Raw genomic sequence first — 72,089 nt, 5'->3', positions numbered from 1 at the left:
ATCAAAAGTATTCATACATCTATCGCTGGATGTTAATACGTGGACTGTCAGCCATGTGCTATTATGATGGCTCGAACTCTGCCGGACACACCTTCAATGACCTGTCTGAATTACAGAGCGGCCGAGCAGAGACACCTCTGCGTGAAGCCAGGATAGCAGCTGGCTACCTGTGAAGCGTCTCTGACGCTACTAAAACGCTATAGAGTTCAGGTCTTATAGTAACCATGTTTACAGCCGTCTTGCTTCACACACCATTGTAGCCAATGCCTGTTTCCGCTGACGGCTGCCGAGTCAGCTCCTCGTCTGCATGACCAGGCAGAGAGTGACTGGACCTAGCGTCAGGGTGTGCCGCCGGCGCAGGTAAGGTCCAGCACGAATGGTCTCGTACTAGCTGCTGGAGGGTGCTCGAGCCCACTCCGGAAACTACACTCCTGGAAATTGAAATAAGAACACCGTGAATTCATTGTCCCAGGAAGGGGAAACTTTATTGACACATTCCTGGGGTCAGATACATCACATGATCACACTGACAGAACCACAGGCACATAGACACAGGCAACAGAGCATGCACAATGTCGGCACTAGTACAGTGTATATTCACCTTTCGCAGCAATGCAGGCTGCTATTCTTCCATGGAGACGATCGTAGAGATGCTGGATGTAGTCCTGTGGAACGGCTTGCCATGCCATTTCCACCTGGCGCCTCAGTTGGACCAGCGTTCGTGCTGGACGTGCAGACCGCGTGAGACGACGCTTCATCCAGTCCCAAACATGCTCAATGGGGGACAGATCCGGAGATCTTGCTGGCCAGGGTAGTTGACTTACACCTTCTAGAGCAAGTTGGGTGGCACGGGATACATGCGGACGTGCATTGTCCTGTTGGAACAGCAAGTTCCCTTGCCGGTCTAGGAATGGTAGAACGATGGGTTAGATGACGGTTTGGATGTACCGTGCACTATTCAGTGTCCCCTCGACGATCACCAGTGGTGTACGGCCAGTGTAGGAGATCGCTCCCCACACCATGATGCCGGGTGTTGGCCCTGTGTGCCTCGGTCGTATGCAGTCCTGATTGTGGCGCTCACCTGCACGGCGCCAAACACGCATACGACCATCATTGGCACCAAGGCAGAAGCGACTCTCATCGCTGAAGACGACACGTCTCCATTCGTCCCTCCATTCACGCCTGTCGCGACACCACTGGAGGCGGGCTGCACGATGTTGGGGCGTGAGCGGAAGACGGCCTAACGGTGTGCGGGACCGTAGCCCAGCTTCATGGAGACGGTTGCGAATGGTCCTCGCCGATACCCCAGGAGCAACAGTGTCCCTAATTTGCTGGGAAGTGGCGGTGCGGTCCCCTACGGCACTGCGTAGGATCCTACGGTCTTGGCGTGCATCCGTGCGTCGCTGCGGTCCGGTCCCAGGTCGACGGGCACGTGCACCTTCCGCCGACCACTGGCGACAACATCGATGTACTGTGGAGACCTCACGCCCCACGTGTTGAGCAATTCGGCGGTACGTCCACCCGGCCTCCCGCACGCCCACTATACGCCCTCGCTCAAAGTCCGTAAACTGCACATACGGTTCACGTCCACGCTGTCGCGGCATGCTACCAGTGTTAAAGACTGCGATGGAGCTCCGTATGCCACGGCAAACTGGCTGACACTGACGGCGTCGGTGCACAAATGCTGCGCAGCTAGCGCCATTCGACGGCCAACACCGCGGTTCCTGGTGTGTCCGCTGTGCCGTGCGTGTGATCATTGCTTGTACAGCCCTCTCGCAGTGTCCGGAGCAAGTATGGTGGGTCTGACACACCGGTGTCAATGTGTTCTTTTTTCCATTTCCAGGAGTGTATGTTGGTCCTTTATGACCCATCCGCTATGAAGTGTTATCGGAAGTCGTATGGTTTGTCATTTTCTTTCCTACCGGCCAGGTAGGTTTCTGAACGCGGAGGCGCCCAAGTGGTGAACAGGAATGTGGACCCCACGAGGCGTGGTGCCAGTTACCACACTGAAGCTCGGTGCTGTCGGCACTCTGTAGTGTGGTGTCGTCAGAAGACAGCCAGCTTGTCCATCAGAGCGCTCTGTGGTCTGGTGTTGTCGGAAGACAGCCAGCTTCTCCGTCAGCAATGGTAGGTGGCGAACAGTATGGAGTTCATCAGGCGAAGACCGGCACCTCAGGTACACATTCGGCTGATTTGTAGTCTGTTCTGGAGTGTCTAGGACAAAGATTTGCTATACTATCGTAATAATGGAATCGAGTGCTGTTAATGCGAACGCCAGTGATGCTAGTGGTCAATTCTTTGAGAGTTGGAGAGTTCAGCTATTTGAAGGGAGCTAACATGAGGCTATGACGCGATGTTCGGTTCGTAACGACGGCATGTGTCCTTCTTGTTCTGCTATATTCGCTTAACAGGCTCTTAATTGCTGTGTAGGGTCTGTGATAGACATCTCTTACGAACTAACGAATATGCGTGTTACGTTTCCATTCATTTTCTGTTACATGCTATTTGCAGCTAAGCTCGTACTCACTTTTGGTGCGGTGTTGTAACTTGCTGAAGCCTAATCCACTTCCGACATGCTACTTATTTCCTGGTTCTGTCTCTGCCTCTGAGATGAGTAAATGTGTTCCACATTCACCCAACCTGTCTTTGCGTTTTCGTTGGTATCACAAATTGTTTGTACACCAAGTCTTTGTCTTATCGTGCCATAGTTCACACGTTTCTCTTGTAACGTTAAATATAGTGTTTGATGTAAATTAACTTGTCTTTTGGGTTTAATAATTATCAGGTGACAAAAAATTTCTTGGATTTATTCACACACTGCCTGGAACAAAACTCCACACGGAGTCAACATATATTTTCAATTTAATGACGAGACAGTGTGTGAATAAATCCAAGAAATTTTTTGTCACCTGATAATTATTAAACCCAAAAGACAAATTAATTTACATCAAACACTATATTTAACGTTACAAGAGAAACGTGTGAACTATGGCACGATAAGACAAAGACTTGGTATACAAACAATTTGTGATACCAACGAAAACGCAAAGGCAGGTTGGGTGAATGTGGAACACATTTACTCATCTCAGTTAGGAATCAAAGAAACCGTATGGAGAATAGGAGAACTGCCCCACACTAATCGAAACTGCATGTCTTACTTCGTGGTTCATAACGGCTCAATACAGACAAGAAGCACCAGCCTCAATATCGTCTCGTTAATCACGTATTTGCAGAACATATTCTGTTTTCCCGTGCTAGTCCAGAGACTTGTTCTTTGCAATTCCCATGTTAGTCTGCAGGCTTTCAAATAATACAGTGAATGAGTGAGGTGGCCCTCAACTACGTATCCTCCAACTCAGAGTTGAAATACTAAAAGTTTTGGCTGGTTTCTTTGTCTAGGGGCTAGGGATACGTACACTACTGGCCATTAAAATTGCTACACCACGAGGATGACGTGCTACAGACGCGAAATTTAACCGACAGGAAGAAGATGCTGTGATATGCAAATGATTAGCTTTTCAGAGCATTCAGACAAGGCTGGCCCGGGGGGGGGGGGGGGGGGGGCGACACCTACAACGTACTGACATGAGGAAAGTTTCCAACCGATTTCTCATACACAAACAGCAGTTGACCGGCGTTGCCTGGTGAAACGTTGTTGTGATGCCTCGGGTAACGAGGAAAAATACGTACCATCACGTTTCCGACTTTGATAAAGGTCGGATCGTAGCCTATCACGATTGCGGTTTATCGTATCGCGACGTTGCTGCTCGCCTTGGTCGAGATCCAATGACTGTTAGCAGAATATGGAATCGGTGGGTTCAGGAGAGTAATACGGAATGCCATGCTAATCCCAACGGCCTCGTATCACTTGCAGTCGAGATGGCAGGCATCTTATCCGCATGGCTGTAATGGATCGTGCAGCCACGTTTCGATCTGTGAGTCCACAGATGGGGACGTTTGCAAGACAACCACCATCTGCACGAACAGTTCGACCACGTTTGCAGCAGCATGGACTATCAGCTCGGAGACCGTGGCTGCGGTTACCCTTGACTCTGAATCACAGACAGAGCGCCTGCGATGGAGTACTCAACGACGAAACTCGGTGCACGAATGGCAAAACGTCATTTTTTCGGATGAATCCAGGTTCTGTTTACAGCATCATGATGGTCGCATCCGTGTTTGGCGACATCGCGGTGAACGCACATTGGAAGCTTGTATTCGTCTTCGCCATACTGGCGTATCACCCGGCGTGATGGACGGGGTGCCAATGATTACACGTCTCGGTCACCTCTTGTTCGCATTGACGGCATTATGAACAGTGGACGTTACATTTCAGATGTGTTACGACCCGTGGCTCTACCCTTCATTCGATCCCAGCGAAACCCTACATGTCAGCAGGATAATGGACGACCGCATGTTGCATGTCCTGTACGGGCCTTCCTGGATACAGAAAATGTTCGACTGCTGCCCTGGCCAGCATATTCGCCAGATCTCTCACCAATTGAAAATGTCTGGTCAATGGTGGCCGAGAAACTGCCTCGCCACAATGCGCGAGTCACTACTTTTGATGAACTGTGGTATCGTGTTGAAGCTGCATGTGCAGCTGTACCTGTACACGCCATCCAAGCTCTGACTCAATGCCCAGGCGTATCAAGACCGTTATTACGGCCAGAGGTGGTTGTTCTGGGTACTGGTTTCTCAGGATCTATACACCCAAACTGCGTGAAAATGTAATCACATGTCATTTCTAGTATATTATATTTGTCCAATGGATACCCGTTTATCATCTGCATTTCTTCTTGATGTAGGAATTTTAAAGGCCAGTAGTGTAGTTGTTGTGAATTGGCAGGAGCCAATTCACGGTGTTTGGATGAAGCCGAAAGGCACGCGTTCAAGCTCACGCAGGCTGGCGTGAGGTCTGGAAAATGACAAGGAATTATAGTAGCCAAAAATAGTACATAGCTTCTGGAATACTTAACTTTAATCCATAATTGGAGAACATCGCTCTTGATGATACATTAATAACAATCTCAATACAAACTGGTAATGGCACCTTGCTAGGTCGTAGCAAATGACGTAGCTGAAGGCTATGCTAACTATCGTCTCGGCAAATGAGAGCGTATTTCTCAGTGTAGCATCGCTAGCAAAGTCGGCTGTACAACTGGGGCGAGTGCTAGGACGTCTCTCTAGACCTGCCGTGTGGCGGCGCTCGGTCTGCAATCACTGACAGTGGCGACACGCGGGTCCGACGTATACTACCGGACCGCGGCCGATTCAAAGGCTACCACCTAGCAAGTGTGGTGTCTGGCGGTGACACCACAGTAGTTGCCGCATTACAGGCCAAATACTGGTGAATATACAGCATACGATAAGAATACACACATGAATCGAATGGTCGAAGGTTTCTATCACTCAGCAATAGCGAATTATGAAAGTAACGTATAAATTTATTAATGAAACATTGCAATTAAACAAAATTTGCAGGTACTATCATAATGACTTTAAATGATGAGTACGATAGTTCAAAATGGTTCAAATGGCTCTGAGCACTATGGGGCTTAACATCTTAGATCATCAGTCCCCTAGAACCTAGAACTACTTAAACCTAACTAACCTAAGGACATCCTGCCCGAGGCAGGATTCGAACCTGCGACCGTAGCAGCAGCGTTGTTCCGGACTGAAGCGCCTAGAACCGCTCAGCCACGCTCTCAGAATAACTGAGAGTAGTCGTCATAGCGGAAGCCAGAACCGAACAGGAATCCTTGATCGTGTTAAATAGCACAGACCGTACTGCCTACTTGGCAACCTCCACTTCTCATTAGCTGGGCCACCGCTCTCCTTGAAGATCGTAGTTAAGAGAAGCCAGCGTAGCCGGGTCAGAAGTGACTACAGAAATAGCGACTAGCGGGCGCAGACATCACAGAAAAGAATGTTCTTGAGTTGGGAAGCGAGAAACGTGGTGCAGGGATTGCACAGAAACATGAAACCACTGAAAATACAAGATGTTACCATGACTGATTCGGTGGAGCAAAACCGTTGGCATCCAAAACAGCTTCGAGTCGTCTCGGAATGTATAAATACAGGTTCTATGCGGTTGTTCAGGCAATCTTACACAATTCTTCCTACAAAATAGTAGGAACTTAAGGTGATGATGAAGTAAGTAGATAGCGGTCAAACACACTGCTCTCCAAAATGGGCCACAAATGCTAAATACACTACTGGCCATTGAAATTGCTACACCGAGAAGAAATGCAGATGATAAACGGGTGTTCATTGGACAAATATATTATACTAGAACTGGCATGTGATTACATTTTCACGCATTTTGGGCGCTTAGATCCTGAGAAATCTGTACCCAGAACAACCACCTCTGGCCGTAATAACGGTCTTGATACGGCTGGGCATGAGTCAGACAGAGCTTGGATGCCGTGTACAGGTACAGCTGCCCATGCAGCTTCAACACGATACCACAATTCATCAAGTGTAGTGACTGGCGTATTGTGACGAGCCAGTTGCTCGGCCACCATTGACCAGATGTTTTCAGTTGGTGAGAGATCTGGAGAATGTGCTGGCCAGGGCAGCAGTCGAACATTTTCTGTATCCAGAAAGGCCCGTACAGGACCTGCAACATGCGGTCGTCCATTATGCTGCTGAAATGTAGGGTTTCGCAGGGATCGTATGAAGGGTAGAACCACGGGTCGTAACACCTCTTAAATGTAACGTCCACTGTTCAAAGTGCCGCCAATGCGAACAACAGGTGACCGAGACGTGTAACCAATGGTACCCCATACCATCACGCCGGGTGATACGCCAGAATGGCGCTGACGAAGACACTCTTCCAATGTGCGTTCACCGCGATGTCGTCAAACACTGATGCGACCATCATGATTCTGTAAACAGAACCTGGTTTCATCCGAATAAGTGACGTTTTGCCATTCGTGCACCCAGGTTCGTCGTCGAGTACACTATCACCGGCGCTACTGTCTGTGACGCAGCGTCAACGGTAACCGCAACCATGGTCTTCGAGCTGATAGTCCATGCTGCTGCAAACATCGTCGAACTGTTCGTGCGGATGGTTGTTGTCTTGCAAACGTCCCCATCTGTTGACTCAGGGATCGAGACGTGCCTGCACGATCCGTTACAGCCATGCGGATAAGATGCCTGTCATCTCTACTGCTACTGATACGAGGCCGTTGGAATCCAGCACGGCGTTCCGTATTACCCTTCTGAACCCACCGATTCCATATTCTGCTAACAGTCATTGGATCTCGACCAACGCGAGCAGTAGTGTCGCGATGCGATAAACCGCAATCGCCATAGGCAACAATTAGACTTTCATCAAAGTCGGAAACGTGATGGTACGCATTTCTCCTCCTTACACGAGGCATCAAAACAACGTTTCACCAGGCTACGCCAGCCAACTGCTGTTTGTGTATGAGGAATCGGTTTGAAACGTTCCTCAAGTCATCACGTTGTAGGTGTCGCCACCGGCGCCAACCTTGTGTGAATGCTCTGGAAAGCTAATCATCTGCATATTCTGTCGGTTAAATTTCGCGTCTGTAGCACGTCATCTTCGTGGTGTAGCAATTTTAATGGCTAGTAGTGTAGTATTGAGATCTGGTGACTGTGATGGCCACGGAAGATTGTTACCTCATCCTCATGTTCACTAAACCCGTCCTGGAGTATGCGAGCTGTGTGAAGAGGGACAATGTCGTCTTCGAGCACAGCATCACTAGTGGGGAACAAACATTCTGCGACGGGATGGACCTCATCAGCCACAGCGGTCACACAAACATTGACAGTAATGCGACTTGCAGGGTAACTATAGGCCCCATAGAAACAACGACAATGAGTGCTCAAATCACCATCTCACCATATTTCACTCTTGAGGCATAAGCTCGGCCAGAAGCTGGAATGAAACAAGAGTCGTTCGACAAAATGAGATTGTTTCATTGTTCCTTAGGCCAGAGTACGTGGCTTCGGCATCATGTTTTCCTGTTACGTGCATTTGCATATCTGCTGAGTGCTCTTGTAATTCAATCTCGCCCTGCAGTTCCCTGCTTGTGGAACTGCTTTCGTGTTGTTGTGTTGCTCACTGTCTTCGCGAGTGCGTTATTCAGTTGTGCAGTGACATAGGCAGCTGTCGACTTGTTATTTTTTGTCGCGGTTCTCTTGAATGATCATGTGTCACAATCACTCAGCACACTCTTTCGTCCGCGTCGTGTCTCAGCTGATGATATTTTTTCACTTTCTATGTAACGGCATAAATCTTCGATACGGTACCTCTTGAAACCAAACACTTCGTCTTCCTTGGTTACGGAAGTACGCAGCATATTAGGACGAACAGTTTCTCCACGTTCGAAATTACGAGGGCTATCCACAAAGTACATTACGTTTTGGAAATTGAAAATAAATAAAGTATTGGAAAATTATTTTATTATATACAGATGAAAGCCACACTTCAATAATACTTTTCTACATAGTTGCCATTTAAATTAAGGCACTTATCGTAGCGATGGACGAGCTTGGAAATTCCTTCGTCGTAAAATTCGGCCGCCTGCGCCTTCAACCACGTGGTTACCTCTTCTTGAAGCTGTGCGTCGTCATCAAAACGCTGCACAGCCAACCACGTCTTCATCGCTGGGAATATGTGGAAGTCGCTCGGTGCCAGGTCGGGACTGTACGGCGGATGAGGAAACAACCCCCACTTAAAAGATTCGAGAACTTCACGAGTGGCATTTGCCGTGTTGGCCCGGGCGTTGTCGTGAATCAACAAGATCTTTGGGCCCAACTTTCCCCTGCGCTTGTTTTGTATTGCTCTTCTGAGGTTGTGCAGAGTTTGGCAATACCTTTGAGAGTTTATTGTAGTGCCTCTTTCCAGGAAATCCACAAAAATCATATTTCTACCGGGTTACTGATTAACCACGTGGTTGAAGGCGCAGGCGGCCGAATTTTACGACGAAGGAATTTCCAAGCTCGTCCATCGCTACGATAAGTGCCTTAATTTAAATGGCAACTATGTAGAAAAGTAGTATTTAAGTGTGGCTTTCATCTGTATATAATAAAATAATTTTCCAATACTTTATTTATTTTTAATTCCAAAACGTAATGTACTTTGTGGATAGCCCTCGTACTTACCTCCGAAATAATGTGCTCACAAAACAAACACTTATTGACACTGGAAAGGTGTTGAGAACATTGCACAGGCGCCTTTAGTGGGCACAAACAACAGCGCAAGGTGCAGTGTTGGTCAGCACCTGCATTTACATTTATTTTTTCGATATTTTTGTCCACCCTTGTAACTTAGAAGGTGACAGTTTCAACAGACAACGTTCAGACATGAATTGTACATACATATAGCAGTGTTGAAGATCAACGACCTCTATTGGAGGCAGAATAGAGACGTAACCGTATTTTAAAATTGTACTTCCAGTGTTCTATATCTGCGCCTGCTAAACATTGCACTTGTCAGTTATAATTACTTCAAGTTATATTGGCTATACTGCTACAGTGACGTTGCAACAGCAGCCTCTATACACAAAGCAGACGACATGGTTTTCTGTTACGTCTCGTAAATGTAAGCAATTGAGCAGTAACACTATATACACTGAAGAGACGAAGAAATAGGTACACCTGCCTAATATCATGTAGGGCCCTCGAGAGCACGCAGAAGTGCCGCAACACGACGTGGCATGGACTCGACTAATGTCTCAATTAGTGTTGAAGGGAATTGACACCATGAATCCTGCAGGGCTGTCGATAAATCCGTAAGAGTACGAGGGGGTGGAATCTCTTCTGAACAGCACGCTGCAAGGCATCCCAGATATGCCTAATAATTTTCATGTCTGGGGAGTTTGGTGACCAGAGGAAGTGTTTAAACTCAGAAGACTGCTCCTGGAGTCACTCTGTAGCAATTCTGGACGTGTGGGGTCTCGCATTGTGCTGCTGGAATTGCGCAAGTCCGTCGGAATGCACAATGGACACGAATGGATGCAGGTGATCAGACAGGATGCTTACGTATGTGTCACCTACCAGAGTCGTACCTAGACGTATCAAGGATGCCATATCACTCCACCTGCACACGCTCCACACCATTAAAGAGTCTCCACTAGCTTCAACAGTCCTGTACTGACATGCAAGGTCCATGGATTCACGAGGTTGTCTCCATATCCGTACACGTCCATCCGCTCGATACAATTTGAAACGAGACTGGTCCGACCAGACAATATGTTTCCAGTCATCAATGTCGGTATTGACGGCTGCAGGCGAGGCGTAGAGCTTTGTGCCGTGCGGTCATCAAGGGTACACAAGTGGGCCTTCGGCTGCGAACACACATATCGATGATGTTTCGTTGAATGATTCCTGCGCTGACATTTGCTGATAGCCCGGAATTGAAATCTGCAGCAGTTTGTCGAAAGGTTGCACTTCTGTCACGTTGAACTATTCTCTTGAGTCGTTGTTGGTCCCGTTCTTGTACAATCTCTTTCCGATGGCAGCAATGTCAGAAATGTGATGTTTTATCGGATTCCTGATATTCACAGCACACTCGTTAAAGGGTCGTACGGGAAAATTCCCATGTCACCGCTACCTTGGAGATGCTGTGTTCCATCGCTCGTGCTCCGACTACGCCACCACTTCAAACCACTTAAATCTCGATAACTTGCCACTGTAGAAGGAGTAAACGATCTAACAACTGCGCCAGACAGTTGTTGTCCCCGGCCGCTGTGGTCGAGCGGTTCTAGGCGCTTAAATCCGGCATCACGTGGCTGCTCCGGTCACAGGTTCGAATCTGGCTTCGGGCATGGATGTGTGTGATGTCCTTAGGTTAGTTAGGTTTACGTAGTTCTAAGTGAAGTGTAGGGGAGTGATGACCTCGGATGTTAAGTTCCATAGTGCTTTGAGCTTTTTTTTTTTTAACTTGTCTTATATATGCGTAGCCGATCCAAGTGCCGCATTCTGCCTGTTTACTTATCTCTGTACTTGAATACGCATGCCTATACCAGTTCCTTCGGTTCTTCAGTGTATAAGAATTCGTACTTGACTTGCTATTACAATGACAGCAAATAAACAACCGCCTAATAATTAGATGTAATCATAACTATCCACAAATTTTCGATAACGGAGCAAAGGAATACAGAAAATAAACATATGATGATGACCGATACCTTGAAACAATATGGTACACAGTTTACTTAATACATAATAATTGAGGTTATAATTTATCACTCTACGTTTTATAAAGACAATGATGCAATAAATAACCGGTATTCGCAGCTTTTCACTCACCATTTTACGACGAGAAAATATGGCGCAATTCCATCCAGCTCCCCATTGTCACTGTAGTTGGAATCAGCGCCAAAACCATCTTCATCACAAAGATAAATCGATTGACTGTCTTTCCCCACAATTTTATGCAGGAATTTCCATCGAGTCTTAACACTATGCTCCATCTCTAAAAGAACTTTGCGTTCGTCTAGCGTTTTGCAACGGAAATTTGTACTCTTCAGCACAATTGTTGGTGGCGATTCCCCACTCCTGAAAAATTCACTTTCTTTTAACGACAGCGGTATAATTGCTATCGTAGGATACTCTTTCCTGCCTGTGAATTGCACCAGTCTTGAAAGAACCTAAGTCGGTGACAGGGTGAGGTTGCTTTTCCTTCTTTCCGGGAGTCACTAAAATTATATTATCTGATCCAGTGGGCTCGGAATCGTTTTGGCTCACGTCTACACCTTTCAGCTTTCGCAACTCCCGTACTTACTACTGTTCTTGCATTAATTCTAAGAGCTTTTGATGTTTGTTCCACAACTTTATCGGCAGAAACTGTTGGCTGTCCATGAATATCTACATCTACATACACTCCTGGAAATTGAAATAAGAACACCGTGAATTCATTGTCCCAGGAAGGGGAAACTTTATTGACACATTCCTGGGGTCAGATACATCCCATGATCACACTGACAGAACCACAGGCACATAGGCAACAGAGCATGCACAATGTCGGCACTAGTACAGTGTATATCCACCTTTCGCAGCAATGCAGGCTGCTATTCTTCCATGGAGACGATCGTAGAGATGCTGGATGTAGTCCTGTGGAACAGCTTGCCATGCCATTTCCACCTGGCGCCTCAGTTGGACCAGCGTTCGTGCTGGACGTGCAGACCGCGTGAGACGACGCTTCATCCAGTCCCAAACATGCTCAATGGGGGACAGATCCGGAGATCTTGCTGGCCAGGGTAGTTGACTTACACCTTCTAGAGCACGTTGGGTGGCACGGGATACATGCGGACGTACATTGTCCTGTTGGAACAGCAAGTTCCCTTGCCGGTCTAGGAATGGTAGAACGATGGGTTCGATGACGGTTTGGATGTACCGTGCACTAGTGTCCCCTCGACGATCACCAGTGGTGTACGGCCAGTGTAGGAGATCGCTCCCCACACCATGATGCCGGGTGTTGGCCCTGTGTGCCTCGGTCGTATGCAGTCCTGATTGTGGCGCTCACCTGCACGGCGCCAAACACGCATACGACCATCATTGGCACCAAGGCAGAAGCGACTCTCATCGCTGAAGACGACAAGTCTCCATTCGTCCCTCCATTCACGCCTGTCGCGACACCACTGGAGGCGGGCTGCACGATGTTGGGGTGTGAGCGGAAGACGGCCTAACGGTGTGTGGGACCGTAGCCCAGCTTCATGGAGACGGTTGCGAATGGTCCTCGCCGATACCCCAGGAGCAACAGTGTCCCTAATTTGCTGGGAAGTGGCGGTCCAGTCCCCTACGGCACTGCGTAGGATCCTACGGTCTTGGCGTGCATCCGTGCGTCGCTGCGGTCCGGTCCCAGGTCGACGGGCACGTGCACCTTCCGCCGACCACTGGCGACAACATCGATGTACTGTGGAGCCCTCACGCCCCACGTGTTGAGCAATTCGGCGGTACGTCCACCCGGCCTCCCGCATGCCCACTATACGCCCTCGCTCAAAGTCCGTCAACTGCACATACGGTTCACGTCCACGCTGTCGCGGCATGCTACCAGTGTTAAAGACTGCGATGGAGCTCCGTATGCCACGGCAAACTGGCTGACACTGACGGCGGCGGTGCACAAATGCTGCGCAGCTAGCGCCATTCGACGGCCAACACCGCGGTTCCTGGTGTGTCCGCTGTGCCGTGCGTGTGATCATTGCTTGTACAGCCCTCTCGCAGTGTCCGGAGCAAGTATGGTGTGTCAATGTGTTCTTTTTTCCATTTCCAGGAGTGTATATACTCATCTAGCCACCAAGGGAAAATCGACTGTCTAAACGCCTCAGTACGAGCTCTAATTTCCCTTATCTTTGAATGATGATCATTGCGCGATTTGAAAGTTGGTGGTAATAATATATGCTCTACATCCTTGTCGAAGATGGGATTTCGGGATTTAGTAAGCAGCCCCTACCGTTTAGCGCGCCGTCTATCTGTAAGTGTGTTCCACTTCGAACTTTCTATGAGATTTGTAACGCTCTCGCTATGGCTAAATGTACCAGTCATGAATCTTGCCGCTCTTTTTTGGACCTTCTCGATCTCTTGAATCAGATCCAACTGGTAACGGTCCCATACAGACGAACAATACTCTAAGAATGGACGAACTAACGTATTGTAATCCATTTCCTTTGTTGAAGGACTGCATCGCTTCAGGATTCTACCAATAAACCGCAATCTAGAGTTCTCCTTGCCGTTACTTGTGTAATCTGATCGTTCCATTTGAGATCATTTCGAATAGTCACACCCATATACTTGACGGATGTTACCGCTTCCAAACACTGGGCATTTATTTTGTACTCGTACATTAATGGGGATTTTTGCCTTGTTATACGCAGCAGGTTACACTTACTGATATTAGATAACTCCCAGTGATTACACCACGCATTTATTTTCTGCAAATCCTCATTCATTTGTTCACAACTTTCGTGTGATACTACTTTCCTGTAGACTACAGCATCATCGGCAAACAGTCTAATGCCGTTGTCAGTACCATCAACCAGATTGTTTATGTATATCGTAAAAAGCAGTTGACCTATTACACTGCCTTGGGGCACACCTGAAGTTACGCTTGTTTCTGTTGAAGTCACCCCGTTCAGGACAACACACTGCTCCCTGTCTGTTAGAAAACTTTCTCTCCAACCGCATATGTCATCGGACAGACCCTAAGAGAGCACTTTTTGGAGCAAGTGACAGTGCGGAATTGAGTCGAACGCCTTTCGAAAATCGAGAAATATGTCATCAAACCGGGAGCCGTATCTAGAGCCTGTTGTATATCATGCACAAAGAGGGCCAGCTGTGTCTCGCGTGACCGATGTTTCCTAAAGACGTGCTGGTTACTTGCGTATTCTTTCCCCTGACCGTAAAACTCACAGGTTTTCTGTAGTAACTTCAGTGCCTCGCTGTCTAGCGGCACACTTTGACTCAAAAGGATCGTCACGAGGCGAACGAAGTTTTTTCGAATATCAGAAATTTCTAAACCACAGCCAAACAAAGCACAGTACAGAGCAAGCACAGAGTAGAAGTCATACACAACGCCTGTTGTTTATGTTATCACCAAACACGACAACGCGGGGCCTTTGACGTCACGACCGGTAGCGATTACCAAGCTGGGATTGGTCCACGCCCCACCCCTAGCGCCTCGCACTCCTAGTTCTTCACTTGTTGACCTGTTACGCTGCCAGCTTGAAATGCATATGTCAAGCACAAAGTTTCATCGGCCAGTGTAGTGGCGGCTCGTAGGTATACATTCTGGGTCTTCACAAATTTTTAAATTCAGATAAATATGAGAGTGCGAAATTAGCAGCATCTGTGGTATAACAGTTATGTTTATCAGCATTCTTACACAACTTCAGCCGCTATCAATAATAATAATAATAATAATAATAACAATAATAATATGCATAGCTTGCCTGAAAAAAGGAAGAATTGCTTTTGTGGGATTTTGTTACATTGTACATGAGGATGTACAGTTTATGCAAGTATTGTATAAGTTTTCACTAGTCTCCTTTTCGCATTTTTGTGTAAATGGAAGTTTTCGTGTTTTTTAAAATATTTTTGGACAAATGTACAGTATCCCTACTATACGTGTTAGTCAGCGAATTAACTTCTAGTCTCAAAATCAGGCAATTTTACGTTGCACCCGAAAAACAACTAACTCTTATTATACATTTCTTTGTCAAATGCTCGCTGCTAGCCACGCTTATTTCCTTTCGTCACTTTCTCAGACAACGAATCTGGTCTGGGAGACCCTACTTCCTTTGCGGCTAATTTTTCCTAGTAATTTCCTTTTCTGATAGCGCTTAATACAAGTTCAACAGAGTTCATGCTGTAACTGCACAGGAAAGCCGATTCCTGCACAGTAGCTGGCCGTGGTGACCGAGCGCGTTCTAGGCGCTTCAGTCCGGAACCACGCGGCTGCTACGGTCACAGGTTCGAATCCTGCCTCGGGTATGTATGTTTGTGATTCCCTTAGGTTAGTTAGGTTTAAATAGTTCTAAGTCTAGGAGACTGATGATCTCAGATGTTAAGTCCCATAGTCCTTAGAGCCATTTAATTTCCTGCACAGTAAACAACAACACTACTGGCCATTAAAATTGCTACACCACGAAGATGGCGTGCTACAAACGCGAAATTAGCCGACAGGAAGAAGATGCTGCGATATGCAAATGATTAGCTTTTCAGAGCATTCACACAAGGTTGGCGCCGGCGGCGACACTTTCAACGTGCTGACATGAGGAAAGTTTCCAACCGATTTCTCATACACAAACAGTAGTTGACCGGCGTTGCCTGGTGAAACTTTGTTGTGATGCCTCGTGTAAGGAGGAGAAATGCGTACCATCACGTTTCCGACTTTGATGAAGGTCTGATTGTAGCCGATGGCGATTGCGGTTTATTGCATTGCGACACTACTACTCGCGATGGTCGAGATCCAATGACTGTTAGCAGAATATGGAATCGGTGGGATCAGAAGGGTAATACGGAACGCCGTGCTGGATCCCAACGGCCTCGTATCACTAGCAGTCGAGATGACAGGCATCTTATCCGCATGGCTGTAACGGATCGTGCAGCCACGTCTCGATCCTTGAGTCACCAGATGGAGACGTTTTCAAGACAACAACCATTTGCACGAACAGTTCGACGACGTTTGCAGCAGCATGGACTATCAGCTTGGAGACAATGGTTGCGGTTACCCTTGACGCTGCATTACAGACAGGAACGCCTGCGATGATGTACTCAACGACGAACCTGGGTGCTCGAATGGCAAAACGTCATTTTTTCGGATGAATTCAGGTTCTGTTTACAGCATCATGATGGTCGTATCCGTGTTTGGCGACATCGCGGTGAACGCACATTGGAAGCGTGTATTCGTCATCGCCGTACTGGCGTATCACCCGGCGTGATGGTATGGGGTGCCATTGGTTACAGGTCTCGGTCACCTCTTGTTCGCATTGACGGCACTTTGAACAGTGGACGCTATATTTCAGATGTGTTACGACCCGTGGCTCTACCCTTCATTCGATCCCTGCGAAACCCTACATTTCAGCAGGGTAATGGATGACCGCATGTTGCAGGTCCTGTACGGGTCTTTCTGGATACAGAAAATGTTCGACTGCTGCCCTGGTCAACACATTCTCCAGATCTCTCACCAACTGAAAACGCCTGGTCAATGGTGGCCGAGCAACTGACTCGTCACAATACGCCAGTCACTACTCTTGATGAACTGTGGTATCGTGTTGAAGCTGCATGGGTAGCTGTACCTGTACACGCCATCCAAGCTCTGCTTGACTCAATGCCCAGGCGTATCAAGGACGTTATTACGGCCAGAAGTGGTTGTTCTGGGTACTGATTTCTCAGGATCTATGCACGCAAAATGCGTGAAAATGTAATCACATGTCAGTTCTAGTATAATATATTTATTTAATGAATACCCGTTTATCATCTGCATTTCTTCTTGGTGTAGCAATTTTAATGGCCAGTAGTGTAACTCCAAACACAAACTGCGATTTGCGGAAACAGGTTAACTTGACTAGAATACGAATGAGGCGTTGAGAGCCACAAGGGCCAAAAGCATACCCTTTTCGACCTCTTATATTTAAGTGAATATGAGAGAAATCAGTGAGACAGCTTTTCGTGAATGTTCTGATATATGTACAATGTTGGCTTAGAGTACAATGAACCTGACGCTCCATAATATCAGCTGAGGCCCGAAGCACGAATAAATGCTACAGGTTCACAATCGACGCTGATGTGGTTTATGCTTCTCAGCTCCTCAAACGGATCATTGTATAGTAAAATCCAAAAGTTAATGTACCGTATCTGGCTCACAATCCCACAAAACAGGTTTTTCTATCAGTATAACTACAAAATATGCTGATTTCCGATCTAATTTTATAACGTAGTGAGTGAACTGGCATATCTGTGGAGTGTGCTAGCGCATAGCGGGAATTATGCCAAGCGAACGTGTATGCGTCTGCTGCAGTGTGCACCCACCTGATGGCGTTGACGTAAACTTGTAGTTGAATGGTGCACATTTGTTTATGAAACCAGTAGGTATTTGGCCGCTAAGGCAATTACGCAGTTGCTTATGCGAAGAAGCTCCTTAAGGTGAGTTAGCGACCCCGATGCCAAGTTTCACCAAGTCTAGAGGAGTAATTTAGCACAGCGCGGTAGATTTAGTGCCACGTATTTCAGATTGCCGCATCTACTCTCATGCTCATAAGATAATTGCAGAATGTGGTGCCACACAACGTGGCATTAAACAAAACTGGCCCTAGGCACATAGGGAACACACACGACACAGATCTGTAAGTACACGGTATTCGTGATAAGTTGAGAAAACCGTCCCGAAACACAAGTGCTACAAAACGCTACTGTTTCCTGCCCACGTACAGTGGCATGAACACGAGATATGATCACCATGCACCCGTCCACAGGTCGCAAAACGGGTTGGCATGGTCTGGACCAGGTGGTTGAGCAGCTGCCTCCCATTCTTGCACCAATGCCTGTCGGAGCTCCTGAAGTGTCGTAGACGTTGGAAGACGTGCAGTGATACGTCGTCCGAGAGCATCCCAGACGTGCTCGATGGGGTTTAGGTCTGGAGAATAGGCAGGCCACTCCATTCGCCTGATATCTTCGGTTTCAATGTACCCCTCCACAATGGCAGCTCGGTGGTGCCGTGAGTTATCATCCATCAGGAGGAAGGTGGGACCCACTGCACCCCTGGAAAGGCGGACATACTGGTGCGAAATGACGTCCCGATACACGTGACCTGTTGCAGTTCCTCTGTCAATGACTTGCAGGGCTGTACGTGCACCAATCTTAATCCCACCCCACACCATCAAACCACGACCTCCATACAGGTCTCTTTCAAGGACATTATTGGGTTGGTATCTGGTTCGTGGTTCACGCCAGATGAAAACCCGGTGAGAATCACTGTTCAGACTATACCTGGACTCGTCCGTGAACATAAGCTGGGACCACTGTTCCAATGGCCATGTACTGTGTTCTTGACACCAGGCTTTACGGGCTCTCCTGTGAGCAGGGGCCAGTGGAATGCACTTTCCAGGTCTCCAGGCGAATAAACCATGTCTGTTCAGTCGTCTGCAGACTGTGGGTCTGCAGACAACTGTTCCAGTGGCTGCGGTGATGTCCCGTGCAAGGCTACTCCGTGGCCGTCTGCGGACACTGACGGTGAGATATCGGTCTTCGAGTTGTGTTGTACACTGTGGACATCCCGTAGTGTAGCACCTGGACACGTTTCCTGTCTGCTGGAATCGTTGCCATAATCTTGAGATCACACTCTGTGGCACACGGAGGGCCCGTGCTACGACCTGCGTTGTTTGACCAGTCTCCCGTCGCCCTAGTATTCTACCCCTCATAACGTCATCAATATGTGTTCCTTGCGCCATTTTCAACACACAGTGACCATTAACACGTCTGAAAACGTCTGCACACTTACTCGCTGCACCATACTCTGACACGCACCAACACACCCCTGCGTATGTGGACTGGTGCCAGCGCCACCGCGCGACGACCGCAGGTCAGATGCACCGCATGGTCATACCCCGACGTGATTTAAACCCACGAAACACCAACCAGAGCGTTGTTTCACCATGTATCAGCATTATCATTAATTTATGAGCATGAGTGTAGATTGCGTTTGAGACCATTCAAAGAAAAATAACCAATAAATCCGCAAGGAGTCAAAACTTTTGTGTTCACGATGTCTTGTGCTCTTACAGGGTGTTTCAAAAATGACCGGTATATTTGAAACGGCAATAAAAACTAAACGAGCAGCGATAGAAATACGCCGTTTGTTGCAATATGCTTGGGACAACAGTACATTTTCAGGCGGACAAACTTTCGAAATTACAGTAGTTACAATTTTCAACAACAGATGGCGCTGCAAGTGATGTGAAAGATATAGAAGACAACGCAGTCTGTGGGTGCGCCATTCTGTACGTCGTCTTTCTGCTGTAAGCGTGTGCTGTTCACAACGTGCAAGTGTGCTGTGGACAACATGGTTTATTCCTTAGAACGGAGGATTTTTCTGGTGTTGGAATTCCACCGTCTAGAACACAGTGTTGTTGCAACAAGACAAAGTTTTCAACGGAGGTTTAATGTAACCAAAGGACCGAAAAGCGATACAATAAAGGATCTGTTTGAAAAATTTCAACGGACTGGGAACGTGACGGATGAACGTGCTGGAAAGGTAGGGCGACCGCGTACGGCAACCACAGAGGGCAACGTGCAGCTAGTGCAGCAGGTGATCCGACAGCGGCCTCGGGTTTCCGTTCGCCGCGTTGCAGCTGCGGTCCAAATGACGCCAACGTCCACGTATCGTCTCATGCGCCAGAGTTTACACCTCTATCCATACAAAATTCAAACGCGGCAACCCCTCAGCGCCGCTACCATTGCTGCACGAGAGACATTCGCTAACGATATAGTGCACAGGATTGATGACGGCGATATGCATGTGGGCAGCATTTGGTTTACTGACGAAGCTTATTTTTACCTGGACAGCTTCGTCAATAAACAGAACTGGCGCATTTGGGGAACCGAAAAGCCCCATGTTGCAGTCCCATCGTCCCTGCATCCTCAAAAAGTACTGGTCTGGGCCGCCATTTCTTCCAAAGGAATCATTGGCCCATTTTTCAGATCCGAAACGATTACTGCATCACGCTATCTGGACATTCTTCGTGAATTTGTGGCGGTACAAACTGCCTTAGACGACATTGCGAACACCTCGTGGTTTATGCAAGATGGTGCCCGGCCACATCGCACGGCCGACGTCTTTAATTTCCTGAATGAATATTTCGATGATCGTGTGATTGCTTTGGGCTATCCGAAACATACAGTAGGCGGCGTGGATTGGCCTCCCTATTCGCCAGACATGAACCTCTGTGACTTCTTTCTGTGGGGACACTTGAAAGACCAGGTGTACCGCCAGAAACCAGAAACAATTCAACAGCTGAAGCAGTACATCTCATCTGCATGTGAAGCCATTACACCAGACACGTTGTCAAAGGTGTCGGGTAATTTCATTCAGAGACTACGCCATATTATTGCTACGCATGGTGGGTATGTGGAAAATATCGTACTATAGAGTTTCCCAGACCACAGCGCCATCTGTTGTTGAAAATTGTAACTATTGTAATTTCGAAAGTTTGTCTGCCTGAAAATGTACTGTTGTCCCAAGCATATTGCAACAAACGGTGTATTTCTATCGCTGCTCGTTTAGTTTTTATTGCCGTTTCAAATATACCGGTCATTTTTTGAAACACCCTGTATATACCAGCCACCACTGGGCATGTTAATAGGCTTTCGTGTCAGGATACTTCCCTGGTTAGTCGTTGGGAGTATAACAGTAAGGTGTCCCAGCTTTGAAAAAAAATCAGTAGTTCCAGTAACAGATTTTCGTTACTATAGACTCCATATTTTCGGGACTCGGCTGCCTGGGTGAATGAGCACCTGGTGCGCTTGAAGCAGGCCTGCGACATCCCGGCGTAACGTTCGCAGCTCTGAATGAGCCCGATCGCTACCCACGTTGCACGCGCTTAGTCTGGAGAATGGCGCGTGGTTTTTGGCCGCATACCAGGTACGTGACCCAGAAAGCGGCAGTACTGGCTGTGGGACACTACGGCCAAGGCGGCTGCAGTTACGTCAGCCGGCTGCGCAAAAAGCTGTCGTTAAGGCGGCGCCGGCAGCCGCGAATAAATGACGAGCGCCGCCATCCGCTGCTAATCAAAGGCCGCGCCGCCGACCGAGCCTCGGCGCGCGCGCTAATGAGGCGAAACCTGCGGGAAGTCACGCCGGAGGTGATGGCGCCCGACTCATTTGCAAACTCCTTGGACGCGCCGCTGCTTCGCGTTCACTGCGAATCGTCTTGTATTTCCTGCAGTCTATTGCCTATTTATTACCAGCGCGTTTCTTCTGTCAGGTCCTATTCACATTGGGAGACTTGAATGCAGATGCAGAAAACCGACGCGAATAGACTTAAGCCTTCCTTGCACCGAAGCGATAACAGGCGAACGTGCAACAGCGAACAGGAACTCTTCCGGGTGTCAACACCACGAGCGCGTGAGTAAACGCCAGTGAGTCGTGTTCGGTTCGCATTCGCTTGAGTTGTCTCGTAATCAGCTGGTTTTACAGTGAACTATCAAATTCTTCTAAGGGTGATATTTTCTTATTAATTCAACGCCTGCCTTCATAGCATTTTGTTGTGAGATCTCAAATTTTTGTTAATAGACTGTCATTTAAGAAGTGAAAACGTTTCAAGAGAAATGAGATGAAATGAGCGTGTCGTATTGTTGGCCAGGAGGCCCCATCCGGGGAAGTTCGGCCGGCGAGTGCAGTCGGCGCCACATTGGGCGACTTGCGGGCGATGTACACTGTAGAGATGGGGGATCCGCTCCTGAACTGACACATAGAGTTGAATCTTTCAAAGGAGTGAACAATCAGTGATTCAGAAAAAAAGAAGTAGCTCCAAACGTTTCCCACGGCAGAGAGAGAGAGAGAGAGAGAGATGGAGCATATCAGCGGCGCCTCTGCTGGTCAGAGCACAGTGCACGCCACACAACACAGCCAGCGCCGGCCTCTGCCCTGCTTCTACCTTGGCTGCCTGCATTGTGCAGTGCCCCATTGGATTCTGTGTTTCACATATGCTGTGCCATCTCTGTGCGTCGTCTGCCACGTGCAGTGTCTGGCGCAGCTTAACTTAGCATCGCACTCTGTCGGCGATCGTTTCAGTCGCACGTCCTGCCCTCTGGGCAGTTTACGCGAGCAACAGGACAGAGAGCCTCCTAGCGGAGAACATAGGAACTACTTGCAACAACCTGCTCGCAAGAGAATGGACGATTTGTCTCGGAGCGGGTGACTGGTGGCCGTTCACCACTCCCCCCACCCTCGGAACTCGCCCGCTCAAAGCTCACCCCACCGTTCTCGACTCTAGCCACAGCGTTGAGCAAAGCAACTCAGGTGTCACTCTGGTCTCTGCCATCTTAGCTCACGCAGTAATACAGCTCGCGGCTCGACCTGCTCGACTCAGTGCTTCTGCATCGGAGTTCGTCTCTACTGGATATTGTTCTTCGTAGTAATACCGCTATGTATATTACATTATTATGTTATGTATACATCATTTATTTTTATTTTATTTTTATTTGTTTAAACTGATCAGATTAGGTTCCTGACGATTCCTCTTACTATAGGATTTTTATTATGGACACTCGAATTTACGCTTTAATTACGAGCGAACCGATAAACGTATCGCAAAATGTGATACACCAATATTTTCCTTGTTTTATTCTGCGTAAGGCTATATGCAGCACTTTTGTCTTACAGTCAAATTTATATATTTTTTTCTTATTCTGGTATGGATTTTGCGATTTTAGGCGTCTTCGGAAGGAAACGTTCACTTTAAAAATATATGGCATGTGATGTATTTGTATGAGGTTAATGAAATTTTAATACATTATAGCCAAATATATTGTTAATGTAAATTTCAAGTTACAACATTTTCCGATTACCCAAAAAACCACGATAGTGCAAAATAAATCAATAATAAAAAACTTTGTCATATCGTGGAAATTTCAATAAACAATACAAAATTCTTACTCATTATCTGTGTTACTTCAAAATAGGATCAAATAAGATCAAAGGTATAGTACTGGAATAAAACAAGTTTAAAGGGCAATGTGCCTTCCATTTATTTTCTATTGTAAATGAGTGGTGAGTCATGAAAAAGAGCTAATTCATTTCAGGGAGTGAACAGTTCTGATCCAATCTCTGAAAAGAACACTGAGATGGCAAAAGTCATAGGATATCTCCCGATATCGTGTTGGAGCTCCTTTCGCCCGGCACAGTGCTGGACCTTCACGTGGCGTGGATTCAACAACTCTTTGGAAGTCCCCTCTAGAAATATTGAGCCGTTGTGCCTAAACAGCCGTCCATAATTATGAAAGTGTCGCAGGTGCAGGATTTTGTGCACCAACTGACTTCTCGATTACGTCCCATAAACGTTCGATGGGATTCGTATCGGGTGATGTGGGTGGCCAAATCATTCGCTCGAATTGTCCAGAACTGACACGGTGCGTTGCCGCAATCCATAAAAACTTCATCGTTATTTGGGTACATCAAGTCTATGGATGGCTGCAAACGGTTTCCCAGTAGCCGAGCATAACTATTTCCAGCCAGTGATAGATTCAGTTGGACAGAAGACCCAGCGTATTCCGCGTAAAGGCAACCCACGTCATTATGGAGCCTCCGCCAGCTTGCACAATGCCTTGTTGACAACTTGGGTTCAGATGTGTCTGAGCACTATGGTACTTAACATCTGAGGTCATCAGTCCCCTAGAACTTAACTTAAATCTAATTAACCTAAGGACATCACACACATCCATTCCCGAGGCACATTTATACAGGGCTATTACAAGTGATTGAAGCGATTTCATAAATTCACTGTAGCTCCATTGATTGACATATGGTCACGACACACTACAGATACGTAGAGAAACTCATAAAGTGCTCGAGAGCGCAGTGAGCCAAATGGCGACAGGAGCCGAGAAAGCGTATGTCGTGCTTGAAATGCACTCACATCAGTCAGTCATAACAGTGCAACGACACTTCAGGACGAAGTTCAACAAAGATCCAGCAACTGCTAACTCCATTCGGCGATGGTATGCGCAGTTTAAAGCTTCTGGATGCCTCTGTAAGGGGAAATCAACGGGTCGGCCTGCAGTGAGCGAAGAAACGGTTGAACGCGTGCGGGCAAGTTTAACGCGTAGCCCGCGGAAAATTGGCTCATGACAGCGCCGACTTCATCTCTCAACAGGATGGTGCTCCACCGCACTTCCATCATGATGTCCGGCATTTCTTAAACAGGAGATTGGAAAACCGATGGATCGGTCGTGGTGGAGATCATGATCAGCAATTCATGTCATGGCCTCCACGCTCTCCCGACTTAACCCCATGCGATTTCTTTCTGTGGGGTTATGTCAAAGATTCAGTGGTAAAACCTCCTCTACCAAGAAACGTGCCAGAACTGCGAGCTCGCATCAACGATGCTTTCGAACTTATTGATGGGGACATGCTGCGCCGAGTGTGGGAGGAACTTGATTATCGGCTTGATGTCTGCCGAATCACTAAAGGAGCACATATCGAACATTTGTGAATGCCTAAAAAAAACTTTTTGAGTTTTTGTATGTGTGTGCAAAGCATTGTGAAAATATCTCAAATAATAATAATAATTATTATTATTATTATTATTGTAGAGCTGTGAAATCGCTTCAATCATTTGTAATAACCCTGTATTTACAATACTGTTATCAGTACAAGTAACACTCGAACCCCCACTGAAATGATTTTCGTCAGACATCTTATAAGAAAGCTTGAGCTTGGAAGCACTGCCAGGTGACTTCTCTTGTTGCACAGGTTCTTCTTCTTTCATGGTTTTCCTGTTACATGCTGCACCAACTGATTCCTACGAAACTTGCATTTTCCATTTAATTTCTCAGTTCTTGGCATCGTGGATACAATAAATGGACAAAAAAAACTACGAAAGTAAAGTCACGCTCATTAGACGAACCAGAGCTGAGATAAGCACGTAATAAAGGTCAGGAAAACAGAGCAAAGAATTAAGCAATACGGACGTAAAAAAAAGAAGCGAGATAGCACTATAGACTTACTGTGTGCGTTGTTTTGAAGTCAGTGTGGACGGGGCCTGCCGCCATTTTAAGTAGTCCATAACATTACCAGACTACTGGTTACCGCTGCTTCTTGCTCATTATTTCTGTCGTGTGCGAGCAACAATTCCTTCCAATACTAAAAATAAAAGTGCTTAGACGAATAACATAGTGTCAGAAATGCAATTCTAACGTTTTTTCTGTTCTTAAATGCCTGTTTACTGTAGTAATACTACACATTTGGCCTCGTTAATGTAACTTTTATTTTTGTTTATATATTTCGAATAACCAAGAAGTGATGGATGTAATGTGAACAGAATGCTTTAGTAATGCATTTTATTCTACTTTTACTATATTTGTTACAACAAATGAAGCTGGAACTCCGAAACTAGTGCTTGTTTGCTTGCTGGTACTGCTCCTTGTTCGTCGCATTTTTAGCATTCAACTCGGATGCATGTTCACATTTACAAAAATGTTACCTAAGTGCTGTTTGTTAGCCCATAAACGTTTCTAATGAGAACGAGGCAAGGCATGCTATCCTGTCTTACGCATGTCAACAAAGTGATCGATTATCGAAATCTCGAAGAAAGCAGAACCACATAGAGGTATACGTCCATGGGGATTATAGTTCTTCATTTATTAGATTGTCAGTGCATTAGTCTCACTATACTTTACACATCTCACTTCAAAATCTTACCTATGACGCGTCAGTCATCATTTGGGCAATAATAACAATTTACAGGGTAAAAAAAAGATATAATTTTTCAAATATCTTCTAGCATTGTAGAATACTATACATGTGTTTAAGGGCATAGTCTCAAACGCTTAAGACCACGTAAAATGGACATTTTGCTTTAACATGTAACCAAGTATTTTTTTAAATAATGGTAACCCAACCTGTGTAAGACGTAGCCTATCTTCCCAACAATAGCTTATCTGCTTCTTTTCTCAGAATACATCTCGACATTAACTCTATCAGTTTTTCAGGAATAACCAAACATAACACAACTGGAAAGTGCATCTACTTTGATCATCTGCTTTATTTTACTTTTGAATTTCCTTTTGAGGATTTTAAAGTATAAAAATCTGTACCATGCGTTGTGTGACACTAATAGTTAGTCACTTAGTTTCATGTTTCAAGTATCATTTGCACGATAAATAGTAATGATGTGGAGAGAGACATTATAAATTGACATAATTTTTTTGCTTTCGTGTTGACCATTTATTAGTTTTTCACGTTTTTAAATTAAACACAGAAAGATGTTATTCAGAAGCTCCTACCCCTCACCTTTTACACACTTACACGTCTTCTGCGGAGTAGGAGGAGTTGTCAAAGAGAAACGTTTTCAGTTTAGTTTCAAATATTACTTCTCTGTCTACCACGCATTTTACACACATCAAAAAAGGTTTTGCACCACCCCCGTTCCCAGAACTCCTGAATATATACGTTAACTGCGGATATTGTATCACAGACACATTTCCTTTGCCTGTTCAGAGATGTCACTAAACCCACCCAAAGCTGTAAATAACCATCCATGAACAACGGCTATTAGACTGAGGATGTCCGACAGCCGATGAGTTCTAGTCATTTCACCAGGAAGGAGGTACACGGCTCATGTTGTCTGTAGTTCAACAGTGCCTAGACGGTCTATACCGCGGTTCGATCGCGTCCGCATTGTTACTTTGTGCCAGGAAGGGCTGTCACCAAGAGAAGTGTCCAGGCGTTTCGGAGTGAAGCAAAGCGATGTTGTTCGGACATGGAGGAGATACAGAGAGACAGGAATTGTCGATGACATGCTTCGCTCAGGCCGCCCAAGGGCTACTACTATTGCAGTGGATGACCGCTACCTACGGACTATCGCTCGGAGGCACCCTAGCAGCAATGCCACCATGTTGAACACTGCTTTTCATGCAGTCACAGGATGTCGTGTTACGACTCAAACTTCACTTCCGACGTCCATAGCGAGGTACATCTTTACAACCACGACACCATGCAGCGCGGTGCAGATGGGCCCAACAACATGACGAATGGAACGCTCAGTGTTGGCATCACCTTCTCTTCACCGATGAGTGTCGCATATGCCTTCAACCAAACAATCATCGGAACGTGTTTGGAAGCAACCCGTTCAGGATGAACGCCATAGACACACCAGCGAATGCAGCAAGGTGGAGGTTCCCTGCTGTCGTTGGGTGGCATAATGTGAGGCCGACGAACGCCGCTGGTGATCATAGAAGGCGCCATAACGGCTGTACGATAAGTGAATGCCATCCTCCGACCCAATGTCCAACTATATCGGCAGGATATTGACAAGGCATTCGTCCTCATGAGCGACAATTCGCGTCCCCGTCGCGCACATCTTGTGGATGACTTCCTTCAGTATAACGTCATCGCTCGACTAGAGTGGCCAGCATGTTCTAAAGACATGAACCCTATCGAACATGCCTGGGATCTGGGATAGGCTGAAAAGGGCTGTTTATGGACGACGTGACCCTGCAACCACTCTGACGGATCTAAGCCGAATCGCCGTGGAGGAGTGGGAAAATCTGGACCAACAGCGCCTTGCCGAACTTGTGGATAGTATGCCACAACGAATACAGGCATGCATCAATGCAAGAGGGCGTGCTACTGGGTATTAGAAGTACCGATGTGTACAGCAGTCTGGGCCACAGAAGTTCTCGCTGAGTGGTGGTGGAACATGCAAAGCGTGGTTCTCATGAGCAATAAAAAGGGCGGAAATTATGTTTATGTTGATCTCTATTCCAATTTTCTGTACGGGTTCCGGAAATCTCGGAACCGAGGGGACGCAAAACTTTTTTGTAGCATGTGTATCAGTGGGTAAGTGGTTAATACTTTTGGTTGCAGCATTGTGAACCCCTGTTCGTGCTACATTGAACCTTAATGTGACATAATGAATGCCATTTTTTCTTCTGTTATTTTAATTATGTACACCATTGTTCCTGATCAAGTACAGTGGATTATTTACAACAAACTTCGTGAGGGAATAACTATATTGTGAAAGGGTACATTGCTACTTACAGGTCAAGCAGCAGGCAGGCACGACTAAAAGAGTGTTCAGATTAGTTCTCAGCCAAAGACTTCTTCCGGAATGAAGCAAAGCATACATGCATATTCATACAATCATACACACAAAATTCATACACACTTAATCTCTGTCTGACTCCAGATGTTCTAGCCTGAATCATTTTAAAGGTGGAGAGAGTGTTAACAATGAATAATTATCGGCCGGAGGAATTCAGGAGCGTGAGATACTGCTTCAACAATCAGCACGGTTACGTAGTCGTGTGTTGTGTGGGGACGAGATGATTGTGTGGCTTGGTTGTCGTAGCCTACAACCGAGCGCCCAGCTCTCTCTTACTCCAACAAAGCACTACAATACCTTTGGCTCTGTGGTAGCGCCCAGTTAGCGATCCACGTTATCGAGCCTATCAGAGACATTCATTGTTTATAGTACACTAGTTTCATTTTAATTTATTAATATTCTTATCTTATTCTGGTGCCACATACAAGTGTGCCCCAGTATAATCCTTTCACAACCCTCCAGCGGGGTTTAACAAATCTGGCACATATTTGGAAGTACTTTGTACAACAAATGTGGGGTAAATTTATCCAACACTATAACATTATTAAAGAATTAAAAAGACTCGAAAGAATTGATAGTGCTCATATGCACTACTATAAATCATAATCTGGCTATAATATGAGTAAATTTCTCGTAAACAAGGTTTGTGCCAGGTAATTGATGTAAAGCAGAATTAGTATATAATCCTAATCGTCAAGATAATGGTATAGGATTCAGCAAGGGAAAGGAAGAATCATGGCTGAAGCCTAGGAGCATGTTGAAGTGACTGCATCATAAAGTCCACATTTTTTTTGTGCAGGTTCAACAACTAATAGTGACCTATGTGGATTGCATTCAGTGTGCCAAGACATCTGAACTTCCCACTATTTTCCTTAGTCATGTGTAGAGACACAAGAGGTACTCAGCAACAGATTGCCGACAACCATAGTTGGCGACTACCATAACATCAGTAACGTGATGACCTTCATCATCGCTGCTCTTCATTGTAGAGATCCTTCTGAGGACCAAACAACATTTGTAGTTACTCATGTTGAAGTATGAATATAAGTGGTAAATTGCTCCAATACCATGAATATAGTTAGGAGACTGGATAATGGAAGATACAAAAAAGTCGCAATAAGGTAGTGGAACCATCTCTACCTACACTCCTGGAAATGGAAAAAAGAACACATTGACACCGGGGTGTCAGACCCACCATACTTGCTCCGGACACTGCGAGAGGGCTGTACAAGCAATGATCACACGCACGGCACAGCGGACACACCAGGAACCGCGGTGTTGGCCGTCGAATGGCGCTAGCTGCACAGCATTTGTGCACCGCCGCCGTCAGTGTCAGCCAGTTTGCCGTGGCATACGGAGCTCCATCGCAGTCTTTAACACTGGTAGCATGCCGCGACAGCGTGGACGTGAACCGTATGTGCAGTTGACGGACTTTGAGCGAGGGCGTATAGTGGGCATGCGGGACGCCGGGTGGATGTACCGCCGAATTGCTCAACACGTGGGGCGTGAGGTCTCCACAGTACATCGATGTTGTCGCCAGTGGTCGGCGGAAGGTGCACGTGCCCGTCGACCTGGGACCGGACCGCAGCGACGCACGGATGCACGCCAAGACCGTAGGATCCTACGCAGTGCCGTAGGGGACCGCACCGCCACTTCCCAGCAAATTAGGGACACTGTTGCTCCTGGGGTATCGGCGAGGACCATTCGCAACCGTCTCCATGAAGCTGGGCTACGGTCCCGCACACCGTTAGGCCGTCTTCCGCTCACGCCCCAACATCGTGCAGCCCGCCTCCAGTGGTGTCGCGACAGGCGTGAATGGAGGGACGAATGGAGACGTGTCGTCTTCAGCGATGAGAGTCGCTTCTGCCTTGGTGCCAATGATGGCCGTATGCGTGTTTGGCGCCGTGCAGGTGTGCGCCACAATCAGGACTGCATACGACCGAGGCACACAGGGCCAACACCCGGCATCATGGTGTGGGGAGCGATCTCCTACACTGGCCGTACACCACTGGTGATCGTCGAGGGGACACTGAATAGTGCACGGTACATCCAAACCGTCATCGAACCCATCGTTCTACCATTCCTAGACCGGCAAGGGAACTTGCTGTTCCAACAGGACAATGCACGTCCGCATGTATCCCGTGCCACCCAACGTGCTCTAGAAGGTGTAAGTCAACTACCCTGGCCAGCAAGATCTCCGGATCTGTCCCCCATTGAGCATGTTTGGGACTGGATGAAGCGTCGTCTCACGCGGTCTGTACGTCCAGCACGAACGCTGGTCCAACTGAGGCGCCAGGTGGAAATGGCATGGCAAGCCGTTCCACAGGACTACATCCAGCATCTCTACGATGGTCTCCATGGGAGAATAGCAGCCTGCATTGCTGCGAAAGGTGGATATACACTGTACTAGTGCCGACATTGTGCATGCTCTGTTGCCTGTGTCTATGTGCCTGTGATCATGTGATGTATCTGACCCCAGGAATGTGTCAATAAAGTTTCCCCTTCCTGGGACAATGAATTCACGGTGTTCTTATTTCAATTTCCAGGAGTGTATTTCCACTTCGAGCAATTTGTCCGATCGGAAAAAGTTCAGTATCCTAATGAAATTACAGACTGGATGAAGCAACAATGTTTTACATCAGAGTGAGTAGTCAAAATTGGAGGTGAAACCAGAATAAAATGCAAACTCAACTCCTCCCGAACAGGCCATGAAGGCCCAACTGTACGTACCGGCCGCTGCGTCATCCTCAGCTCATAGGCGTCATCGAATGCGGATATGGAGGGTCGTGTGGTCAGCACACCGCTCTCCCGGCCGTACACCAGTTTCTGAGACTGGAGAAATCTGAATAACATCTATAAGTGTGGCATCAGGCCGCCAATTAAACAAAAAATGTACAAATGTGTGTGAAATCTTATGGGACTTAACTGCTAAGGTCATCAGTCCCTAAGCTTACACACTACTTAATCTAAATCATACTAAGGACAAACACACACACACACACACGCCCGAAGGAGGACTCGTACCTCCTCCGGGACCATCCGCACAGTCCATGACTGCAGCGCCTCAGGCCGCTCGGCTAATCCCGCGCGGTGCCAATTAAACATAGAATAACCTAAGATTGCACGGAACATAACAGGTTTTTAACATTATACTGTGGCTCTCAGTGGCCTTGTATGTTCAATATTAAGAAAACGTAATAGTAAAATAGTAGAACTGAATGGCTCCAGGTGGCCTTGTATTTAAAATACGTGGGTATCTTTATAATTAAAACAATTGTAGAGAAAAAATCTATCAGAGTCTCCAAGTGGCCTTTCTACATAAATGGTCTTAATAACTATAAAAATATTTAGGACTCCAAGTGGCCTAGTTTTACACGAAGTAGTTGCTGACCTTAATAACTAAAAGGTGACAAAAATCTTCTTTGAGGCTCACAGTGGTCTTGTTTTACGTGAAATAAATGCTGACCTTAATAACTAAAAGGTGACGGAAATCTTCTTTCAGGCTCACAGTGGCCTGGTTTTACATGAAATAAATGCTGATCTTAATTGCTAATGTCACAGAAAACATATTTCTGGCTCAAGGTGCCCTAGTTTTACATAGTGTAAACATCTAAGCTTAGAAAGGATCATAAAATATCCTTTACCTATAACTTTATACGGCACTTAGAGGCCTATGCATAATTCATAATAAGAATACTCTACTCGACATGGCTTTTACAAGAACAAATTGCATAAACAGCAGTATAAAAGTACAGCTCTGTATGGCCTTTATGAATACCTACTGGACAAATAGAATCATAGAATCAAAGTATGGTACCATGTGAGTAAAGACACAACATTTGTAGGTTGTGTAGCACCCACGAGGCTTCTAAAACTATATATTAAATGACCTATACCTCTAACAACGCACATATCTATAGGGAAGGATATGGGAATGCTTCACAAGGACAGTGCACTTTATCTGTAAAGAAAATGATTAAAAGTCAATCGTAAATCGTCTTGAGCCAAGAGCTGCTATCGCCAGAGCAAAGAAAAACTGTGGTTACAGTGTGTGCAAGCATACAGACATTGGTATTAAGTGCAATATACCTTAGTGAGCAGGTAAATTTAACATATTACAGTAAATCAAGAGATAAATTTGCAAAGATGAGGCCGAACTGCAGAAATAGTGCAACCTGTAAATGTGATTGGCAACATGGAAAAAGAAGCAGTTATACATGCTAACATAAGAAGGCAGTATCATACGCAATCTTATCAGGAATAGTGAAAAAAATGCTTTTATGTGTAAAGCTTCTGTGACAGTCTCCCACAAGCATCTCCAATTATGCAGCACAAGGTAAAACAGATTTTCCTAGAAAGGACATAACATACAAAAAATAAATATTAACATCATAGAATACCATTAAAGAGAAATCATCAATATGTAAATATAATCTTCATTATGGGAGTGCAACTCATGGCATGAACACTTATTAAACATCAATATTCCAAAATTATTCCCTAGAATTGGAGACATTCAAGGCATGAACACTCATCTAACAATACGCTTATACCTAACACAAAAAATCCTTAATTCTAAATCTTTATGGGCAATCTGCCTAATTTACCTAGTACACTTAGAGGAAAATGTTTATAAACGGCGCGCCAAAAAAGAGTGTGAGAAGTGCCAACGGTGTTATAATTCCATATAAGTTGCTTATGTCGTTTTTTCTATGTACTGCATTTCCTCCACTTTCATGTGCTTCTGTTTATAAGCATAATGCCTTGTTAGAATACAATGGGACTTTGGTAAATTGGTTCTGCAAAATAAACAAATGGATGAATACATGTTATGGACATGGGTTACTCGGTATATTGATTTCTTAAATCTACATAGGTGAAAGCAAGGAAACTAGTGACATCATCAAGTACAAGAGATGTATAGCAAAATATAGCACAAGACTGGGCATAAATGAAACAGGGCAACATTATAATGTACAAAGAGTGACTAACCAAACAAAAAATGTAATAATAATTCATCAGACAATAGCATAAATGTCAGTAACAGTACTATCTTGCCAAGGGTGTGCAATAATGGCAAAGTGAAGTAGCAAAGCATCATAAAAATGACACTTTTCATGGTATCAGTAAAGACAATATAGCATCAGAAATAAATGAACGTAAGATATATAGTCTATATACCAAAGAACACAAACTCTTATTACATAAACAATGTTTGAGTTACAGTTTGGAGCGGTCAGACCACCCAAGTGATGGGATCCACTGGACACATGTCAGAATAAATGTATCTCTTTCAGTTGTTGTTCATGTACACACGTATGAAAACAGAAATATGTGCAAGGCCTAAACTCACTTTAAGAGAACCAACCTGCAAGATTCTCCTCACTGGGCACATCTCTACCTAATAAAATGCTGAATAATACAGGAAACGTAAAAACAAGGTACCAATAGAATTTGTATAAGCATAGGAAATACATCAGGTATAAATATCTGTGTCGTGTCATATTATTATGGACATTCATATGCAAATCAGTATAAACATATATAAAAGCTGGTAATATAAATAAGCACAGTTGTAAAAAATTTGGCAATTAGCATAGTTCATGAAAGGTAGCAAAAAAAAAAAGTATACCAAGCTGAACGGCGAAAACATAAAGAGTTGCTGTATGTGATCATAAAAAATTCTATCTATCTATGTGAAATGAACCAAAATAAAATTTATTCTATAAAATTCTTGATGTCGCTGATGTGATGATTGCCTCGCGATTTTCGCATTGGTAAAGTTTCAACGCGAACCATATTGGGATGGGTAATATTACGTATAATAAAAGGTGCAGAATGTAAAAGTTCACATTTACTGCAACGACGTTTTCCTCTGTTGGGTCGGTAGTGAGTGTGTACCAACACTTTCTGTCCTATGCCAAATTCCTGGAGGTTACTCACCTGCTTTTGTTGACGTTTGCTGCGTTGTGCTGCACGCTTTATATTGTTAAGTGCCATGTCTATAATTTCATCGTGACGCAATCTTCTTTTAGTAGGAAAAGAAACAATTTCACGAATTTTATAAGGTGGATCTATACTTTTCAACACAAGATGCGGCGAAAGCTTGGTGGAGTCGTTTGGTATTGAACTGATGACGTTCTGAAAATCTTAAATGTGCTTGTCCCAGTCAATATGTTTTTTGTGATAGTACATATGGAAAGCTTTCAAATCTTTTTGATGATGCCCTCTCGTGGGTTGGAAGAAGCATTGTATCGGGAGATAAAAATGGCTGTAATATTTCTAGCTTGCAGTGTGCGTTTCCACATTACTGATCGAAATTGCGGACCATTGTCGGAGCTTACCTTCTGAACATGTCCAACATGAGGCAAAAAATATTTAGTATAAGAGTTAGAAACAGTTGTAGCAGTGGCTTTTCGTAACAGAGTGTAAGATACCAATTTCTAAGTTAGTTCTACAGCAACGAAAATATAACAGAAACTTTTATTAGTTCGTGGAATGGGTCCAAATAGATCAATAGCTGCCATATGTCTTAATTTCACGGGTACAATGGGGCACAGAGCGGCAATATGAGATATTGTAAAAGATTTAACTTTTTGACAAATTTTGCAAGTCGCCAAGATTTGTCCAATGCGCTTTTCCATGATGGTAAAATAACAGTTCTGTCGTAATATCAAAAAGCATTTGCGAGCACCATAATGGACGTAACTCAAGTGTGTATACCAGATTAACTTATTGACCGGCAGGTATGCAGAGTGTCCAATTACCGGCGTCAGGGCGAGCGCGGCGAAACAGAATATTATTGTGCATGGTGTAGTAATTTCTGATTGTTGTCTGGCTCGTGTCACGCCACAGAAGTTGGATCTCTTTCCAGACGTCGAATTTGCTGTGCTCTCTGGCGATGTCTTTTAATGAAGCTGAAATAAAATTTTCAAAGGCTACTTGTTTAATACAGAGAAGGATGAAATTAGTTTGACAGAAATTACGGGTTTGCTGTCGGGTGACGTCGTCGACCACCGCCGATATTTCGACAGGAGCACACCCTGCCATTCTCAAAGCACAACTGCAAGGAGGAAGCAATGTGCAACGGAATTTAATACCTCGGTTCACAGAGGAGAAACAAGGAAGATACGACACACGGAAGTCGATTGCAGGGATTGCGTTTCAATGAGTCTGATATTTTAGTCAGTTTTGATGTGGTTTCTCTTTTCACTCGCGTTCCTCTCTCAGATTCGTAACAGCTAATTGAGGTTAAATTTGGTGTCGAGTTAACAAATTTGTTTCAACATGTGCTGACTTCCACTTACTTTTTATTCAATGGTCGGTACTACGAACAGACTGATGGAGTTGCAATGGGAAGCCCGTTGTCAACTATTGTGGCCAATTTGTTTACGGATGACTTTAAGAACGTGCATTGGGGTCAGCGACTTTAAAACCTGCGTGCTTTTTCAGATACGTAGACGATACTTTTGTTGTTTGGCCTGATGGTAGTGAGAATTTAAACCGGTTTTCGGAACACCTGAATTCAATCCAGCCGAATATTCAGTTCACTATGGAGGTGGAAAAGAATGGATGCCTTCCCATCCTTGAAGTCTTGGTCAGAGGTAGACTGATGGTACGGTGGAGCATTCTGTGTATAGGAAGCCTACTCACACTGACTTTTATCTGCGAGCTGATAGTTGTAACCATCCAGCTCAGCGTGAAGGAGTACTTTGTACCTTGGTTCACAGGGCCCACGTTATCTCAGACCCTGAAAGTTTGGCAGCTGAGCTATCATACCTCGAAGTCACCTTTCGTCAGAATGGTTATAGTGAGAGGCAGATGAAACGTGCGTTGCGCTATCAGCCATCTGTGCAACGGGAGTGACGATAGCAACGAAGTGGCACCTAAGTCAACGGCCTTTTTGCCTTACGCAGGAAGCATTTCCAACAGGATTGGCCGTATTTTGCAGAAATATGATGTGAAATGCGTTTTTCGACCACCTTCTAATATTAAGGCCCTGTTGGTGTCCGTAAAAGATGATCTTGGTTCGAGTAAGGCTGGTGTATATCGTACTCCTTGCAGTTCTGACATGTCATATATTGGTCAGACAATCAGGACTGTGGAAGACCGGTCTATTGAACATAAGCGTCACACACGCTTACGACAGCCGAGCAAATCCGCTATTGCAGAACATTGCCTTGACATCGGTCATCCTATGGAATACAACAACACGGAGATTCTGGCTTGCACGTCCAGCTATTGGGATAGTGTTATTAAGGAAGCTTTTGTAATCAAACTATCAAGCAACCTTATAAACAGAGATGGTGGTTTTTGTTTAAATGCTGCTTGGAATCTGTCCCTGTCTCTCATCAAAAAAATTGAGGGACAGAATTAGTGCTACCCCACCTGTTGATTAATAGTCAGTATCGATATTTCTGATGTCGGTTATCTTTGGTTGTGTGTTGAACTTGCGATTACTTGTTCTGTGTGCGGTATCTCCCTTGTTTCTCCTCTGTAAACCGAGATATTAAATACCCTTGCACATTGCTTCCTCCTTGCCGTTATGCCTTGAGAATGGCTCCTGTCGAAATATCGGCGGTGTGTAACCTCCCCCTCACTTATCGACCTTAATGACAGTGAAAAATTAAACCGCGTGTACCTAATGGAAATTTGGGAAAAGCAATCGTCACCGAGGTTAATTTGTCGGTAAAGAAGGAGAAAAGGGTTACATCTAAATGAAAGGAAAAATGCTAATGAAACTGGTGGAAATTAATTTTGAATAAGGGGTAAAGTTAATAAAGAAAGTAAATGTGCGACCGTTACGTTAACAATCAACTAGCGGTAATTAGATATTTGAGATTTGGGGGAAATTACGGTCGCCAGTCCTAAGGACAATTACTATAGTAACTGAAAAAGAAAGATTATTACACATATAATTAGCACTAGAAGCGTGGCAACTGGAGGTTGACAAGTGTAGTGTGAAAACTGAAAGTTTGTCAGAAGTAATAAATTTCGATACACTCTGACTTAATTTAGCAAAAGAATTAATAAAACCGGAAAATCGAAAGTTAATTTAGTGACTGAAGTTAATAGTGAGCTTTCTTTCTGAAGCACATCGAAATTCAGTAAACTATGGTTAGTCTTGGACTACCTCAACAATCATTTCAAAAGCTACTTGAATCTACGCAATTTAGAAATAAGAGATTTAACTTTGAACTTGAATTAAATGATTCTGAACAATTAACAATAGTAAAATTTAGTACGTACCAAGCTGAGCTGCAGTCACAGGTAAGCTAAAATACGGTAACAAAACTCGCACTCTTAATTTGTGCTCGTGTAATCTAAATATTGTAGCCAGCTATGAATACCTTAACTGAACTTTGAAATTAAAGCATTGAAATCGAAAGATGCTGGCGTTTGAATTTCAACGACACTCGGGTTCATTCCGGAAAAGGAAGGGACCCTGCTTGGTAATGCAATTGGGACAATGAGCAACAAACGTTCATGCTAAGTTGCTGTAATTTTGTGATGCAACAATTTTAAAAGTTTGAAAAGCTGAGGTCTGCCATACAGTTCTAAAACTTTACGTGCTTCCTGTCTTCCTTGTTGGTTGATTGAAGGTTTTAAGCCGTCGATCGAGGAGGTGGCGACAGTCACTCATTGTCGGCCGTCGCTGTTGCAGAAGCTCGATGTTGGCGCGCGTTCTTCTCGACACGGTCACCAGACGAAACGGGCTCTTGATGTGCGCCAGCTAATGCTTCCCGTCCGCGACACCATGTCAGAAACTATCATCGCAAGTCGAGAGCAATTTTATGCTGCCAAACCCCGAAAGCGCGGCAACTCGCGGGAGCGTCACACAACACACCTGCTCCACTCGCTACTCCAGCCAGACTCCCTCTGCCCGCGCTTCACGCGACCGAGTTAACACTACCAAAGATCCTAAACACTTTGGTTCTCCACACGACCTATCGATGTAATCGTTCGATAGCAGTTTTCCCTAGGCAAGACCCAGCGTAAAAATACAAATAATATTTACGAAACAAACCAATTATACATCGACATAAATGCATAAATATATATATATACAAATAGTAAAACAATTACAATTTGTAAAGACACAGAAATGTCATATATTCAGGTAACAAAAATAAGGAAAACAAATTTATAGTACAATAGGTGGAAATAGGAGGATATGCATTTCCGGCGTTACAGGTGGTCGACGACGTCACCCGGCAGCAAACTCGTAAGTTATTTAAACATTCAATTCACCGGGAAAAGTTAAGATTCCACATAAGCATTTCTGGCTAAAGGTCTGTTCAGATGGCCCAGAGGACCCAGTCCATTCTATACGACAGCCTTTACAGTTATGGAGCCATCACCAGCTTGCACAGTCCAAGCGACATTGTCACGACCCAAGGTGAGGCGCTGCAGGTGAAGTCGTGCTGTTAGTAAAGGCACTCACGTCGGTCGTCAGCTGCGATGGCAACGCCAAATTTCGCTGCACTGTCCTAACGAGTATGTTCGTCGTATGTCCCACATTGATTTATGAGGATATTTCACTCAGTGGTGCTTGTATGTTAGCACTGACAACTCGACGTAAATGTCCCTCCTCTCGGTTGTTAAGGACATCGGCCACTTCATTGTCCGTGGTCAGAGGCAATGCCTGAAAACCAGTATTCTCGGAACACTCTTGACACTGTGGATCGCAGAATACTGAATTCCCTAACGATTTCCGAAATGGAGAGTCCCATACGTCTTTTTCGAATAACCATTCCCGCCTTGCAGCCATAATCGCGTCCGAAACCCTTTCACATGTATCACATGAGTACAAAAAACAGCTCCTTCATTTCACTGCCCTTTTATACATTGTGTGCGCGATACTGCTGCCATCCCTGTACGTGCAGATCGCCATCGCATGACTTTCATCAACTCATTGTACCTTGTACATACGCTACTGGCCATTAAAATTGCTGCACCACGAAGATGACGTGCTACAGACGCGAAATTTAACTGACAGGAAGAAGATGCTGTGATATGCAAATGATTAGCTTTTCAGAGCATTCACACAAGGTTGGCGCCGGTGGCGACACCTACACCGTGCTGACATGAGGAAAGTTTCCTACCGATTTCACATACACAAACAGCAGTTGACCGGCGTTGCCTGGTGAAACTTTGTTGTGATGCCTCGTGTAAGGAGGAGAAATGCGTACCATCACGTTTCCGACTTTGATAAAGGTCGGATTGTAGCCTATCGCGATTGCGGTTTATCGTATCGCGACATTGCTGCTCGCATAGGACGAGATCCAATGACTGTTAGCAGAATATGGAATCGGTGGATTCAGGAGGGTAATACGGAACGCCGTGCTGGATCCCAACGGCCTCGTATCACTAGCAGTCGAGATGACAGGGATCTTATTTGCATGGTTGTAACGGATCGTGCAGCCACATCTCGATCCCTGAATCAACAGATGAGGACATTTGCAAGACAACAGCCATCTGTACGAACAGTTTCTACGACGTTTGGAGCAGCATGAACTATCAGCTCGGAGACCATGGCTGCGGTTACCCTTGACGCTGCGTCACAGACAGGAGCGCCTGCGATGGTGTACTCAACGGCGAACCTGGGTGCACGAATGGCAAAACGTCATTTTTTTCGGAAGAATCCAGGTTCTGTTTACAGCATCGTGATGGTCGCATCCGTGTTTGGCGACACCACGGTGAACGCACGTTGGAAGCGTGTATTCGTCATGCCATACTGGCGTATTATACGGCGTGATGGTATGGGGTGCCATTGGTTACACGTCTCGGTCACCTCTTGTTCGCATTGACGGCACTTTGAACAGTGGACGTTACATTTCAGGTGTGTTACGAGCCGTGGCTCCACCCTTCATTCGATCCCTGCGAAACCCTACATTTCAGCAGGATAAATCACGACCGCGTGTTGCAGCTCCTGTACTGGCCTTTCTGGATACAGAAAATGTTCGACTGCCGCCCTGGCTAGCACATTCTCCAGATCTCTCACCAATTGAAAACGTCTGGTCAATGGCGCCCGAGCAACTGGCTCGTCGTCACAATACGCCAGTCACTACTCTTGATGAAGTGTGGTATCGTGTTGAAGCTGCATGGGCAGCTGTACCTGTACACGCCATCCAATCTCTGTTTGACTGAATGCCCAGGCGTATCAGGGCCGTTATTACGGCAAGAGGTGGTTGTTCTGGGTAGTGATTTCTCAGGATCTCTGCACCCAAATTGCGTGAAAATGTAATCACATGTCAGTTCTAGTGTAATATATTTGTCCAATGAATACCCGTTTATCATCTGCATTTCCTCTTGGTGTAACAATTTTAATGGCCAGTAGTGTATATAAACTCTGGCTGACGTTGTGTGGGCTATCTGTTTAGTCTGAGAACGGCCTGGAAAGCCTATAGTAGTCCTCAAACGAATGATGAAAGAAATATTTTTATCGAACTTAAATACTGTTCGTTTCAGATTTTAATATGTCTATGTTCCTCCAAGTAACGATTGAATATTGTATAAAAGGTTCGAATTCGTTCAAAGGAACCTGAACTGATATTTCATCAAGTTTGTGCTGTATCGATTCTGTCCTCAACATCGTAGGGAGTGGGGCCAAACAGCCACCTCGACCGTCTGGCGCCCCTCTGTCTGAGGAGAGTTGGTGAGGTGGGCAGCTGCGGGCAGACCGGGGATCCGGCGGCGTCTGTGCGTGGCCAGTACGCTGCAGGCTGGAGGCACGCACGTGGCACGCGCGTGGTGTCGCCTGCGCAGCACGTCGCTTCCCGCTACTCCGGACCACCCGCGGCTCCACGGCGCAGGTGGCTGCGGCACTTCCTCGCCTCTGCTCGCCACCTACACACTCTGCTGTCACGTCCACTACTTGTTGAGCTCTTCGTCTCCAGTTACTTGCCACGTCTTTCTTCCCTAGGGTTTACTCCGTTTAGGGCCCTTGGTTTGATGACATCGCAATTTTAATTCGTTGTAACTTTGTGGCCAGATGACCTTCCTTTCACTACAGCCGTTAGAGTGAAATCTTTCGGGTCGTCTGTCTGATGCTCGTAAACGTTGTTTCGGCTCCCAAATACAGGTACCGGTAGAGGTACTCAAGGTACCCTCTGCCACACACCGTCAGGTGGCTTGCGGAGTATGGATGTAGATATAGATGGCGCTGACAAAGAGAAGGCTAGTTAAAAATACAGTGAGAATGTACTTAATTCAATAGATAAAAAGTTTCAGACCACTCAATTTTCCGGTGACCTGTCAAAAGTCTTTTACTGAGCCAATCACAACAGTCTCTTAAGTAAACTGCAATATTATGAAGTCACTTTCAGTGCCGCAAAATGATTCGAGTCTTACCTAACTAACAGGAAACAAAGGATGTCGTTGCGAAATGTCTGTGGAATAAGCTATCACTCTTAGTCTGACTGAGTGTTAATTACATGTGGTGTTCCTCAAGGTTCCATCTTGGGTCCATTGCTTATTCTTGTGTCTATTAATTACCTCCTGTCTGTTACATTGCCAGATGCTAAATTTTTTTCGTTTGCAAATGACACAAGCATTGCAACAAATAGAAAGTCAAGTACAGATTATAAATGGCTGAAATTAATTAATGCTTTAAAGTTAGTTCACTGTAATTAGACTTTGAAAAGACCTACTATGTGAGTACACGACATTCAAGAGATTTCCTTCCAGCATGCATATAACATATGAAGATAAGGACATACAATATGTTGACAGTGTTAAATTTATGGGGTTAAAACTCGATAACAAATAAAATTGGGATGGTCATACCACATAAACAAGTCTCTATTTGCAGTGCAAATGATGTCAGATGTAAATAAAAAAAACTTGCATACTTTGCTTACTTTCATTCCTTTTTTTTAACTGTTTATGTGTGGTATTTTTTGAGGCGGACGTAGGGGAGAAGACCAGCATTTGTCTAAACAAGGGATGAAAACCGCCTCAAAATCATACTCAGGCTGACCGTTGTACCTGACAAATTGAACTGTTGAAATGTCAAACGCTGTAAGTGTCATTTCTTCACAAAATGTGTTTCGAGTGCTCTTGTGTTCTAGGTACTCAGTTTCAGTTCCATGGAGCTGTTGCAAGTACCAATCCATGGGTAAAATGTTTCAAACATTCGTGGTCCCTGGGCCAAGCAATGGCTTTTCTCTGGAGTTCCAAGTGCCATGCGTCAAGGTCTCCTCCATTTATCTCCACGGGATCATCTTCTGGGGTAACTCATCAAACCAAGCAAACGTTTTTAGAGTGCAAAAACGTGTAAATTCAGGAACATCACGTAGAAACATATTCAAGGAACTGGGTATTCTAACTACTGCTTCTCAGTACATTTATTCCTTAATTAAATTTATTGCAAACAATATGTCTCTATTTCCAACCAATAGTTCAATATCTAGTATCAATGCTAGGAATAAGAACAGTCTACATACAGACTTAAAATCACTTACCTTGGTCCAAAAAGGGGCCCAATATTCAGGAAAAAACATTTTCAATAAATTTCAAGCAACCGTTAAAAACGTGGTTTCAGATAAAGCACAGTTTAAACTGAGCTTGAAAGGCTTTTTGGCAGGCAACTACTTCTACTCTATAGTTAAATATCTTAACGAGGATTGTTAGACCAGGTTAAGTAAAACTGTCGGTTCAATTTCACTTTTGACAGCACTTGGTCACAACAGTCAAGATTGTGTATTTTTTGTGTTATATATTTGTTACAAGTGCATAACTATGTTTGATTCTGACAGTCTATTAGTTCAGTAAATATCAGCAGTTCCAGTTCACTGTAATCTTTTCACAAATCTTGACAATCTACTGGCAGATGATCAGCGAAGTGAGTATTTTATTCAAATGTTCTATGTATTCCATACCAACGAGACTCATCTCGTTTTTGGGCCTGTGGGACAAAAACTGATCCAATCGAATCTGTACGTTATCGTATTTTTAACTGTTTTTGTGTGGTACTTTTTGAGGCGGACGCAGGGGACAAGACCAACATTTGTCTAAACGAGGGGTGAAAACTGCCTCAAAATCAATCTCAGGCTGACCGTTGTACCAGAGAAATTAAAGTGTTGAAATGTCAAACGCTCTGTAATTTTTTCACAAAATGCGTTCCGCGTGCTATTGTGTTCTAGGTACTCAGTTTCACTTCCATAGAGTTATTGCAAGTACCAACCCACGGATAAAGTGTTTAAAACATTCGTTACTACATGGCACATGGTTACTGGGACGTGCAGTGGCTTTTCTCTGGAGTTCCAAGTGTCATGCGTCAAGGTCTCCTCCATTTTGTTGACTAACAGTTTGTGTGGTAAGTGGAGTGCATGCAGGCACTTTTTTGTATCAATAAAACCTCTTTGCAATGGAGAGATACAAGTTGGGTTTCAAAAATAATATAAAAAGTAAAAAGTAGGATGATCGAAGTGTCTGATATTCATCGATCTCAAATATTTGGAAGAAAAAGAAAAATGCTCAGATATCTATATATTCAACACAGAAAAATACGATGTCTGACGTATCCAATGCTATACTTCATCTGAAAGACCAACCATGTTTATCAGTTGCAAAAGATCAGCGAGTTCTACAATAAATTTCCAAAGAGATCAAGCTCACTCGCCATAATCGGTTCCGTCCTAATTTATGATATAAGCAGGTATTGGCCAGAAATGGAAGTGATGTAAGTGGGGGCTCCATATGACCAGCCATTTAGACAGAATAGCATTTTAAGCGAGGGTCGAGCGAGGCATGAATAATATATGTTAGCGTGCCTTCAGAGCAGCGCTTGGCGCAGTGGAAAGAGTACAGAACGGCAATGCGAGGTTTGTGAGTTGCTGGAGTACTGGTTACTTCTCATGTTTTACTGTAATATCTTGTAGGGCCCCCGCGAGCACACACAAGTGCCGCAGCACGACGTGGCATGGACTCAACTAATGTCTGAAGCAGACTGAAGGGAACTGACACCATGAATCCTGCGGGGCTGTCCATATATCCGTAAGAGTACGAGGAGGTGGAGATCTCTTCTGAACAGTATGTTGCAAAACATCCCACATATGCCCAATAATATTCATGTCTGGGGAGTTTGGTGGCTGGCGGAAGTGTTTAATCTCAGAAGACTGTTCCTGGAGCCTGTAACGGAACTGAAATGATGGTGGGCTGACAGTAATTTGGAGCACGCGCGTCGGAAACGGGCGCGCTTGTGTGAGACTGACAGGGAGTGCACCCTGATGCCATCTATTGGCGAAACTGGGAATTAGTGCTACCTGTCAGACAATGCACTAAGCTCTCGGAGTCAAATGTATTCTTTTTCTTGGTAATTATAAGTTATTACTGTATAATTTAATGTTGTAAGGCGCTAGTAGTAAATTATTATGACTGGTATGAACTCCAGGGTAGTAAGTATAAATATTCTTAAATACTAAATGATTTCGGTAAAAAGGTGGTAGGAGAACGCCCCCACTATTGGTGATACGAGTGTAGCTAGGGGTAGATGGAGACACAGGGACTGAACAATGGAATGGCCTGGGGAGTGTTGACATGATCGGACGTGTGTAACTGTGCTCACACAAAAGTGATTGTGCAACAGCGAAGAGGCGAATATCGTCGCCGTTTGTGGAGTAGAACGCGACGAATGGTTGTCGAAGCCATCTCTATGCCACTGGGGCTGATTGTAAGAGTTCCTGCGCCCAGACTTTATGGCGGACGTGCAGTAGCTTATACGAGTGCTACAGCTCGTAGTTCCAGCCGCCATTAAGGGCATGAGGCGTGAAGAGCTGCGTTAGCCACATGCATCTCACCACCAGCACCGACACGTCTACCCAAGGCAAGACTGCTTGCAATTGTTAAGTCGAACTTTGTATACATGTAAAAGGAGAATACCAGTTTTCTTTTATGCAAGTGCAGAGGACAGAATATAGTAATGAGTAAAATTACGACACATGTTGTTCATTGTAAAGTGTAGTAACCTCAAACATAGTATAGTGAAATCTCTTTCATTTACAATTCTTTTGGTTGTAGAATACTTTAGCGTATAAGAATGTTGAAAAGAGCAATGGTCACACCAGAATGAGTCGCCTATTTATAGTTACTTAAATTTTTCTGAGTAACTTTTTAAGTAAAGTCACTTAACTAATTCTGAATCAATTGTCCAAAGAGTAATATCCAAAATCATTAAATAAGTTGAAGGATAGAATTTTGTTAACCGAAGTTGCATAACCTGTCTTGGTAGTAATTACCAAGCCAACTCACAGAAATTGAGAGAGTATTTGCTTTGTAGAATCATCTAGAATGATCATAAATAGTAATATTCAGAATTAAGTTTAAATTCAACTCAAGTCATTTCACTTTGAAACGAGCCAAAAATTGATTTATTCTTTTGCTCCTTCAGAGCTGGCGACCGTAGTTATAAGTATTTTCAGGAGGATTCGACGGTAAGTCTGCTGCTCTCGTCGTGCTGATAGGATTATCCACTGCTGCTAGCAGTGGTGATTGGATACATACGCTCACTACGAAGTTAAGTGGGTCAGGTAGGCAGTGTTACCGTGTGAACTGTAGGGCACTGTAGGCCGTGGATCGAACCCATTCAGTCATCACAGCTCTTAGGGAAATAGTCCGGTTAGGAGTGTACTAATCATTAGGTAAATACTGGCGAGTAACGGTCAAAAATGTATACGCAAGTGAATTTAGCAAGGTCCACGTAGCACCTAGTTAATGTGGTGCAATGGCGAGGGTAGGAGTGGAGTAAAAGTGAGCTGAGCTTGTGGCAGCTGTGCTGTATTCAAATATTAACAACGTGAATTCACTACTACCTCTTACCATTAGGACTGAGCTATTTACAGTTAAAATACGTAGCAGTAAGCGCAAAGGCGTGACAGCTACAAATCCGTATTGGTTTTATACATACGGAATTAGGAAGCGGGTCATTCCGTCAGTGGAGGGGGTTAAAACAACCGAGTCAGTTTAGAACATACCCATTTACTGATGGAAAGATTCGGCGGTTCGGTCGCAAGCCACTCTGTAGCCATTCTGGACTTGTGGAGTGTCGCAAGTCCATCGGAATGCACAATCGACATAAATGAATGCAGATGATCAGACAGGATGCTTACGTACGTGTAACCTGTCAAAGTCGTATCTAGATGTATCGCGAGTCCCATATCCCTCCAACTGCACAAGCCGTACACCATTACAAAGCCTCCACCAGCGTGAACAGTCCCCTGCTGACATACAGGGTCCATGGATTCATGAGGTTGTCTCCATACTCGTACTCATTCATCCACTCCATACAATTTGAAACGTGGCTCGTCCGACGAGGCAACATGTTTCCAGTCATCAACAGTCCAATGTCGGCACTGACGGGCCCAGGCGAGGCGTAAAGCTTCGTGTCGTGCAGACGTCAAGAGTACATGAGTGAGCCTTCGGCTCCGAAAGCCCACATCGAAGATGTTTCGTTGAAGGTTCGCACGCTGACACTTGTTGATGGCCCAGCACTGAAAGCTGCAGCAATTTGGGGAGGGGCTGCACTTAAATCACGTTGAACGATTGTCTTCAGTCATTGTTGGTCCCGTTCTTGCAGGATCTTTTTCCGGCCGCAGCGATGTCGGAGATCTGATGTGTTATAGGATTTCTCATATTCAAGGTACACTCGTGAAATGGTCGTACGGGAAAATTCCCACTTCATCGCTACCTCGGAGATGCTGTGCCCTATCGCTCTTGCGCCGACTATAACGTCAAGTTCAAACTCACTTACATCTTGATCAGCTGCCACTGTAGCAGCAGTTATGTATCTAACAACTGCACCAGACACTTGTCTTATATAAGCGTTGCCGACCGGAGCGTCGTATTCTGCCTGTTTACATATCTCTGTATTTGAAAACGCATGCCTATACAAGTTTCTTTGGCACTTCAGTGGATATTATTGGAGTTTTAGTAAGTCAACGGGAAAGTTGTCCGACCGCTACACCCAACATTCCTACCACCGACATGTAACAATTCACGTCGGAAGGAAGATGAAAATGTGCTTAAGATAGTAGAGTTAGACACTTGATTGGTTCAAATCTATTACCAAACGCCCAAGAAACACACAAGTAATGTTCTAACAATAACGGGAAAACTGTAACTAATGAAAACAACTTTGATTATATAGCAGAACTACAGAGTGCAACAATTCCTGAGTGACCTCTATTATCGATGACTAATCCAACAAACTGATACGGTATTGTATAGGAGATGAAGCCCAGACAAAACGACTACCAATTAGAAACAGTAAATTGGACGCATTTTGTACTTGCGCTCACAACGTAAGTCAGCAGATCACCTATGACAACACGTGGGTGTGCCCGTTAGCAAACAATTGCCAGCCATGTTCCACTGCGGAGTCCCATCAACGTAAATAAAGCTGCGCTTCCGTAACGCTGATTAACCTACGGGCTGATGGCAATTTTAAATTACTGCTAGTTTGTAACATCCAATCAGCATATGTCCACACTATCATAGCTGAGGAAAGTATTACGGTCCGCTGAGTCATACACATAAAATGTCGGCACTTTTAACGATGTGAAGAGTAGTCATAATGCTGTCAAAGCGAATAACTTGAATGTGAATTGTTGTACGAAGAAGTAGTAAACTGAAATTTCTCTCATTCAGTCATTATACACGTCAAAAATTACGCATAGGGCTAATATGAAACAAACATTCTTGATAGATTACAGCTGTGTACTAGAACGGAACGTGAACCTACTTTTTTTTTTAAGAAACTGATATTAATAACGTATCTTTCACTTACTGACTATACATACCGGGCAATAACCCTTCTCTTAGGAAACAAACATTCATGACTGATTAACACGGACCCTTAGACCAGAATGTGAAGTCAGTTTTTTATGTGGTCTTTCAGCTTAGCTACGGCGCCCATAGAATATTTGCGAGGTAGCAACTATTTCAGAAGCCGGCCGCTTGGCCGAGCAGTTGTAGGCGCTACAGTCTGGAACCGCGGAACCGCTACGGTCGCAGTTCGAATCCTGCCTCGGGCATGGATGTATGTGATGTCCTTAGGTTAGTTAGGTTTAAGTAATTCTAAGTTCTATGGGACTGATGACCTCAGAAATTAAGTTCCATAGTTCTCAGAGCCATTTGAACTATTTCAGACCGTAATTACCTCACTCATTCTCTCACAGTGTCCGAAGGATTTCTTGCATGACTAAGATATTGGAAGTGAATGAAATGCACTACAGAATAGCATAACAGCAGTTGAAAGAGGTGCTCCAGTGCGAATGTACGTTAGGTCTTTCAAATAAGCGACTAGTAAGAATGGAGTATGGACGTGAAGACGTATGCATTTCATTTACGTTGCCCTAGCTACGTGGAGAAATACCGGGGTTTGACAAAAATACGAAAACACCACATATTATAGTACCTGATACGGTAAAGGAAAACAGTTCGCATCCAAAACAGCTTACAGTCGTCTGGGAATGCATAAATAACAGGCCCTGTATTTTCTTCAAGGGAATAGTATATCAGCCTTCCTACAAAATAGTAGTAAGTTCAGATAACGAAGACGGAGGTGGATAGCGATCATCTCTCACACGTAGAACAAAAAGACTCAATAATATTGAGATCCTGTGACAGTGTCGGATTGGAGAGATACGACAATGCATCCTAGTAGCCCGTAAACGAGTCGTGGGCGATGCGAGCTTTATAAAAAGGGGCGTCGTCGTCTTTGAACACAGCATCACAGTCCGTCTACTTAGCTGGTCGGTCAGCGCATTAGACGGGCATCCAGCGGGCCTGGGTTCGATTCCTGGCCGGGAAGGATATTTTCTCGACTCAGAGACTGTGTGCTGTGTTTCCTCTCATCGTTTCATCGATACACAATTTGCCCAGTGTGGCGTCAGATGAAAAGGCTTGCCACTTTGCCACTGAACTCATCATGTCGGGATTCTTGGTCATTAATGTCATAGGATGATTTCGTTTTACAGCATCACCATTGGGAAACAGACATTGCACAATGGAGTGGACATGAGCAAGCAAAATGGTCACACAATCCTTGTCAGTTTTGAGACCGTAACCATCGGGCCCGTGGAACATCACGATACGGCTGCCCACATCGTCACAAAACTCCCGCCAAGTTTCACTCTTGGACGTAACATCGGCCAGATGTCGGAAACAGTGTGAAACCAGACTGACACACAAAATAACATTCTTACATTGCTCCCCAGCCCACGTTTTATGGCTTTGATACCTCCCCCCCCCCCCCCCCCCCCCATGAACCATGGACCTTGCCGTTGGTGCGGAGGCTTGCGTGCCTCAACGATACAGATAGCCGTACCGTAGGTGCAACCACAACGGAGGGGTATCTGTTGAGAGACCAGACAAACGTGTGGTTTCTGAAGAGGGGCAGCAGCCTTTTCAGTAGTTGCAGGGGCAACAGTCTGGATGACTGACTGATCTGGCCCTGTAACACTAACAAAAACGGCCTTGCTGTTGTGGTACTGCGAACGGCTGAAAGCAAGGGGAAACTACAGCCGTCATTTTTCCCGAGGGCGTGCAGCTTTACTGTATGATTAAATGATGATGGCGTCCTCCTGGGTAAAATATTCCGGAGGTAAAATAGTCCCGCATTCGGATCTCTGGGCGGGGACTACTCAAGAGGACATCGTTATCAAGAGAAAGAAAACTGGCGTTCTACGGATCGGAGAGTGGAATGTCAGATCCTTAATCGGGCAGGTAGGTTAGAAAATTGAAAAAGGGAAATTGATAGGTTACAGTTAGATCTAGTGGGAATTAGTGAAGTTCGGTGGCAGGAGGAACAAGACTTTTGGTCAGGTGAATACAGGGTTATAAATACAAAATCAAATAGGGATAATGCAGGAGTAGGTTTAATAATGAATAAAAAAATAGGAGTGCGGGTAAGCTACTACAAACAGCATAGTGAACGCATTATTGTGGCCAAGATAGACACGAAGCCCATGCCTACCACAGTAGTACAAGCTTATATGCCAACTAGCTCTGCAGATTATGAAGAAATTGATGAAATGTATGATGAGATAAAATAAATTATTCAGGTAGTGAAGGGAGACGGAAATTTAATAGTCATGGGTGACTGGAATTCGACAGTAGGAAAAGGAAGAGAAGGAAACGTAGTAGGTGAATATGGATTGGGGGTAAGAAATGAAAGAGGAAGCCGCCTGGTAGAATTTTGCACAGAGCATAACTTAATCATAGCTAATACTTGGTTCAAGAATCATGAAAGAAGGTTGTATACATGGAAGAACCCTGGAGATACTAAAAGGTTTTAGATAGATTATATAATGGTAAGACAGAGATTTAGGAACCATATTTTAAATTGTAAGACATTTCCAGGGGCAGATGTGGTCTCTGACCACAATCTATTAGTTATGAACTGTAGATTAAAACTGAAGAAACTGCAAAAAGGTGGGCATTTAAGGAGATGGGACCTGGATAAACTGAAAGAACCAGAGGTTGTACAGAGTTTCAGGGAGAGCATAAGGGAACAACTGACAGGAATGGGGGAAATAAATACAGTAGAAGAAGAATGGGTAGCTTTGAGGAATGAAATAGTGAAGGCAGCAGAGGACCAAGTAGGTAAAAAGTCGAGGGCTAGTAGAAATTCTTGGGTAACAGAAGAGATACTGAATTTAATTGATGAAAGGAGAAAATACAAAGATGCAGTAAGTGGAGCAGGCAAAAAGGAATACAAACGTCTCTAAAATGAGATCGACAGGAAGTGCAAAATGGCTAAGCAGGGATGGCTAGAGGACAAATGTAAGGATGTAGAGGCTTATCTCATTAGGGCTAAGATAGATACTGCCTACAGGAAAATTAAAGAGACCTTTGGAGAAAAGAGAACCACTTGCATGAATATCAAGAGATCAGATGGAAACCCAGTTCTAAGCAAAGAAGGTAAAGCAGAAAGGTGGAAGGAGTATATAGAGGGTCTATACAGGGGCGATGTTCTTGAGGTCAATATTATGGAAATGGAGGAGGAAGTAGAGGAAGATGAAATGGGAGATATGATATTGCGTGAAGAGTTTGACAGAGCACTGAAAGACCTGAGTCGAAACAAGGCCCCGGGAGTAGACAACATTCCATTAGAACTACTGACAGCCTTGGGAGTGCCAGGCCTAACAAAACTCTACCATCTGGTGATCAAGATGTATGAGACAGGCGCAATTCCCTCATACTTCAAGAAGAATATAGTAATTCCAGCAGGTGTTGACAGATGTGAAAATTACCGAACTATCAGTTTAATAAGTCACAGCTGCAAAATACTAGCGTGAATTCTTTACAGACGAATGGAAAAACTGGTAGAACCTGACGTCGGGGAAGATCAGTTTGGATTCCATAGAAATGTTGGAACACGTGAGGCAATACTGACCCTACGAATTATCTTAGAAGCTAGATTAAGGAAAGGCAAACATACGTTTCTAGCATTTGTAGACTTAGAGAAAGCGTTTGACAATGTTGACTGGAAGGTGGCAGGGGTAAAATATAGGGAGCGAAAGGCTATTTACAATTTGTACAGAAACCAGATGGCAGTTATAAGAGTGGAGGCACATGAAAGGGGAGCAGTGGTTTGGAAGGGAGTGAGACAGTGTTGTAGCCACTCCTCGATGCTATTCAATCTGTATATTGAGTAAGCAGTAAAGGCAACAAAAGAAAAGTTCGGAGTAGGTATTAAAATCTATGGAGAAGAAATAAAAACTTTGAGGTTTGTCGATGACATTGTAATTCTGTCAGAGACAGCAAAGGACTTGGAAGAGCAGTTGAATGGAATGGATGGTGTCTTGAAGGGAGGATATAAGATGAACATCAACAAAAGCAAAACGAGGATAATGGAATGTAGTCGAATTAAGTCGGGTGATACTGAGGGAATGAGATTAGGAAATGAGACACTTAAAGTAGTAAAGGAGTTTTGCTATTTGGGGAGCAAAATAACTGATGATGGTCGAAGTAGAGAGGATATAAAATGTTGCCTGGCAATGGCAAGGAAAGCGTTTCTGAAGAAGAGAAATTTGTTAACATCGAGTGTAGATTTAAGTGTCAGGAAGTCGTTTCTGAAAGTATTTGTATGAAGTGTAGCCATGTATGGAAGTGAAACATGGACGATAAATAGTTTAGACAAGAAGAGAATAGAAGCTTTCGAAATATGGTGCTACGGAAGAATGCTTAAGATTAGATGGGTAGATCACATAACTAATGAGGAGGTATTGAATAGAATTGGGGAGGAGTTTGTGGCACAACTTGAATAGAAGAAGGGATCGGTTGGTAGGACATGTTCTGAGACATCAAGGGATCACCAATTTGGTACTGGAGGGTAGCGTGGAGGGTAAAAATCGCAGAGGGAGACCAAGAGATGAATACACTAAGGAGATTCAGAAGGCTGTAGGTTGCAGTAGGTACTGGGAGTTGAGGAAGCTTGCGCAGGATAGAGTAGCACGGAGAGCTGCATCAAACCAGTGTCAGGACTGAAGACCACAACAACAACAACAACAACAAACAGTTCTTTTCTTACGAGCATTTGGATCAGTGATGAGTGGTTTTGAAATACTTGCTCGCAGTGCAATTCCCTGCTTTTGGAGCTCCCTTCGTGTTCTTTTGGTGCTGACAGTGTTCGCGAGTGCAACATTCAGTTTTGCAGCGATTTTTGCACCTGTCGTCCTTTTATTTTTCGTAAAAGTCATTTTCAGTGACCTTTTGTCACGATCACTCATCGCACATTTGCGTCAGCGTTGTGATTTGGCAGATGATGGTTTTCAGCTTTCACTGCGTGTGGTATAAATCTTCGATGCGGAGTCTCTTCAAACACCAAACATTTCGACTACCTTGTTTACGGAAGCGCCCACTATGCAAACATCAACAATTTGGCTACTTTCGATTGTACTGGGCTCCGACATAATGTCCTGTAGATGACACCGTTCTGGCCACGACTGAAACGTGCAGAGTTTTGAGGACATTGCATAGCTGCCGTTCGTGGTCATAGAAAAGAACGCAACCTATAAGTTTGACTAGCATCGGCGTTTATGTTCAAGCAAGAGTGGCTCGCGATGTTTTCATATCTTTATCCACCCCTCGTATTTTGCGTTTAAAGTGTTTGGCAAATATAACCAAGATGGTGTCCCACGAATTGTATTCTAACAGTAATCACTCAGGTTGGAGTCGTAAATGACCTGAGAGAATCATAAACCTAAACATAATTTTAATGTTTCTCTCCTATAAGTTAAGGCACGTGTGGCTGTTATGAGTAGATTATGGATACTTTGTCCATCACAACCATATTTTGTATATTTATTCGTGGCATGCGATTTTTATTAGCTCATATACCTACGGGGTATACGTTTACACGTGTCACACACATCATGTCAGAACAAGACCGCTTGGCATGACTACTGAAGTTGGTGTGAGCAGAAAGGACTTGTAACTTTTCTGACATGTTGTGTGCAAACTTTTGACTTCTCGATAATCGTGCCCTACCACACTACACTTTATAGGAACTGAGACTATCAATTTTAAACTTTTCAACAATGTGCGTTGCAAGTAAAGAAAAATGAATAACCAGAAAAATTTATTACTGTTCTACCTGCGTAACGCCAAGCGCCGGCACGTCGGTCAAGAACGTTAAAGCAGAGAGGGCTGTGAGACGACGTCAGCCAATAGCACGCTGACCGAGCCCTTTGTAAGACGACGCCGAGACAGTAGCGCCCTCTATACGTTGAGAACATAAGCGCCGCTCCGTCTGGGCGTCGCCCGAGATGAAATCTAGGCAGCCTACGATCTCGACAGCAATGACTTAGGAAATGTATTGTTTCGCTGTAATGGAATTGTGTATACTGAAGGGACTTCTTATTTGACTGTCGCCATTTGCTTACGACACACTATTGTAAATTACCAAAGTTAAGTATTGTCATTTATCTTACTGTAATAAGAATTCCTTAATACGATTTGTTTGAATTGTTGTCTAACGATCTGAGAAAACAGGTTTCTTAGGCACCCGATATTAGACGAATTGGCAGGACACAATTTTGACCTGAAAAATATCATCCCATGTTAATTTATACTTCAATAAACACTTCACTTTCGATTGATCAAAACCAGACAGACTTTTTATATGGATTTATTCTACCAAAATGTGAATACTCAGTTATATTAATTAGAACCAAAAGTGGCACCTCAGATACAACACTTCTGCTATTAACACAGCACTTGACCATAAACGAAAAATCACAGAAATTTGAGCTAATACGGAGTAATGCCAAGAACTGTAGTTACCGAAATCTATAAGCTACTGGAACACGAAAGACTACAAATCACAGGAGAGCCAGAAGTATCCCCTTCTACACAACGAATATGGGTTGTCAAGTATCCTCGCAAACGCTAAGGCAGTTGGCTGCCGCCTGCAGTGTCACTTCGCTCCTCTGAGGTGGCCGGTAGAAAGGAGGCCATTGAGGACAAGGTTGGCCACGCGCTACAGCCCACAGCCGAGACCATTAACTTGTCTCAAGCGCACGATGTCGCCCAACCAGCTCAGCACCTGCTGTGTCTCAAGATTTTGCAGGACATATGTCTCCTGTCTATACGTGTATCATAGGCTTCGACAGGTTTTTCTATATCTTTCACTACCCTTTAGCAGAAATATACCGAAGTTTGCTAGAGGAACCAAGTGTTCCAAGTGATTGGAAAAATGTGCAGGGGATTCCCAGATTCAAGAATACGAGGGTCGTACAGTAAGTAATGCCTCACTTTTTTTTTAAAGGCCATTTATGTACATATACAAATGTCCTTGTTGGTGCTTCACATTTGATGTTTGTTCTGTGCGCCGGTGAAGTTCCGAACCGTTCTGGCAGATGGCAGAGCAGTAGTACAGCGTGATAATGGAGTCTACATACAACTCACGTTACAAGCAGCGTGCTGTTATTGAATTATTGTGTGCAGAAAAAGAAACCGTGGTGAACATCCATAAACATTAGTGTCCAGTGTGTGGCGATGCTGCAGCTGATAGGATGACAATCGGACGATGGGTAAAGAAAGTTACAGCCTCAGGAAATGCAGAAACATTGCTCCACGATCAGCCAAGCTCGGGACGTCCTGTCACAGCCACTGCTCCAGACATGCTGAATCGTGCGGATGCCAATATTCGTGCCGACCGGCGCATCACAACTCGACAATTGGTTCTACAGTTGTGGTCAGCATTGGAAATTCGTCTGCAGTGATCGACACTCTCGGATATTCAAAGAGGTGCTCACGATGGGTTCCATAAATGCTCACAACGGACCACAAGATTCAAAGAAAGGCCATTTCATCTGAACTGTTGGAGCGATTTAAGACCGATGGAGAGGCCTTTCTGTCACGGATCGTTAGGGAGGACGAAAGCTTGTAACCTCCCCCTCACTTATCGACCTCAATGACCGTGAAAAATTAAACCGCGTGTACCTAATGGAAATTTGGGAAAAGCAATCGTCACCGAAATTAATCTGTCGGTAAAGAGGGAGGAAAGGGTTACATCCAAATGAAAGGAAAAATGCAAATGAAACTGGTGGAAATTAATTTTGAAAAGGGGTAAAGTTAATAAAGAAAGTAAATGTGCGGCCGTTACGTTAACAGTTAACTAGCGGTAATTAGATATTTGAGATTTGGGGGAAATTACGGTCGCCAGTCCTAAGAACAATTACTATAGTAACTGAAAAAGAAAGGTTATTACACATATAATTAGCACTAGAAGCGTAGCAACTGAAGGTTGACACGTGCAGTGTGAAAACTGAAAGTTTGTCAGAAGCCATAAATTTCGCTACACTCTGACTTAATTTAGCAAAAGAATTAATAAAACCGAAAATTCGAAAGTTAATTTAGTGACTGAAGTTAATAGTGAGCTTTCTTTCTGAAGCACATCGAAATTCAGTAAAATACGGTTAGTCTTGGACTACCTCAACAATCATTTCAAAAGCTACTTGAAGCAATGCAATTTAGAAATAAGAGATTTAACTTTGAACTTGAATTAAATGATTCTGAACAATTAACAATAGTAAAACTTAGTACGTACCAAGCTGAGCTGCAGTCACAGGTAAGCTAAAATATGGTAACAAAACTCTCACTCTTAATTTGTGCTTGTGTAATCTAAATGTTGTAGCCAGCTATGAATACTTTAACTGAACTTTGAAATTAAAGCAGTGAAATGATGTTACTTTAATGCTGGCGTCTGAATTTCAACGACACTCGGGTTGATTCCGGAAAAAGGAAGGGACCCTGCTTGGTAATGCAATTGGGACAATGAGCAACAAAGGTTCATGCTACGTTGCTGTAATTTTGTGATTTGGACAGTTTGAAAAGCTGAGGTCTGCCATACAGTTCTAACACTTTACGTGCTTCCAGTCTTCCTTGTTGGTTGATTGAAGGTCTGAAGCCGTCGATCGAGGAGGTGGCGACAGTCTCTCATTGTCGGCCGTCGCTGTTGCAGAAGCTGGATGTTGGCGCGCCTTCCTCTCGACACGGTCACCAGACGAAACGGGCTCTTGTGCGCCAGCTAATGCTTCCCGTCCGCGACACCATGTCAGAAACTATCATCGCAAGTCGATCGCAATTACATGCTGCCAAACCCCGAAAGCGCGGCAACTCGCGGGAGCGTCACACAACACACCTGCTCCACTCGCTACCTCAGCCAGTCTCCCCCTGCCCGCGCTCCACGCGGCAGAGTTAACACTACCAAAGATCCTACACACTTTGATTCTTCACACGACCTATCGATGTAATCGTTCGATAGCAGTTTTCCCTTGGCAAGACCCAGCGCAAGAATACAAATAATATTTACAAAACAACCAATTATACATCGACGTAAGTGCATATATATATATATATATATATATATATATATATATATATATATATATATATATATATATATATAAACAGTACAACAATTACAATATATAAAGAGACAGAAATGTCATATCTTGAGGTAACAAAACAAGGAAAAAAATAATAGTACAATAGATGGAAATAGGAGGATATGCATTTCCGGCGTTACAAGCTGGGTGCACCACTTTGCGCCTGACAGAAAAAGGCAGTCCATGGAGTGGCATCATCCTCATTCACTACAAAAGAAGATATTCAAGGCAATCCCCTCTGCTGGAAAAGTCATGGTGACAGTTTTCTGGGATTATGATGGCGTCATTCTCGTGGATGTGATGCCAAGTGAGTCAACCATCAATTCAGAGGCATACGTCAAGACTCTGAATAAACTCAAAAACCATTTCCGACGGGTTAGATAGGAAAGAATCCAGCCGAAATCTTGCTCCAACACGATAATGCATGCCCACATGCAAGTCTGAGAACCCGTGAACACATCCCCGAATTGCGTTGGACATCGTTGCCTCATCCACCCAGCACTGCAGACCTGGCACCATTGGATTTCCATTTCTTTAGGCCACTTAAAGTTTCTCTACGGGGAACGCGCTTTGAAGTTGACGAAAGTGTCAGTCACGCAGCGAAAACATGGCTACGCCTATAGTACAAGAGCTTTCACCGGCAGGGATTGCAGGCTCTTTCACAACGTTGGCGTACGGCCATAGAACGTGTTGGAGACTACGTAAAAAAAATAGGAGATGGACAAGACATCTTAATGTATATTGTCACTAAATTCTGACTCTTCACAATAAATATGCTCTGAGAAAAAAAAAGTGGGACATTACTTACTGACCGACCCTCGTAGTTTTCTAACAAGCGTACACAATTATCGTCCTGTACCGTTGACATAAATCTGTTGTACTTCAGACCACGTTTATGCTTATGTGTCATGACCTTCTGAAAGCTGACAATCTCCTTTGCGGATATCACATGGACTTCACAAACAGCGATTATGTGAAACCCAGCTCACTCTATTGCTCCTCGAGACCCAGAGGGCAGTAAACACAAGTACAGGTTGGTGCCGTGTTCCTCGACTTCCTGGGTGTGTTCCATACAGTTCCGCATCGACGCCTAATGATGTAAATACGAGAGTGCAGAAACCAGCCCGTGATAGGACTGCAGAGTTCCTTGCAAACAGAAATGTAAATCTTACTGGGGAAAATCTTAAGATGTGAAATTAACTTCGAATATAACGCCAAGTGAGTGTTACATCATAGTTAGTGTTCACACTGATGTAACATGACACGCATCTCGCTTCATGAGTCTGTATCAGTTCAGTTACACTTATCTCTTAAGTTAAAGCTTGCGGTGCTGGCAACTGGGTGGTGGATGAAAAGTTCTCACGCAAGAAAGCGGATTCAGGGAGTACCCGTGGTCGTTGTCACGTACGATAGAAATGTTTTGCTCAAGAGTTGCGTGGTATCCTGGAGTGGTTCCCAGGGCCAGAAGGTGTTGTTTCCAGTAGTTAACTCTTGACTGCAGCCGCATCGGCACCTTAGCTCCCAAGTGCACATTTGAGATGTAGTAAGTATCTATTCAACTTGGATGTCAACAGTAGTCCTGCCTTTCCATTCCCATGGGATATGAGAAATTCAGCTCCATCTCAACAATATCTCTAGTCGGCCAATACTGCGTATTGCCTCCCTTTTAGACACTGTGTTGCATCTTCCAATAGTAGAAGACCCTTCAACCATGGTACCTGCGTTTTTGTACGCCATGCAAAGAAAACCTTTGCTGTGTTCCCCTCTGTTTTCATGCTTCGAAGCACCTTCACGTTCATCATATTGGCTACAAACTTGCTCAATACATGGAGCTTTAATTACATATTATTCGTTTTCTGGGAGTCGTCCTCTGCCAACTATCATTTGTTTCCTTGTTTTTGTCTCATGCTGATGGTGCAATCTGAAGATGCAAGCGTTGCCTTCTTCAGTACCATGAAGTGTTCCTTACATATTTAAGAGCCCACGCTCTGAGCAGCTCGCAGTTTAACTGATTCTTTATGTTTCTTGGATGCGATGTTCATTAGGTCATATCTTTTGTATTCGAAAATGCGAGCAGTACAGATCAGGAACACTGACTCTATTCGTCTTTCAGTCTTCCTGTTTATGTGTTTCTTAAGTTCCACAGAATTAACTTGAATATTTCTGTTATCTTTCTGGGTTTTTCTGTTTTTCAAGAGTCACTTTGCAATAAAATTCCTTGTGGTTCTGAATTTGAATAAGTACTTTATTATTGTGAAATCGGCTTCTGTTTATGAACCCCACTTCTTACAATTGCTCCCATGATAAGGCAACCGTTTTTTAACTACAGAAATACACCGAAGTTTCGTTTCCGTGTCATGATTTTCCGTTCTGTGCAGTGACCAAATTAACTGAATATTGAGGTTACAAAGTTGTTTATTTTGGTGGTGAGTGGGTAGTGCTCGCGGGTTTTTTTTAGAACTCAAATGGTTAATGATGTAGAGTGGTGTCAGTGTATACAACTAACCTAGATGATAATTTCGATGCACCATTAGGTTCAAATGTGTGTGAATTCCTATGGGACCAAACTGCTGAGCTCATCGGTCCCTAGACTTCCACGCTACTTAAACTAACTTGAACTAATTTATGCTAAGAAGAACACACAAACCCATGCCCGAGGGAGGACTCGAACCTCCGGCTGGAGCGGCCGCTCAATCCGTGATATGGCGCCTCAAACCGCTCGGCCACTCCGCGTGGCTCCATTAGACTATACACAGATGATAGGGGTATATAAACATGTTGAAACCCTAGAAAATTGTGGAGATATTTAAGTAGGGCCCTTTTGAGCATATAAGGACCAGATTTCTGGTTATCTGCTCACCCCCACCCCTTCGCCGTTCCCTGCCCCTTTTGACCAAGTTTCTTACGTATATAATGGCGGCTAATTTTCCTATTGGTGGAGGATACTGGTACAGCCTCTATGATTTCCAAGTGGAATTATTCGTAACCCGTCAAGCAGAATTAATTGGTGTCATTAGTAGCATCCAACGTATACATGGAGGACCTCGGAAAGTGTGCCAGATCAGTGGGAAATTCAAGACAGCGAATCTAAAATGGTGACTTCTATGATGTCACAACCCAGATGGCAGAGTAAAGGTATCCAAGAGGACTCTTGTATAGATAGGAAATAAGGGTTTCTATACTTTCAACTTGCAACTTGGAACTACCCACTTTCAGATACTTTTCAATATCACTATCTCAAGCTTCATATAGATCATCATAAATACAAGACATTTTAAGGTTTTTGTCACAGTAGCGTCTAAGAAAATGAAATATTCTTGTACAAACACGTAATCAATTTTTGTTTATCCATAACAAAAATCATTCTTTACTTTAGTTAATAACGTCCAACTTAATTTTTAATTTATAATTTAATTCTACATCTGAATAATTTAATTATATTTCCAACCATTAATTAGATGAACACAAAGAAAGTATCTTCTCAATTTCTAATATGTATCTATTTTGTTCCTGTAGACTATCTCTTCTATCGACTCAACAATTAGCTCCGAATCTCCTTGCAATATTTCTGATTAACGGCATTTGGGGATTTTAATTTTGCCTGTACTTCTTGTATTACTTTATTGTTAACGTTTCCACATCTTCATGGACGTACTTTGCCACCTTTCCCCCCACATTCTTGTGGAATTTCTGCATAGACTTTAAGTACACAGTCATTGCAAATGAATGTTAATTAAATTGAATTAGTGCTGAGTGCCGCTCGGGGTAGCCGCGCGGTCTTGGGCGCCTTGCCGTGGTTCACGCGGCTGCCCCCGTCCGAGGTTCGAGTCCTCCTTCGGGAATCGGTGTGTGTGTTGTCTTTAGCGTAAGTTATTTTCGAGTTAGATTAAGTAGTCTGTAAGCCTAAGGACCGATGACCTCAGCAGTTTGGTTCCTTAGGAACGTACCACAAATTTACAAATTACATTAGTTATTCGATCCATTTTAATCTCTGCAAACGGCTTTTCTGTTGCTAGATGGACATTCTCCTACCCATTACATTTAGATAAAATGTAACCATCCTCCTTAAGGAGATAAAAATGACAATGATGGCTTATAAACCAATTATTCGTGTGTCCTTTGATGTAGTAAACGTTTTTAAATCTAACACTTTCTGCTAGTACTTCATAATTGGCCACTTTCCATTGAAGCCTACATTAAATATTGATATTTTGTATTTTCCAGTCAAATTCATTTTTCCATACATTGTGTTTAAAGTAATATGGACACCTTGCTTGCGCATCTGCACTGGCTTATTATTTCTACAATGACAGGCTATATTCTTCTTTTGTGGCAATTCTTTTCACCAAAGACTCCAGTATATTTTTCCTGACCTCGACATATTCCATTTCCAGTTATCTTTCTTGTATACATAACAGATTTCTGTACTTTAAGGAGTTATTTCTTTAATAGGGAATGGTTTAAGTCTGTATGATACATTTCCACATTTTCTTAAGGCATGTGGAATAACATTATTCGTGGGAACCAGTCCTAATCCTGCAACATCTATATTTTTCAATATTGTGGAGAACAATGTCCCGGATAGAGAAAAATATATTTCTCCAGCTTCAGTGTAAAACTTGGATGTAATACTTTTGTCGTCTTTCTTAGAGGCTGTGCTAGCGATTTACACATAATTTGCAGGTAAATAATTAAAACTACAGGCTCACAGAGCTTAGTTTATAATCTTTTCTGGGTCCTGAGTGTATGGAAGTTTTAGTTGTACACCACTAAGGTTCACATATTCTTATTGCCCGAGTGGACAAACTGCAGAGGACTGTTAAACACAACCCTGCAACTTCTCTGTAACCTATCCGATAATTCACACCACACAGATGTGATTGGTATAGGTAACAATGGACCCACTATTCGTTGCCGCTCAACAAACATAAACAGTTATCCACATGACCAGACACACCATTTACTATTTATTGTGTATTGTAGCTTCCTGTCTGGTAATACCATTTACTTTAGCCAAGCGAGACGTAATTTTTTTCATTTTTGTCCATATGGATACTTCATAAAATCGCTAAGATATTTACTAAAATCTTTTTTCACATATGGGCTTGTGATCTGACATACAATTTGATCATACATCTTTGCTCTACAATTGGAGCTCATCCAAGCTAAACAGTCTATCCCATCATATCACTGTTTATAATCACATTGATATTTTATTGGTAGTCCTCTTGCATACAGAAGGCATGGTTTGATGCTTGGTAATCACAAATCTCCATTTTGTTAAAAATCATATAAATTCTGTTTTATAACCTGGTCTACGAGGTAACAGTCACCTATGCAGAGCTACTGTAACACATGATGCAGTTCATTCTGTAGTACACTTTTTTAACGTCAGCCAATTCCACTTTATACAGTGCAGCCTCAGAACTTTTGTATCTCCTTCATATTGTTACCAGAGCTTCCTTGCCTATTTTTTCCAATAAGCCTCTTGCTGTCACATTGGTATTCCCATGTAGGAGAAACGGTAGCTTCACCTTGATGCCATGTCTTGCAGAGATGAACTTGGAGTATTTAACATCTGATAAGTTAATTGGCCACATTGGCTCCTTTACTGATGGTACATTTCGTTATTTTTCTTGGTAGTCTATTTGATCAAAGATTTCAGACACTGTAATGTGTCACAAAACAGTTCTGTAATAGATATAAGCACATTTAAATTGTTCTTGTCACGGTTTGTTATATACTCTAAGTTCCAAGGCGGCAGCACTTCTGGTCACATGATCATGACATAACTTTCAGTTATGCCTCCTCCCACTGCCAAGTTATGGCACATCCACACTGTCAGCCACTGTTTCCGGTGCTCGTGTGTGTATGTCTGTAAACATATATGCAAAAATTAATAAAAAATTTGTACAAGAATATTTGTTTTGTTGATAGTGTTAATAGTTAATAGTACACTAACTGCCTGGTCTCTATTAGGCAGCGCATCCGCATAACACCAAAACTCGCAGCACTTGAAGAAGAAAACTGGGTCGGACGGCGAAATATTGTGCCATGTAGATCGGCGAATGTGGAAGCTTGTCTGCCCTGAGTGGTCTGTAAACCAGTGGTGTAGTTTGCTGTTCATGGGTCACCACAGTTTATGTTGGATTCTCGCCATGCATCCATAACACAGCTGCTTCTAATGTCAACATATGTAACGTAGTGTTCTCAGACGTCAACAATTCGAACATCACCGACATCAGTGATACCTAATTTTAAAATGTGCGACTATTCTAAGAAATTTCTATATTAAAGTTTGTATCAAAATTGTGATGGTAAGGAAATCAAAGACAATAAGCACAATTGACATCATAACTGATAGCATCAAAACAATAAACAATGTTCAAATGTGTGTGAAATCTTATGGGTCATAACTGCTAAGGTCATCAGCCCCTAAGCTTACACACTACTTAACCTAAATTATCCCAAGGACAAACACACACACCCATGCCCGAGGGAGAACTCGAACCTCCGCCGGGACCAGCCGCACAGTCTATGAGTGCAGCGCCTAAGACCGCTCCGCTAATTCCGCGCAGGTAGCAGCAAAACAGAAAATGCTGATAAGTTTATGTATTCAGTCCTTAACATAATCTACACTTCACAAAATAGGCAGAACACGTGTAAGTGGAATCAGTCGAATAAATATTCAGCGAGTATTACAAAACATTATGACCACTGCCAACCGCGACGTTAGATGCTGTCTGGTGGCGTTGCAGGCACTTGACGCGTTAACAGAAGTATGTGAGTGGAGCCGACACGGACGAGGGATCATCCTAGAGCAGATGTGGGCTGGAAATGGGGAAATACGTTGAGACAGGTGATTTTGAGAAAGGGCAGATCTTTACGAGGTGCATTCAAGTTCTAAGGCCTCCGATTTTTTTTCTCCGGACTGGAAAGAGATAGAAACATGCGCATTGTTTTAAAATGAGGCCGCGTTAATTGTCAATACGTCCCAGAGATGGCAGCACCATACGGCAGATGGAATTTTACCGCCAGCGGCGAGAATGAGAACTGTTTTAAATACTTAAAATGGCGACGTTTTCCTTACTTGAAGAGCGTGCAATCATTCGTTTTCTGAATGTGCGTGGTGTGAAACCATTTGAAATTCATCGACAGTTGAAGGAGACATATGGTGATGGAGTTATGGATGTGTCGAAAGTGCGTTCGTGGGTGCGACAGTTTAATGAAGGAAGAACATCGTGTGACAACAAACCGAAACAACCTCGGGCTCGCCTCCAGAGTTGGCATTTCTGTGGGTTCTGTGCACACAATCCTGCATGACGACCAGAAAATGCGAAAAGTGTCATCCAGGTGGGTGCCACGAATGCTGACGGACGACCACACGGCTGCCCGTGTGGCATGTTGCCAAGCAATGTTGACGCACAACGACAGCGTGAATGGGACTTTCTTTTCGTCGGTTGTGACAATGGATGAGACGTGGATGCCATTTTTCAATCCAGAAACAAAGCGCCAGTCAGCTCAGTGGAAGCACACAGATTCACCGCCACCAAGAAATTTCGGGTAACCGCCAGTGCTGAAAAAATGATGGTGTCCATGTTCTGGGACAGTGAGGGCTAAATCCTTACCCATTGCGTTCCAAAGGGCACTACGGTAACAGGTGCATCCTACGAAAATGTTTTGAAGAACAAATTCCTTCCTACACTGCAACAAAAACGTCCGGGAAAGGCTGCGCGTGTGATGTTTCACCAAGACAACGTACTCGCACATCGAGCTAACGTTACGCAACAGTTTCTTCGTGATAACAACTCTGAAGTGATTCCTCATGCTCCCTGCCCACCTGACCTGGCTCCTAGAGACGTTTGGCTTTTTCCAACAATGAAAGACACTCTCCGTGGCCGCACATTCACCAGCCGTGCTGCTATTGCCTCAACGATTTTCCAGTGGTCAAAACAGACTCCTAAAGAGGCCTTCGCCGCTGCCATGGAATCATGGCGTCAGCGTTGTGAAAAATGTGTACGTCTGCAGGGCGATTACGTTGAGAAGTAACGCCAGTTTCATCGATTTCGGGTGAGTAGTTAATTAGAAAAAAAATCGGAGGCCTTAGAACTTGAATGCACCTCGTATTACGCAGAGCCTGTCTGTGAACGAGTATCTCGAAAACGGCGAAGCTGGTCGAATGTTTACGTGCTACTGCGTGAGCATCCACGGAAAGAGATGGAGGACAGTGAGACTACCGCTACGATGAACTTCCACGACTCTTCACAGAACGTGGGGTTCGGAGGCTTGTCTGCTCTGTAAAGTAGGACAGATGGAGATCTGCGGCATCTCTGTCGAAAGAGCACAGTACTGGCCCGCGCACAAGTGTTTCGGAGCACACCGTTCATCATACAGGGTGTTTCAAAAATGACCGGTATATTTGAAACAGCAATAAAAACTAAACGAGCAGCGATAGAAATACACCGTTTGTTGCAATATGCTTGGGACAACAGTACATTTTCAGGCGGAGAAACTTTCGAAATTACAGTAGTTACAATTTTCTACAACAGATGGCGCTGCAAGTGATGTGAAAGATATAGAAGACAACGCAGTCTGTGGGTGCGCCATTCTGTACGTCGTCTTTCTGCTGTAAGCGTGTGCTGTTCACAACGTGCAAGTGTGCTGTAGACAACATGGTTTATTCCTTAGAACAGAGGATTTTTCTGGTGTTGGAATTCCACCACCTAGAACACAGTGTTGTTGCAACAAGACGAAGTTTTCAGCGGAGGTTTAATGTAACCAAAGGACGGAAAAGCGATACAATAAACGATCTGTTTGAAAAATTTCAACGGACTGGGAACGTGACGGATGAACGTGCTGGAAAGGTAGGGCGACTGCGTACGGCAACCACAGAGGGCAACGCGCAGCTAGTGCAGCAGGTGATCCGACAGCGGCCTCGGGTTTCCGTTCGCCGTGTTGCAGCTGCGGTCCAAATGACGCCAACGTCCACGTATCGTCTCGTGCGCCAGAGTTTACACCTCTATCCATACAAAATTCAAACGCGGCCACCCCTCAGCGCCGCTACCATTGCTGCACGAGAGACATTCGCTAACGATATAGTGCACAGGATTGATGACGGCGATATGCGTGTGGGCAGCATTTGGTTTACTGACGAAGCTTATTTTTACCTGGACGGCTTCGTCAATTAACAGAACTGGCACATATGGGGAACCTAAAAGCCCCATGTTGCAGTCCCATCGTCCCTGCATCCTCAAAAAGTACTGGTCTGGGCCGCCATTTCTTCCAAAGGAATCATTGGCCCATTTTTCAGATCCGAAACGATTACTGCATCACGCTATCTGGACATTCTTCGTGAATTTGTGGCGGTACAAACTGCCTTAGACGACACTGCGAACACCTCGTGGTTTATGCAAGATGGTCCCCGGCCACATCGCACGGCCGATGTCTTTAATTTCCTGAATGAATATTTCGATGATCGTGTGATTGCTTTGGGCTATCCGAAACATACAGGAGGCGGCGTGGATTGGTCTCCCTATTCGCCAGACATGAACCCTGTGACTTCTTTCTGTGGGGACACTTGAAAGACCAGGTGTACCGCCAGAATCCAGAAACAATTGAACAGTTGAAGCAGTACATCTCATCTGCATGTGAAGCCATTCCGCCAGACACGTTGTCAAAGGTTTCGGGTAATTTCATTCAGAGACTACGCCATATTATTGCTACGCATGGTGGATATGTGGAAAATATCGTACTATAGAGTTTCCCAGACCGCAGCGCCATCTGTTGTTGAAAATTGTAACTACTGTAATTTCGAAAGTTTGTCTGCCTGAAAATGTACTGTTGTCCCAAGCATATTGCAACAAACGGTGTATTACTATCGCTGCTCGTTTAGTTTTTATTGCCGTTTCAAATATACCGGTCATTTTTGAAACACCCTGTACATTGTTGAACAAGGAGCTCCACAGCAGGTCATTCCTACCTGTTCTCATGTTGACACAACGACATCGCCAATTAGGAATGCAGTTGGCGCGGGACCATGGGGATTCGACCGACGATCAATGAGGACGTATCGGCTCTTCGGGTGAATCACATTTTTGCTACACTAGGTCGGTGGTCGTCTCCACAAACGCAGACATCGAGGTGAACGGCAGCAGGAAACGTGCAGCTCGCGATGGACGTAGGCTGGTGGGAGCAGTTTTATGTTAAGGGAAACATTCTCCAGCGCTTGCACAGTACCTGTGGTAGTAATCGAAGACATGCTGATGGCTGCGAACCACTTACATCCCTTCATGCTTCGTATCTTTGAAAGATTACCGTCAAACCTCCTTGCCTAGGGACGCCAGATGAAAGTTGAGGTCGTCAAGCCCTGAATGAAAATTGTGCAACGGATAACTGGGGATGGGAGCTTGAGAGCTCGTGCCCTTTCTGTACGATACTAGGCAGAGGCTGGAGGGCTCACACGCTGATGTGTGGGTCGCTGCATTCTATATCTTTTATTTTAAATGAATTCCTTTAACTTGACTCCTGTGTGATTTTTGCGGTATGTTAAACATTGATGACAAATGATTACCTATTTATTTTAAACATATCACTCGACTTTACAGCGATTGCAGAATTGTTACAGTTTACAGATATTACAATTTTACAACTTATAGCTCGGGTATATTAAACACTAATCTGCACGAACATTTCTACGGGCAAGACGGAATTGCGTTGGCCAAATGTATACCACCAAAGTCTCCCAATATTTTACATAGGACATCCAGTATGTGAGGAGGATGACGGGCAAACTGGGGACCGGATACTTTAACACAGGGGGTCAAATTTCCGAAATTAAACGAGAACATTCATTTCCTTACACAATCCGAAGCTGGAAATAAAAGAAGTAGTGCAAATATTCAAATACCTCTCTTCGACGCGTCAACATCGAGACAGACGCACTGAGGGCGTGTGTACTCACTTACCCGTGAAGTCTTCCTGGGCGCTGGTGGAGGGGATGCTCGAACATCTTGGCCGTGACCAACCTCTCCCCCCCCCCCCCCTAAATCTTCTGACACTGCAAAGTCTTTGACTTTTACCTGCCTGTGCTGCTTCTCTGATCCCCTACCCTAGAGTAAGGTTGGCACTACTATACTAGAGAACTACTTCCCTGCTAAGATTTAGCCACGCTATATGGAAAGGTGTGAGGAGGATTAGGAAAGTTCATGTGCAGATTCACATTCACGTAGAAGAAATTCATAATACACGACACATATAAATATGAATGAGATTTTTCACTCTGCAGCGGAGTGTGCGCTGATATGAAACTTCCTGCCAGATTAAAACTGTGTGCTGGACCGAAACTCGAACTCGGGATGTTTGCCTTTCTCGGGCAAGTGCTCTACCAACTGAGCTACCCAAGCACGACTCAGGCCCCGTCCTCACAGTTTTACTTCTGCCAGTACCTCGTCTCCTACCTTCCAAACTTTACAGATGCTCTCCTGCGAACCTTGCAGAACTAGCACTCGCAGGAGAGCTTCTGTTAAGTTTGGAAGGTAAAAGACGAGGTAGTGGCAGAAGTAAAGCTGTGAGGACGGGGCGTGAGTCGTACTTGGGTAGCTCAGTTGGTAGAGCACTTGCCCGAGAAAGGCAAACATCCCGAGTTCGAGTTTCGGTCCAGCACACAGTTTTAATCTGGCAGGGAGTTTAATATAAATATGTATTATGAAGCCTGACACATTTGTTTCCACCCGTCCACATGGCCTCTCCCCCCCAAATCTTGTGACACTGCAAAGTCTTTGACTTTTACCTGCCTTTGCTGCTTCTCTGATCCCCCACCCTGGAGTAAGGTTGGCACTACTATACTAGAGAACTACTTCCCTACTAAGATTTGGCCACGCTATATGGAAAGGTCGGCCGCATCGTGCAATAAAATTGGCGGCGGAGCCGCCTCCGTTTGTATTTCCCGGTCCGAGCGAGCAGCGAAACCTGTTGCTTATGGAACGGAAGTAGCGTACCGTTTCATATTCCCAAACGGCGATGGCCGGCCGGGGTGGCCGAGCGGTTCTAGGCGCTACAGTCTGGAACCGCGCGACCGCTACGGTCGCAGGTTCGAATCCTGCCTCGGGCATGGGTGTGGGTGATGTCCTTAGGTTAGTTAGGTTTAAGTAGTTCTAAGTTCTAGGGGACTGATGACCTCAGAAGTTAGGTCCCATAGTGCTCAGAGCCATTTGAACCATTTGAACCAAACGGCGATGTCATCTTTCATCAGTATAGTTGTCTGTGTCTCGGAGCCAGAATCTTGCTGCAGTGGTTTGAGGAGCTTTATAGTGAATTCACGTTGATGTCTCGGCAGCCAAATGCGACTGTTGTAAATCCTATGCAATCCATCTCCGTCGCTACAGGGGGGGCCATCATCGCGTACGCACATTAGCGGCCCGTTAATTATGTACATTACATGACTTGTGGGTAGACATGTAATGTCACATACTTCCACAAACCTTCCTACAAACTGTCGGATACCCGATACGCAGAATAAGTGCTGCATTTCATTCGGAAGTTGGACAGAGTAGTTATAAAGCTGGTGGTCATAATGTTTGGCTCATCAGTTCAAAATTAATCATAATTCTCAGAATGGTGTCCACAAAAACCGCTAAGATATGCCGCGTTTCAGTGCATCAGTTTGTTTACCGATTAATCGTCGTTTACAAACCACGGGCAAATCCAACTTTACAATATGCTCTGCTGGAATCTCGTTGACTGAGAGGAGGGAATTACCCTGTTCTGACAACGTGTACTATGGGCTTTTCAGGAAACATAATGTTGGTCCCTATTTTATTCATGGGAGCCTACATAGCCACAAGCGTATACATTTGCTAATGAATATGCTGCGACATTTCCCGCAAGACACCTCACTAGACACAAGACGATCCTTGTGGTAGCAAAGAGATGGATATCCCAACCATTCTGTACACATAATTTCAGACCTTCTAAACAAAGCATCTGAAGATCGTGGGATACGTCGTTCGGGAGCGCAATATGGCCTACGAGCACACGACAGTTGACACGTAAGAACTTTTATATGTAGGGAAAATTAAACAAGAGGCATACAAGGACGGTTAAACAAATACATGAAATGCCGCACAACACGGGTCTGAGCTGTGATAAATTTAGATACAGTATTCACTAACTGAAACAGCTTTATAGCGCGTATCTGTGCTCAAGGTAAACACCTCGAACACTTGATTTAACAGTCGTAATAATAAACCCACGATAGTGCCTGAGTTACTTGTTTACTTGTACTTGGCGCATTCGGGGAAACGACCGTGAGACCTGTTTTACTGGCTTTGGGAAGGTGATTTGCGACGCTGGTATGTTATTTCTATTTGATAATATTCCACGCATTCTATGACACTCATGCCATGTGGACAGAAAAACGTTTACGCTTAATTATAGAACAAAGTTTGTTTCATAATTCGGCAGCTATAAACGTTGAAAATTACTTGCTCTAACACCCACGAGATAAATTTTAGCTACAGTGCGACGAGAGGAAATTATGCCTCTAACAGTTATAAACGTTATCTATCCGACATATAGAAAACCAGTGAAATAAAACAAAAGAATGACAAATATTAACTAGTTATATAATATTTTATGATTTAATTATGTAATTGGACATATCGATGGGTATCATACAAAGACAATGATAATTGTAAATTCCTTTTATGATCTGCGTTCATCTTCCTTTGTTTTTACCTTTTTTGGTTGGCTTTTGTAGGTCGCGGACGCAAGACGCATATCAAACTGAGGTCTGTTAAGAAATTGTAATTATTTGTTAATTATTACTTGAGAATAAAGTTCATTATTATTATAAATATGAATGAATAATTATTTGTAACTTTAATTCCTCACTCAATAAGCATTATCTGCGTTAACTATTTCTTTCCGCTGCAAGGAGCGCAGCCATTGATGGTAACGATTTGTATCGCATTTTTATCTGTGTTTCTTACAAAAGTATCAAAGGTTTGCTTGATGAAAATTAGTCTAAATCGTGCACAATATAAAAGTAAAGTTTAATAAGCATTAATTCAAATACTTATCCTGTTAAAAGGAAATTTGCTCTAACAATAGAAAGTCTCTGGCAGTTGTCTGCCGCCATCTTAACAATTATCTCAGCGGCAAATTCAAATTACGCAACTCTGCAAACATAAATGCCGAAGGTAATAAAAATGTGTAAAAATAAATGTGCACCGATGGTGCCGAACTCATTTTAATGAAAATAATTCGAATTAGATTGGTTCTTTTAATACAGTGCTCATAGTACGATCCGTATAACAAACTTTTTCTTGCTGATGTATGGAGCCAAAATTAACTACGCACGAGCTGCGAAGAATATTGTTTTTTAGGTAACATACGTCAGTATTGTGCGCGGATGATATTCGGTGGTTTTAATGATCATTTTGCTGAAGATAACTGTTTCTATCATAATCAATAGTTGTATAGAATCTGTGGTATGAACTGTGATTTAGTGACACTTACACAACTTACAGACAACACTTTAACACAACGTTAACTTGGATCTTTTTAGCAACTTGACCAAATCTGTAGCCGGAATAAAAATATTTTGTAATTACTCACTGTAATGAAATAACATTATCATTTTCATTTACAAATTAGTTAAATACCAGACCACTGAATAATGCAACGAAAGCCACAATGCGTAGGTCAGCACATTTTTCGCACTGTCGGCCGTTTCTTAGCTCAAGAAACCGTTCGGCGATAGTCTCTCCTATCAATCTGGAATGCCGAGATACATAACTGCCTGTTCCCTGCAGTGCACTGATAATACGTTGCTGAGACCAAAACACAGCGGCGGACACCTTCCGGCTCCCATCGTCTGTGATCGAGTACCAAACATT

This window comes from Schistocerca cancellata, chromosome 8, assembly GCF_023864275.1.
Source record: "Schistocerca cancellata isolate TAMUIC-IGC-003103 chromosome 8, iqSchCanc2.1, whole genome shotgun sequence".
Taxonomy (NCBI): Eukaryota; Metazoa; Arthropoda; class Insecta; order Orthoptera; family Acrididae; genus Schistocerca; species Schistocerca cancellata.
The sequence above is the reverse complement of the archived record's forward strand: the minus strand, read 5'-3'. Positions refer to the sequence as shown.